We start from the raw sequence: 72,089 nt of genomic DNA on the forward strand, positions 1-72,089 counted from the left end.
GTGTTGGTGCATTAAAGAAAATAGAGTTCTTTGTGAAAGAATATCAGGGCAGTGGGTGGAGACTCTTTCTGGAGATAGCAATGAAGTTTACTCATAACAAATGAGAAGGAACTAAGTTCATGGAATGTCAGAAATAGATTTATCCACATAGAGGGAACAGCTACAAAATAGTAAAGAACTTGGAGTAGTCCTGAAACTAAGAGGAACTAAGAAACTCAGAAGTGAGACAAGGGATGGCATTAGAATGGTGTCAGGGGCACCTCAAGATCAAGAGTTTGATTTTATTTGAAATAAAAAAGGAAATTATTAAAGGCTCTAAAGCAGCACTGTGTGTTTACCTAATCAGATTCATGTACTCAAAAGATTATTCTCTCTACTATTTGAATAATGAATCCATACGTCTGTGTGTTGGGTGAGGATAAGAGTGTGAGACTGGAGATGGGGATTAAAGTAGAAGCTGGAAGATTAAGTATCCTGGCAAAATGAAAGTGATGAAAGTGGATTGGGTGTGATAAAAGTGCAGATGGAAAAGTGTGAACGGGATACATTTTAAAGATATCAGTCATGACACTTGTGAATGGTTTTAGTAAGTTTGATACCAAACAAAAAAGAATTAAGCATTATGATTAAGTTTATGTCTCTAAGGAAGTAGTGAAAGGTTGCTGAGATGGAAAAGACTACGGGAAGAACTGGTTCAGAGTTCTGATTTGAATGTTATATTTCAAATGGTTGTGAAATGCTCAGGTGGAGATATTGAAACATCTGGGAATTTGAAAGAAGGCCTAGGTTAAAGATAAATCATAGTTAGATTACAACACACACACACACACACACACACACACACACACACACACACGACACTGTTTGAAGTTTAAATAGTTTGAAGAATTCTCCCCATTTATCTTACTGAGACTATATGCCAGATAAGTGCAGACCCATTGAGCTGGTTCCAGTGGTTCTTCAACAGTGTCAGTCTCTACTGACCTCTCATAGTGGCAAGTTTCTCATCTTGCTAGACTTTACCGTAATGAGTCAGCTTGTCTTTGTTATAACATAGATCTGAAATACAAGCCAGTTATTTTACTTAGTTATCAAAGAAATAGCAACCTCTGTCAGTCCCAGAGGAATAAAAGGTGGTAGGTTGTTCTCTCAGAAGGTGACTTTTCAAAAGATTCTCAAAGTAATTCTGATCAGCAATAATTTGAATCTTACTCTTTGACTTTCAAAAAAAACTAAAAATCATGTAAATGGATTTTTACTGTATTGATGGTATTTAAGGCCAGGAGAATGAATAGGATCACCTGGGAGAGAGAGAAGAGAATCCTTCAACTGAGGAAGTCATAGGAAAGTCCAGCATTCAGAAATCTGGCACAGGGAGAGGGCTTAGCAACAATGACTGATTGGAAGTATACGAAGGGGTAGGAGAAAAATTAAGAATGTATAGTGTCAAAAAACCTAGGAGGAGGGATTTCTGAGAGTCGATCAACTATATTAAATGTTGCTGAAGGCTGAGTAAGATGCAATATAGGTTATATATCCAGTTCCCAGCACACATCCTGGAACTCAGGAGGCATTCAGTGTTTTGTTGCTTGACTGCTATAACATCTCATCATATACTCCCTTAGAATATATGATGAACCGTTGTTTATTATTGTAGGAATTCTTATATTGTCTGCCCAGTAAAAAAGAAGATCATATAGATATCTACAAAAGACTCTATCTGAAACTACTGTGGGGAAAAGCACATAGGCTTGGGAAATTTGATTGCAGCATGAATACCAGTCCAAAATAATGCAATCGCTATAATGAATTGCTGAATTTTTATTAGGTTTTGACTATTCCCTTTACTCTGAGATTTAGAAAGAGCTTTGAAGATACACACTTGGAAAAGCAGGGCTGGAATTGAGGCAGAAGGGAACTTTTCAGTTCTCCAATCAGTTAGATGAGTGGTGAGGACTGACCTATTTGTTACCTAAATTTAGGGTGACTGCAAGGACAAGGCGGGTATTCCTCTATGCTCTAGAAATGTTATTTCAAAAAAATTGACATTCCTGTCACTAAGATCTATTCGTAGAAATATTTCATTTTAAATAGTCTGGTAGGATTTTAATGTGTTTTAGTTATATTGGAAAAGGAAAAGCAACAAAAATCTAGCTTTAGTTATTAAAAACAAAACAAAACAAAAAGATACACACACAAAGTAACAGAAAACAAAGCCCAAACTCCCCTCTCGTGGCTAGGATAATTTATCTTTCTATAAGGTAATTCCTTAAGGGCATCTTCCTTGAGATTTTTTTCTCTTGATTTATGACTTCTTTTCTATTAAACCTTTTTCAAGCAGGGCCAATCTGACTGTTGAATGATTGACAGAGTTTAAACCTCTGCTAAGATATCAAGCTCAAAAGGTTCTAAAACTGTGATAGATCACAGAACGAAGTTGTTACAAAGGAATTTAAAAATATAAGCCAATAAGCCATAGCTAAGTAAAATGTAGGTTCTATCCAGTTATAATTTTCTGGGTTCAAGGCAACATTTCTTCTTTCTAACTTCAGAAACCTGGGTTTTAGTCTTCTAATATAAAAGACTGTATTCCTAATTTGTATGAAAATGGAACACATTGAATATTTAATGATATGCTTCATATAGATTGAAAACTAGATTTTAATTTTGTATATACTTAATTATATTTTAACTTAATGAAGTTATTCACTATTTTGATTAAGCATTTCCTACATTATGTATAGAGAAAGTGGCTGGCATACAAGTGCGGGGATTAATTTTGGAAATGGCAATGTTAGATTAGTGAGGCAACTATTTAGTCATTCAACTACATTTATTCAAACTACATCAAACTGTTTAGTCAAAACTACGTTTCCAATGATTTCAATCTAATAATTAAATTATTAATAAGTATTACAAAAGAAAATATATGAACAATGCTGATATTGAAGAATACATTAATATGTATTATACATGTCACGTACACATAAATATTTACTAAGGATAAATACATGGGCTCAATGTGGAAAATTTGTAGTTTTAAAAATAACACTTAATACATAGATAATGCAATTCTATGAAATACATTCTTTTATGTCATTTTTATGGAATGTGTATTATAAATCATTCAAAAAAGAGTTCACTTTTCGTTATTCTTTAGAGATGTTGAATTACCAAGAAAATTTGAAAATTCAAAAATAGCTTTTGGAATTCTAACTATAAGTGTTCCTGACAAGTACACACAAGCCTCTTTATCTATACCATATCAACGTTAAATCATTTAAATAGGAGTTTAAGTAAGTGAAGGAATATCTAAAATTATTTAAAACATTGAAAGGTTTTGGAATGAGTTAGTTTTTGTTCACTATTTTACTTGGGCATGTCATAAAGACATTAAAAAATGTACATGGAGAAAAAGCTTTTCCCAGTATAAGGTCAACATCTAGTTTTAGGAGAAGGTGGCAGAAATTCAGTAAGTAGGAAAGACGGTATCAATGCAGATATAATTGTCATAACTCACAAGGATTTAGGGGTAAAACATCTTGGATCTTCACCCATAGACCCAGGGGACAGTAGAAATGTTTTAAGCTCAGTTTATACCACTAAGTTTAGTTGGTGGTCCCCAAGGACAGTGACTAGAAAGCCAAATCAAAATGTCTAAGGAGACCTAGTATACTTAGGCCCATTTAGGCTGTTGGATTAAGCAAAGGGGATAGTGTGTGGGCAGCAGAATGCCCTGGGCAATTGTTTTATTCTGATACTAAGTTTGGTTTATGCAGAGGTTGATATCTGGATTGAAGTGAAACACCAAGCAGTGGTTAGAGGCGCAACTCTAAGGTTAACTCCTAAGGATATGGGATTGAAAAGGTTTGGAGTTATTTTCCTGGTCCCAATCAAAGTAGGTGGGGTTAGGGAAATGGGACAAGAGTACAATTTTATTAAGCTAGTACAGGTAAAAAGACGGGAGTAGATGAGATATCACTCATTTTACAGGTGTGTTCAGCTTGATTAGACCTACTCAGGACAGGAGGTAGCAAAGGAATTCCAGATTCTGGCTGCTGATGATTTGGGATCTCAAATATGCTAGACTGGGTTAAAATAGTTTATACTTTGAACATCTGTTTTAGCAGTCAGCTAAAAGTGGGGAATGCAAGGACCATTTAACTATTAAGTACATCACATGTATGGATTGCAAAGGGATCTAAATCCACAAGAAGGAATGAAATGGCTCTGCTTTCAAAGGATACAAATGTGAAATTTTAGTGAACAGTGATTCATGTTCTAATTAGCAGACCCAAATCTTCTTTGAAAGAGTTGGTATAATGTTTCCCAGTTTAGAATAGGCAAGATTGAGGAAAGTTATAGTCACTATCTCCTTGCTCTGTGGATTTACAACTAGTTACCACACAAAGTAGAGAAATGGCAGTCCAGTGACTCAGGGTCAAGTTCTCTGACTCAATGGTCAGAATTATTCTCCATTGGGTTTCCACTTAGGTCCTTCATTTTGCAAGGGAGGAAACTGAGGCTGCTTCTGAGTCATGCAGTAAATCAGAAATGCCATCAAGGTTATATTCCTGTCCAGTAGACTTTCCGCTGCATGATATTTTTAGAATTAATTACTATATACACGTTTTTTCCACCTCACATGCATACCATCATCAAGATTACTTCTTCTGTTTCAGGGATGTTCAGATAATGGTTCACTCTTTATTTTTAAAAAGGTTCCCTGCTTGAAGATTTTACTGTGGGTTGGACAATTTATAATATGTGAGAAAGCAATGTGAAGTTAGGAAAATAAATTTCAGGCATTGATCGACAATCCCTGTTAAAAGTATTTTTTCCAGTATTTTGTGGTGTCTAATAGCACACCATAATCACATCTAACAGTCTGCTTTAAAAGTTTCACTAAAGACTACTTCGTAGCAAGTTACACTAATGGCAAATCTTGTTAGAACAAGTAATAAGAAGGCATCGTAGGAGTTGATAATCCTTTTTATAGTTGATAAAGTTCCTAGGCACACACCCTTGCTTTCATATACTTACAACTTCCTAAGAAATTAGTCTTTGAATGAATATCCTTTGTTTTTCCTTAACCAGAGGATTGTTTTTTCTGAAAGTTAAAAGAAACAATTTAAAGTATCTAACCCTGGTGTGAAACCATCCTATGCGGCTATTCTCTGGGGCAGTGGTCATTCACCTTCGTCTGCCTTATCTCCCATCTAAATGCATGCTACCAGTTCATGGAACATTCAAAGGACATGTACAAGATCCCCCTGAGCACTAGAACAATTTTTTTGGTTGTGAACTAAAGGCTGACAGATTATCACTTCAACATGAATAATGATGAAATTGGGCACCAGTTATCTTTAAGAATGGTCAGTTTACATCTTGGCTAACACAGTGAAACCTCGTCTCTACTAAAAATACGAAAAATTAGCCTGGCGTGGTGGCGGGCGCCTGTAGTCCCAGCTACTAGGAAGGCTGAGGCAGAGAATTGCTTGAACCCGGGAGACGGAGTTTGCGGTGAACCCAAGACCGCGCCAGTGCACGCCAGCCTGGGCGACAGAGCAAGACTCCGTCTCAAAACAAAATAAAGGTCAGTTTAGAGAATGGTACAAGGGATGAATTTAACGTTATCGAAACAAGGATAATGAATTATAAAGGCAACTCAATTAATGCAACACTGGCAATATTAAAAATGTCTGCACAGCCAACTGTATCCCTGGGAGCTTTGAAATAGTATTATCCATGGTCTTAGAATTGCAGTGCAGTTCAGAACTTGTGCAGATTAGTAGACAGCCCTTTTAGGCTGTGGAGGAAGATGTGGAGTCAGAAGATGAAGAGGAGGAGGATATGAAACTCTTAAGTATATCTGAAAAGTGATCTGCCCCTGGAAGTGGTAGCAAGTTACCACAGAGAAAAGTACAACATACTGCTGATGAAGAAGAAGATGATGACAACAATTTTGATGATGAGGAAACTGAAGAAAACTCCAGTGAAGAAATCTATATAAGATATTCCAGCCAAAAATGCACAAAAATCAAACCAGAATGAAAAAGACATAAAATCATTAAAACCAAGATCAAAAGGTCAAGAATCCTTCCAAAAAAAAAAAAAAAAAAAAAAAAAAGAGGAAAACACTCTTACAACACCAAAAAGACCTAGTCCTATAGAAGACCTTAAAGCAAAAATGTTAGCAATAATAGAAAAAGGTAGTTCTCTTCCCAAAATGAAAACCATGTTCATAAATTGTATAAAGAATTGCTTCTGTATGACTGATTAGGAGGCTATTCAAGATCTCTGAATAAGGAAATCTCTTTAAGAAAATAGTTTAAACTTTGTTAAAATTTTCCATCTTATTTTATTTTTGTAACAGTTGATATTTGGCTTTCCTTTTTATAATACAGAGTGGGAACTTTCCCTGCCATGTTTGACAAATGTTGCCCATGTTCCATTGCCAAAAATATAGTGTCTAAAATGCCTATTTAGTTGTTAAGGATGGAACTCTATCCTTTTCTTGATTTTAAGTATGAATGAAATTAGGGAAGACATAGTAGAAGCAGTGGTCACACATGGAAATGATGGGAAAACGAAAATATACACATGAAATAAACTCTGTATTATTTTTTAAAACAAAATATTTGAATGGCAAGGAAAATTATTTATGACCATAAAATATATTTCAATATGTTTTAATATCCAAACTCAAGATGTTTATTAAAATCTATATTTCAATTTGGGAAGCAAAAAGGATGAGAATGAGATTTTAAAGCACACTCAGGATGAATAAAAAACACTGCAAAACAGACACACACGGAAACCAAAGGTTAGTGGCCGTTACTAGAGATAGTTACCATAAAACATTTTTTTTTTAATCAAAATTGCTGGATTTTCCTTTTCCTTACTCTTTACCTACAGTCACCATTTTCAATGTTTTTGAAAGTTCTTCAAGGACTTTAAGGACCCCTTTAAGGACTCAGAAAGTAAAAATACCATTTTTATTTGATATTTTAATTTTAGAACAATTATTTCAAATTAAAAACAATATGTGCATGTAAGAAATTCAAATGGAATAAAATGGGCATACAGTGCTAAGTTTTTCTAAACTATTCTTCAGAGGCAAAAGTCATTAAGAGTTTTTTGTTTAATCTTCCAGGAATTATGGCAACATAAGGCTTTATATATAAAAAGTTCTTTGAATAAAACAAGTGTAGATCATAATTCTGATACAAATATATGTAATTTATATATACACATGTGCGTGGCTATTGTATATACATCTACATATATGGACATATCAACTCTTTAAAAAATGTTTTATTGTTTTATTTGAAACCATTTGTAAAAGTTATATCTCCTAAGGAAATTAACCCCATCTATAATTTTGAATTACATTGATTTATTCAAAATTTTCCTAGGATGATGTGGCGAAGATCTGCTGTTTTTTCCTAATATCTATTTTGTCTTCTCTAAACTAACTGCACCCTGATAACTTAGGTGGATTAAAAGACAACCAGAGTAAAGACTTCATTTCCCAGCTTACAAAATGTTTATGTATGGCCTTGTCACTAAGCTCCAACCCCTGCCATATTAAAATAATTGATGCTTAATGACTCCTGTGTCATTTCCTTAATGATTAGCAGCACAGATAGGGTAGACAGCAATTTTTGAGGTCATGTTGGGGGTGCAGCATGGTAGGCAGAAGTCTGGGGATGATGGAGTAGTAAGATAGAAGGATCTCGACACTGCGAAGCCACCAGACCGAGGCTACACTGCTATGCCTGGACTGTTGCCTGGTCTGCCCCTCATTAGGCAGAAACAAACCTGCATATAGTTTACAACATTCTGTTATTATTGATCATAATTTACCATTAAGATATTTTTTAAAAAGGAAGCCAGATATAAAAACTTATTTTAACTCTTTAAGGGCTTTAAACAAGGTAAATGGAAAATTGTGCATTTCTTCCTCTTTCTATTTACAATCTGTGATCAGCATTTTATTCCCCTTAGAGAGGCTCTATAAAAGATGCTGGGAGCGTTTACAAAATACTATAGCTGAACAGTCTTATTAAAAGTCCTCTCAGGATAGTTTGTTTTCCCTGGGTGATCGTTTTACGGTAGATATTAAAACTCAAAGCTAAAACTCCACAATGACCCTCCTCAGTGTGGGGCTTGGGATCAAGGCCTATGTACAACCATGAAAAAGCTTTATACTTTAATTTCAGCTTTTAAAAAAATCTCCCAAGGTATTGGATTTCACTAAATGATATATTTCTTTTCTTTTTTCTCTACTTATTGTAAATATCCACATTTGTTTAAGTTAGTCTGTAGATCTACATTAGAAGAGATACTATTAATCAAAAAAATGCCTAAGAAGTAATAAGCATGTGAATTTATTCCCAGTCTTACAGGCTAGTGAAGGATTTTGAATTATATTAGATGACACAAATAATGTTTTAGGTTGAGAAATTGCAAAACTAACTCATTCTCAAAGTACATGTCAGTTTGGATGAATGTTTTTCATTATAACAGTCTAAGTATTTTTTGTGTGTATTATTATTTGTTGCCAGTGTCCAAAAATTAGCATTTCATAAAATGTGAATATTTCTATTTGCATTATTGCTAGGAAGAGATTTGTCCACAAGCTTTTATGATGCAAGTGGATTTAACCTAAATCCAAAATTTAATTACAAATAAGGTTGTGTTGACTCATCCTTATGCATTTCAATTAGATGGGAAACACACCAGCTGGGAGCTCTCCACTTATAGATTAAGAAACATTAATTTCAAGAGATCCCAGCATATATAAAAAGGATCCAAATCATCATAGCCTCTCAATACTTTTATTTTTATATACCTATTTGGCATAATACGTATTTTTCCATGTTGTCTAATTGTCAAGTTTAGTGGCAGAAATAAAAGTACTAAAATGTATTGGCTTAGAGCATCCCCAAGCAAGTTCATGTCATCAACTTATCATTTCAAAAGCCTTATAATTCATAATTCTTGACTTTTGCTACATTCAAAGAAGGATTTTTTTTATTATCTTGTGCTTTGTTTGTGTGTGTTAGTTATCAATACAAAAAAAGTTTATTTAAAAGGCCTCAGATGATTATTTTGATCCTTGGAACTTTCAAGACATTATCCTTCTGCACTTTTGGAACAAATTAGACATTCTGTGAGAGATGCAAATACAACTTCCAAAGCTACATTTAATTGCATAATTTGTAATAGAAGCTGGGTATGGGCACTGCCTGCAGAGTGATAAACAATCCAGAATAATCTAATCAGCATGATCATTGAATTTTTATTAGTCTTTGGTTAGTTATCCATTAATATGTAAAGGAACCCATCTTTGTGCCTTTATCTTTCACTACTGCACCTTTTTAAAGTTACTACAGAGAAATTTAGAGAAAACCAGAAAATGAATACCTCTAATTTACTTTAAAACCTAGCTCTACATATATCTTCTCTTGAAAATTTAACTCTGCATTGAACAGTCCCCAGATTTTGCTAATATGTTGCACTTGCCGTGCATAGAGTGTGGGTTAACCTTAGCATGTACCTGGTATTATTCAATTTTTATATTTGTCAATCACAAAATCTTAGAGAAAATGAAAATGAGCAACACTTTCTCTTCCTTTTTCCATCTTTCATATCATCTGGAGATGTCAGAACATCTTAGTCCTAATTCTTTTGTTAATAGCTGAGGGCCAAATCACCTCACTTCTTTAGCTCTCAATTTTCTCATCTGTAATATATAACGCAGTATGACAAGAAATTTTTCTAAGGCCCATTAGTACCTACAAGGCTCTTAAATTAAGGGACAGGAAGAAAATTAGGATCCCTACAAACTTAGTGGCTTAAACAGCACAACTCTTTGTTCTATATTTTTTCATGTCAGAACTATAAAATGTTTCTCAGGGCTAAAATCAAGGTGTTGGTGAGACTGTGTGATATCTTGGCCCATGGCCCCTTCCACCATTTGCAAAGCCAGGATTATAACATCTTTAAATCTTCTCTCTCTCTCTGGTTCTCTCTGACACATTAAAAAGACCCTTGTGATTACATTACTCTCACCTGTGTAATCCAGGATGATTTTTTTACATCTGCAAAATTCCCATTGCTATATAAAGTAATATATTTGCAGTTTCCAGGGATTAGGATGAGACCTCTTTGGGGAACTATCATTCTGACTCCACTCCAACGAACTCTGAATATCTTGCGTGTCTTTGCTTTATAAAATGGCCGTCACTAATTCAATATCTTGGCATTTTTTTCTCATTTAATATTGACTGGTTTCCCCAATTTCCCGGTTTCTTTCTCTTCCTCAGAATTAGCACAAGTGAACAGGTGAGAGAAAATAAAAGTGACAACCTTAAGAAAGTTCCTAAAATTTAGGAAATGTACAGTTTTCATTCATGGACTGTAGTCTACATTTCTTGACTATCTAAGTTAGATGGTAGGTGATATTAGATGCCACTCCTCAGAGGTGGTCCTAAAAGTACCTCTTAGAGCTCCGAGCTCAATGGAGACTTGGGGAGAGCAGCACTGCATTTCAGTCCTTCAATGGCATTCTTACCCACATTTGTAGAATGAGGGGAGAGTATCTAGGCAATAGCTTCTTAGTTCTCCTTTAATGAAGACCACATTCTCTTTTCTGGCACAAGAATCCTTTCATTGGTTCAAATGTCAGAGATAAAATCATTTTTCTTCTTCTATGGTTGCCTTCACTTGCTGGTGCTAAAAGTAGTTACTACAAGACTAGTTTACCTCTTCAGTATACTTTGTCTGTTTTATTTCCTTTTTCTCTTTTAAAAATTATAAATGTATAAGCTGTACTTAAATTCAATGTCATATTTTTAACTCAAATAGCACCAATGATTTGATTATCTTGAGCACTAAGTGTCTGATGCTCTAATCTGAGTTTCTTTCTCAAACATAGCAACTATCATCAATTGGTGAATACCTTTCAGACTGTTTTTCTATGTATTTGCATATGTATTTAATTATATATATGTGCATGTAGGTATGTATCAATGTATACTTCTCTTTTGTGGAGTTTTAAAATGAGTGATATCATATCATATGCTATATATATAATCCCAAAACATTTTTGTACTTAGTAAAATATCTTGGTAGTCTTTCAATGTCTTCATCTATTGATTTGCTGTATTATTTTTTATAGATGCATAGTATTCTTTAGTATAGATGTACTATTATCATTTGCCTGTAGGATCAACAAATGGTTAGCAGGATTAATCCTGTTGTAATCACTGGAGAAATTGGCATCTTTTTATGTCTCTAGGGTGGAATATTCTGATCAAAGAAATGACATATAAAAAAGTCAAGATGTATCCCATACTATGGATTTAAAAGATTGAATTAATTTTTAACTACTCAGCTGTCCATGTGAATATATTCCTTACATTTTAACAATGCTTGCCCATTTCATAGATGAAGCTGTCAAACATAATGACTGTCTCCCCCACAAGACTGCAGAGCTCTGTAAGACAAGGGCCGTGTGTACTGTGCCCATCACTGTATTGTCTATATCTAGCTCAGCACCTGGCATGTAACAGTCCTTTAATATGTTTCTTTGAATGAATGAAGAAAACCCTAAATGAAATGACATTATACAGAAGTTTTCATTAATCCTTACTCTAAAATTTATACAGTTTTAATATGGGACCTTAGAACATTCCTACATGTTTTAAAATCTGAAATTAATTATAAATAAAAGTGGTGCTTTAGGAAGGAGGAGTAAGTCAATAGAAGAGAAAGGGGACAAATATCCAAGGGTCTGAGAGAGAATATGTGACCCCCAAGAGACTGGCCAGAAAGGATATATAAATGACATCGGGGGAATTGCAGAAGGTTCAGCTGCACCTCAAGCAGCTGCCGGAACAGCACAGACAGTGAACTCAAATCCCTTGGAGCCACGGCCTTGGAGCAGCATGAACGCTGATGGCTCTGTCCAGAACACGCAGCCCTCCGTAACCAAAGCCAGCAGCTTCAGCAGAATCTCTATCTTCACCCAAGGTGACTGCATTGGCAGCAGTAAAGGTGGCAATACAGGAAGGATCTCCAGGCCAGGTGTGACACTACATGCCCCAGAAGTGTGCAACCAAGTCACCTCATCCCAGTCTATCCTGAACCTTCTTCCTTGAGCAGCAGCAGCAGCAGCAGCAACAGCAAACTTTGTGCTCTCCCACCCACACCTCAGCAATAGCCACCCTTGAATAATAACATGATCTCACAGGCAGATGACCTCAGCAACTCCTTTGGACAAATGAGCCCTAGGTGCCAAGGTTCTACTAAAGCAACAGACTCATCGGCACCTCTATTCCAGCTGCCACTCATCTCCCAGCACCATCAGCAGGCTAACTTCATCATGGCATCCATGGGTCAGCCCCTCCCCACCTCTAACTGTTCCACCTCTAGCCAAGCATCAGCTACTCAGCAAGTGCTGCTACCCTGGGGCTACATGCAGCCTTCTCAACAGATCCAGGTTTCTTACTAATACCCCTGGACAATATCCTAATTCCAACCAGCAATATTAACATTTCTGTCACCTGGTGGCCTGCAGATCCCGATGTGGTCAAAAACTTGCTCAGCCATCCCAGCAGCCCGGTTTATAGCCGATGATGCCTAACTGGCAGCAGGTGGCTTACCAAGGAATGATAGGGGTTCCAGCAGCCACAGAACCAGGGCCTGCTCTGCAGTCAGAGAAGCAGTGTGGGGGGCTAGATGCAAGGCCTGGTGGTTCAGTACCCTCCACTGCCTTCTTACCAAGTCTCAGTGGGTAGTCACTCACAAAATGTGGTCCAGCGGCCTTTCTAGCAACTCATGCTGGCCCCTGTGAGCCAGTCTGGGTAAGGAGGCCCCCCAAAAGGGGGCATACCAGTGTACTACAGCATGATCCCACTGGCTCAGCAGAACCATACAAGCCCTACTGTTGGGTTTCTGCAGCCCCCTGGGTCTCAGCAGTACCAGATGCTTCAGTTTCCCTCTCCCTGCAGTCTACCACAGATGCCGCAGCAGTAGTCAGGAGTGTCACCTTCTGGACCAGCTGTGGTGATCATGCAGCTGAATTTCACTAATGGACCCTGAACCTACTCAGAACCCATCCAGGGTCCAGTGGAGTCACTGTAAATACTACAACATGGACCACGAGGACCAGAAGCCTGGAGACCTGTACAATCCTGATATCAGCCCCCAGGCCAACACACAAATGAGCAGCAGCCCTGACACATCTCCTACCCAGGCTTTACCACCCTCTCCTGTCACCAGCTTCAGTGGTGGCTGTCTGCACAGGACTCAGTCCCTTGTTTGTCTTCAGATGGTTCCCCTGGCCTGGGGGTCCAGCACAGGGTGATGGGTGTTACTCCCTCTTAGGCCAGCCTTTAGAGTACAATCTGTCCATCTGCCCTCCCTTGCTCCATGGCCAGTCAACTTACACAGTGCACCAGGGACAGAGTGGACATGGAAACCAGGGCAACAGACAAGCACTCAAATCTGCCTCCTCTGACATGGAGACAGCAGATGTTGTCTTGGGGCAGGTGCTGGAGGTGACAGATCTCCCTGAGGGCATCACCTGTACTGAGGCAGACAAACTCTTTAAGCAGCTTGCTATGTCCAATGCCAAGACTCAGCTCAGGGGCTCCCTGGCAAGGGTGGAGGCGACAATGGTGGGACTGCTGAGAATGGCCACTGCCTGGACCTTGCTGCCTTGTACACCATCATGGCTGTGTTCCCCAACCCGCTGGCTGCTCAAATGCCTCCCTTCATCTCAACAACTCCCTGAATAGCATTAATCTTTGAATGGCCAAAAGGAACTATGACCTGAGGATCCTGGAGCGAACCAGATCCCAATAAATGGAGAAGAGGAAGGGAGCAACCCAGAAGAGATGGGGGCAGGGTAGAGGGTGTTGAAGGATCCTGGTAGACTATGGATGGAGACAGGAAGTAAGGAGACTGATGCTAAACTGGAGCCTAAGACAGTAGTGATGAAGACGGAAACAGATGGACATCCACACTGGCATTGGATTCCTTCAGGCTCCCCTTCTTTGGGTCCCCTTTTTTACCCTGGTTGGCCCCTCTGCTTCCCTCTTCTTCCCATCCACTTATATCATTTTAATTTATTTTCTCTTCTATTTTATTTTTTGTTGCTGTTGTTCAGGAATAAGTATTCTCCAATATTTTTTTAAAGATCTCATCTCAAGCTCCCTTTCCTTTTTTTTTTTTTTTTTAAATGGAGTCTCATTGTCACACATCCTGGAGTGTAGTGGCCTGATCTGGGCTCACTGTGACCTTCGCCTCCCGGGCTCAGGTGATCCTCCTGCCTTAGCCTCCTGAGTAGCTGAGACCACAGGTGCATGCCACCATTCCTGGCTACTTTTTTGTATTTTTGGTGGAGATGGGGTTTCACAATATTGCTCAGGCTGGACTCAAACTCTTGACCTCAGGTGATCCACCCGCCTCGGCCTCCCAAAGTGCTGGGATTACAGGCATGAGCCACCGCCCCTGGCCCTTTTTTTGTCTTTATGAATGTATTTATATGGACAGAAATATGAACAGAATTATGATAAACAAAATTGATTTCCACATTCTCTCACTTCCCCGTCGTGTCTTCCCAAACCCCACAGAGATAACACTTGGAACTCCCCTCACCTCCAAGAACACTTGTATATTGTTTGTTTAATGTTTGTACCACAGTAACAGACACAGTGTTTATTTGCAGAAATAGATGTTTGCTGGGTATATTCACTGTAAATTTAATTTAATTTTTTTTTTAATTTGGGGGTTATTTGGGGCGAAGTTGATTTTGTTTGTAAATATGAAAAAAAATTGTCACTGGAAAAAAAAAAATGCAACAACCCAGCATTCCATTAGAAGAACACTCAGTAATCTTCTGCCCATTACAAATTCTTTTCACAATTTTTCCTTAAGCCATATTTTTATTTGCATTAATTTCAGATTTTAAAAAATGTAGAAATATTCTAATTTCCTAAATTAAAATTGTATAAATTTCAGAGTGAACATTGATGAAATGAAAGCTTCTGTACAAATGTCATTTTATTTAGGGTTTTCTTCATTTATTCAACCAAACAAATTGAAGGACTGTTAAATGCCAGGTGCTGATCTAGATATAGACAATACATTGACAGGCATGGTGCATGTGCCCTGGCCTCACCGAGCTCTATAGGCTTGTGGAGGAGACTGTCATTAATGAAACTGTCATAGGTGCTAGCAAAGCACAGCATGCCACGGGGTAAGGTTGATGGAAGATGAGGTGTCAGGGAAAACTTCTCTGAGGCAATATCCTGTGAGCTTGGCCCTAAAGGAACAGTGAAATAGATGAAGAGTGTAGTGAGAGAGGGTGAAGAGAGAAAGAAGTTCATGAAGAAGGGCTATCTCATGCAAAGGTTCTGTGGATGAAGGGAATATAGTTGTACTGGAGAGCTAGGCACAGTGCCTTGAGGTGGAATCAGAGAAAAAGACAGGGCTAAAGCCTACAGCGCTGTGGTTATGGCCATAGCAGACATTTGAGGAGGAGAATAACATGGTTAGAGTTGCATTTTGAGAAGATCACCCTGCCTATGTTATGGAGACATGGCCCAGAAATGATGCTGAGAGACCAGTTGAGACCATTATATAGTTGTTAAGGACATCAGTATGACCAACCTCAGGGTTACATATAAGTGACCATAAAAATATGGCTCAACGAGGGAGTCAAGGTGTTTTGAAGATATCTTTAAGAAACAAGTGGTTAGTTTTGCTCAATTTTGTTTGATATAAAGTTGTAATTTAATTCATGAATAGTAACAGCTCTGACATTTTGCCAAAAGGGAACTTTACAAAACTGTGCACCACACTGAATAAATGGAAACCTTTGGATCTGGCTGACTCTACTAGTTAGTAATGCTGTTCAGAAATTAATATATGATGTGTGGCACATTTTTTGGAATGACCGTTTACTCAGAATTTTTAAACAGTATTTTATTATGGAATGTATTATATTTTTACTCGGAGGAAGATTAAGATAGTTTGGTGATACATATAATTCTTTTGAATTTCAAATAACACATTTGGTTTATTTTTTCCTTCTTAAATTAGAACACATCTTCCTGGAAGAACTGGGTGGGCTTATGTTGTAAAATTGCTTCTGTTTCAACTAATTCTGTCCCAATTAGGAGTCAATACTTTATATAAGGATGAAAATATTTGAAAAAATACCTTATACTTTTATGAAAAAATTGTATATATTTCTTATTTTTAAACCTAAATTTTCTACTGTTACTGCCATTATATTATGTATTTTAGTCACCATACATAAGTCATAGCCATTAAGGGATTATTCATCTTAAAGCTATAGCTCCAAATATTATCTATACTGTGTGTATTTTTTATGCTTTGTACAATAGTTGTATTTTGAGAGTAAAAGTTTTAGGCATAAGAAAATCCTAAAACCATCTGCAGTAAACCAATCAATATGTGGTTTCCGAAAAAAAATGCTAAGGGGCAAGACACCTCAGATCATTCTTATGTAATAGATTGGCAATGTACAAGAAAATTCTGTTCCTCACTTCTTTGATTTTATCCCTTATTGTCAGTAGATTCAGAGACATGAGTTTGTATTTCCTTAGCTTCCTTCTGCTGCTTTCTATCCCTTTATTCATCCAGTCTTATGTAAGAATACTTTTTCTTCTGTGATTCTTCTCATGTAGCTGAGCTCTGACCTTGTATTAGGCCAGAGGCATCAATATTGTGATAAGATTCTTGCCAAACTTTTGCCCATGAGAAAAGTCTTGGGGAGAATGAGGAAGTTAGCTAAGAATTATGATTTTCATATTGTGAATAATCACGCACACCAAAAAAAAAAAAAAAAACCCAAACCAAAATATCCCAGATGACTAACAGCTATATTGGGTTGAATGATGATGTAACCTACTTAATTTGCATGTAATTTTCATCTAATCAAATGTAGAAATGTGTCTATTTTTTCTTCACTTCTTTGATTTTATCCCTATTGTCAATAGATTCAGAGGGACGAGTTTGCATTCGCTTAGCTTCCTTCTGCTGCTTTCTACCCCTTTATTCAGCCAGTCTTACGTAAGAATACTTTTTCGTCCCTGTGGTTTTTCTCATGTAGCTGCACTAATGTATGAATTTTTAAATCAAGCATCCTCTCAACTATTCAGACTTTCTTATGTATAGATTTGTTCCTTTTCCTTCATTCAAAGTCCTGCCATAATCTTAAAGGATTTCAATCCATTTAATAATTTAGTCTTTATATTTTTGGCTCTACTTAATCCAAGGACCTCTGTCTTTCCTGTTCTTTGTGCCCCATTGTGGATTGAATCTTCATTAGCAGCTTCTGTAACATTAACTCCAGATCATAGTTCACTTTTTTGTAACCACCTATGTTTTCAGATTTCATGAATTCTCATTCCACTGTACATATCATTCAGGCTGAAAGACGATGCTCATGTTAAATCATCTCAAGCTCCCTCAATTTTCTTCCAGATAACCAGCAGCAGCTACCCTTCTCAATGCTTCCCCATCACACCCTCTTTTCCTCATTTTTCTTCTCTTTCACCCTGAAACCTCTTCTGCTTCAATTCATTGGTTTTGAATACAACAATCTAATCGCAAATTCCAACTTCTAGGTCAAAAATCTGCATTTTCTGCTCCTTTATCTGGGCAGCTGAAAAGTTACATATATTCATGGTCTCAGTGTCAACACCACTGTTAGCACATTTGATTAATTCTTTTGTTTGTCTTTATTCATTTGTCTCTTTCCTCCTTAAAAGTTAGTCTAACTTTCTCTATTATAGTTTTCAAACCTACATTTTACTCACGCACCTTTATTCTCAATTGTAGATCTTGCTGCCTGGTTTAAGGGGAAAACTAAGGTCAGCAGGTTATTTGTTATTTTCCTTAGCTTCCCTACTCATAACACCTTAAAATGTATCCAGTCTATGAGACATAGTGCCTTCTGCCTATTCAGTACTAATCACTTCCATACATACATTTTATGCCCTCTTAACCTGCCTCTTTCCTGTCTTGTTCTCATCATCAATCCTCTTTCTCTTATAGCCTCAATATATGCTTTTCTATTGGTTTCTCCTAGATTATAAACATGCTTATGCATCTCACATCTAATGAAACAATTCAAACTCAAAAGTCTCTCTCTAACACAACTTATTTTTGTCATATTCTTCTCATACCCTCTTTAGAAAGAGAAACCCAAATTCACATTCTCCACTACCTGACTACTCATACTCTTCATGATTGACTGCAATCAGGTTTCAGCTTCTTCTGATTGCCAAATCTAATGGACATCTATCAGTTCTTATTTTATTTTATCTCCAAATGAAGCTAGCTATTATCTTTTTTCTAAAATATCAATAAGGATTTTTGTTTGTTTGTTTGCAAGAAACATGTACCAATTCTTAAGGGAAAGATACCACAACAAGAATTGGAAGACATGGGAAGTAAACTCAGACAGAAATTTGGGGCAGTCCAACATTTTTTCAGGCTACTACTTGTAGCATGAATAAGTATTCAATTAAAAATTTCTATTTTTGAATCATAGTGCTAAAATTCAAAGACTTTAGAGAGAAAATCCAACTGATCTATCTTATGTCACAGGTTGTATCCTTCCCTGGTCAATGATGGATGCCAAGAAACATTGATGTCCCTACAATTTCCATAACATTACATTCCCATGGTTTTCTTATCTCTCTGTCTCTCTCTCTCTCTCTTTTATACATGTATTAGTTTCTTGTTTGCCCACTATTTAAATATGAATGTGACCTCATGGCTTTATTCTTTTCATCTTTTGATATCATGCTATGTAGTATCATTCAGCATCATGATTTCATCTAAATTGGGTACTTTTTATCAAGCTTTCTCTGTGGATGGGTATTGTACTAAGTGCTTTATATAGATAAAAACTTCTTCAATATTTTATGAGATATTGGATTATAATATTCATTTTACAAAGGAAAAAAAAAAACTTGGGCTCAGGGAGATTAAATAATGTTTCCAGTTCCTACAGGTATTTAGTGAAACTGGACAATCAAGTCTCCAACAGCCAAATGCTCTTACCATCTATGTACTGATAATTTCCCAAATATATTTTCAACCAAGCTTTGTCAATGGCTCATTTGATATCTCCTCTTAGTCTCAGTATTCAGAGGACTTTATATATTTAAAATGAAATTTATCATCTTTTATGGTTCTTGTTTGGTGATTCTCATGATTACTAAATATTAAAACTTTGTGTTGGTGATTGTAGCAATGGAGAGAGGGAGTCTTCATCAACTTCATTTTCATATTCTATTAATAAATGTCGCTGCCCTCCATGTCTCTCACAATTGACCCTCATTATTTCAATAAGAATGTGTTAACAGTCTCTAAGCTGAATTCCTAACGAAATAACCATCTCACTCAAATCTGTCACCCATATAGATTCCTAAGTGTTTAAAGGCAGCTATGTTATTTCTCCATTTAAAGTTCTCAATTGGCTTTCTGTGTCCTATAAGATAAAGTCCAAATTCCTTAGCATTTACATGCAAGAGTATTTCTGATTTGATCCTCTTTACTTCTCCAACTTCATCTCTTAGGTCCATCTGATCTAAATCCTATACTTCTGGAATACTTGGCTGCATAAAATACCTTGAAAGTACTATGAAGCTGAAAAGACACTTTGGATTATTTATTCATGTATACTTCCTGTTTTTAAAATTTTTATTTTTCTCCCTTCCTATTTCCTGATCTGGACAACTCTTTTCCTCTTTGACTCATTATATCTTCAAAGAAAGCTAGTGAGTTTTTTCCCTTCATCGATGTCTCCATAATTATCAGTGAAGAACTCTGTTATTTACACATTGTCTACTTTCCATTCACCATTTTTAAGAAATCTAGAAATAGGGTGTTTCCATGGGGGAATAGGAGTATATTTCATAGGGCATAATTTAATAATGGGTGGCGGGTGGTGGTGGGGGATTGCTGCTTTCAAGTTCTGCTTAAGTAAATAGGGCAGAAAGAATTCTCAAAAAAGCTCCAACTGTAGAAATATCCAGATAACAGTAACTGGTAATTCAGAGAAACTTAGAAGTACATTAGACAGTCAGATTTAAGATGTTATATTCTGTTAATCAGAGTCATACAGAGTACACTCCAGGTAAAGAGATATAAATTGATATGTTTGGGTGATTTCTAATTTGTTTTTGCAATATAATCATGTAATCTCAGGGTTGCAAACAACCTTCAACATTATCTAGAAATCTCTTACAAGCTAGCTCATTGTGATTACCTGAGGACATCAATTATGAAGCAGTAGATTAACCAGAATGTAAATGCAATGCAGTTTGCAGTGTCATACAAAGCAGTTGCATTTAAATTTGTTTTACCTCAATAACTAGCTTGGGGATTGGAGCATTGTGGGAAATTTCAAAATATACACAGCTTGATAAGGTCTTTCAGGAACTAGTAGTTAGGTCAAAATTCAATTTACAAATGAGTCCAACTACTGAGAAGAGCAAGTAGCTATGTTTTAGTTTTCTATTGTTGCTATAATAACACAAATTTGGTAACTTAAAAAGCAACAAAAATTTATTAACTTACAGTCTGGAGGTCAGAAGTTTGAAATGAGTGTTACTGGGATAAAACCCAGAGTTCCCTCTAGAGATGCTATGATGAATCAATTACCCTGCTGTTTCTATCTTCTAGAGGCTGCCTTTATTTCTTAGCTTATGGCCCCTTGCACTGCCTGCATTTCTTGACTCGTGGTTCCTTGCACCATTTTCAAAGCCAGCTGTGTAACATCTTTAAAGCTCGCTCTGTGGTCTCTGATTATGGCTTTACATCTTTTCTGACTTTGACTTTCTTACCTTCCTCTTTTCCTCATAAGTACCCTTATGATGACATTGGGTCCAACCGGATAATGTGGCTAATCATCCTATTTCAATATTCTTAGTTTAATTGCATGCAGTATAGCCCATTTGCCATGTAGGGTAACATATGCACAGGTTCTGGGGAATAGAACATGGCCATTTTTTAGGGCCATTTCTATTAGCTACAGACCCGGCAAAAATGTTCTGATACTGTTTTTTTGTTGCTACCGGTGTGGAGCACTGGAAGTGTTGTGATATTTAATATGTAAAACAAGGATAGTGTTGAAATTCTGTGGCCAAAAATGCAAAAGGGCAGTGTGGAACTTCCCTTAAAGGAAGAGGGAAGACCAAGGGAAAGGGTGTATCACAGACAGTTGTGTGAGGCAAACCTGTGACAGAGGATTAGCAAAAGAAAAAAAAAAAAAAGGTAGCAAGAGGAGGAACAAAGAAAGATAATAAACTGAGATAAACTTCACTGTCAGTTAAATGGAAAATTCCGTTATTCAGAACATTCCATTTTTAGGGCACACAATTCAACTGAGGTGGTACTGTATTTAGCAATTTCACAAAAGCTTTCCACTTAGAAAGCAGAAATATAGCAACAGAGAATGTCAGAGCTGAAAAAGACCTTCAATATTTTCTAGTCTAACCTCACTTTACACGAAATAAATTGAGGTCCACATTTTTTAAGAATTTAAGAAAAGTTGCAGTTACTTGGTGCCAAAGGCAAGACTTCAACCCAAATGTCCTGATTTCAAGTTCATTACTTTTGCCACATTCTCCTCTAAGAATTCTTTCTCTCCCAGTAGGAAATAATATTTTCTTTCTTTAGGAAATATAAAAATTTTTTTCCTATCGTAAAAAAATTTTCTGTTACTTTTCTCTCCAGGAGTGGTATGGAACAGTCATCTTTCTTCTTTTACATAGAAGCTAGAGCTAGATTTAGCCTCAACTGCATAACATGATTTTCATGTTACATAATATCATTTTTTATTTGTCTAGTATTGTGTGGGTTTGAAGGTACTTTCACATTTTACGTATTATTGTCCTTGTTTCTCAGAATGATACTGTGAGGCCTTTAGATAGAGAAGATAACTTTATCCCTGTTGTACAAAGATAAGCTCATTAGAGATGAAACCAGGACCAGAGCCTGGGGCTCCTGATTCTCTGTCACCCTATACTTGGGCTGCACTGGGTTTTATGATTTTAGTCAAGTTTCTCATCCTCTTGGTGAATCTGTATTCTTATTTTTAAAATAATGGAAATAATTTGTTGTACCACATAGAGAAATTATAAGATGAGATATTAAATAGGAAAGCCATTTGAGAAAAGATTATATCCTTTATAGCAAATATAATGAGCTCATAATTCAAGCACTTATAACATGAGGAGGATTGGACAATCATTGCTACGTTATTCTAGATGACTGAATTAGCGTAATTTACAACAGGGTTAAGTTGTTTTCCACATAATTTTTTTTGCCTTAAGAAAAAATGTATAAATTCTTAAGTTATTTACTCTTCAAGTAAGTGTAATGATAACAATAATAAACTATAACTATTGTTTATTGAGTTTGTGCTTTCCTCCAGGCCCTGTGCTATAAAGCTATGTATGCTCTAGGTCACCAAGTACTAAGTGATACATTCTGGCCTCTGAGGAAATGGGTCTGTGTGATGAAAAACCAATGTGTTCAATCCTTAACTCCCCTAAATCACTCAAAACATTGTGCAATGATGAAAATCACAGAGAAAATGATTGGATGCATGGTATACTTTTTCTACCTTCACAGCCTGCAGCTGATTTTCTTTGCTCGCTCTCTGCTAAAGCTGATAGGAAGATAAGCCAATTACTATTGGCTACATAAATATGGAATTGTCTAAAGCACTAGCTTCTATTCCAAAATTTAGGTCTATTTTCCCAGACTGGCCTCTGAAAGACCAAACTTTTTTAGATCCTGAGAAGATGAAGGTCCGTTTGAGCACTCCTCTGTGCTAGACCCTGTGCTGTGAACTTCAAACCATTACCTCCTAAAAACTTCACAACAACTATCTGACCTAGGTACTATTATTATCCACGTTTATCAGATATAGATAATGAAGCTTAGAAGCATTTAGGAACGTACTGAGGGTCACACAGCCAGTAGGGGTTGAACTAAGACAGCCTGACTTTGCAGTCTTCTACATTCTTAGTCACTAAATACCTATCCTGGTGACACTTGCCCCTGAAATATATTAGGGGAAACAAATATCACTGCAATCACAATTAACTTATTGCCAACTGGGACAGCTATTTTCAAGATTTATTCTGGCTTTTAGATTTTGTAAGCCATTTCTTCGAATGTTATACTCAATGAGTTTCAACTTTATTTAAGGTCTATACAGCACAATAATAATATTTGTAGAAACACCATTAGGGGTTTCAAATGAACAAAGAAAAATTTTATACTTGACTTATGGAGCAGAACAAAATGCTACAATTGCAGCTACATTGAAATAGAAAAAATTGATAGAAATATTGGTTTTCAAACTATTTTAATCTCTAGCCAACCTGTTTTTATCAATATTACCTATTAATGTCATCACTTTCAGCATTTGATTTTTAATTAGAGTTTTAACATGACACATTGATTATTCAGCTCCTTCTTTACCATCTTTAACTATATCTTAGTTCTTCCACATTTGAGTTCAAACTTTCAAAAACTGATAAATATGGGAAATTAAGACAAATATTCTATAAGATGTAAATGAGGTATGAGAATTTGAAAATCATAAAGTTATTATATATCAATGCATGCATACTATCAGAAAGCATATCAGTTATCTTCCATACACAGCTTGAAATCTAAACGCAGATGATTAAACATCTTTCTCCTATTAGAAAAAGAATCTCCTGCTACTTTGGGGTTTTGAAACTTTAGATTTTCAGGAATAACAACCAGATGAAAAATAAAAATGCAAAAATTATGGAAAATTTTAATTTAAAGAACCTAATATGGAAATTTGAAATTTTGTCCTTGAAATTTTAAATCTGAAAGTGTGATATGATAGACTACTGACACCCTAATATGTTGCTGGACATTAATAAACTGAGATTAGCTCAAGATTCAGGGCCTTAGGAGGAAATCTCTGGAAAAACTAACTTTAAACCAAGGCTCAATAATTCCTCATGGTAAAATTCTAAGGAACTTTAATTCATCAAACATTACTTATTGCATGAAGAAAAAGATGACAGGAGTAAGATTCAGGAAATAAAGTATAGAAACATCTCAGCAACAACTGCAGATTCTGAAATTTTAGTCATTACATAGAAAATAAATATGTTCAAAATATTTAAAGAAATGAAAGAGTATATTAATAACTAAAGGCTAAAAGACCCTTTAAAAAGGTCGGCTTAAAGAAGTCCAATGTAAATTTTGAAATGTATTAGAAATTCAATATACTGGATAAACAGTAATGAAAAAATATGTGTATAAAGATAATTTGTAAACTGGCAGGCACAATTATTAGAATTTAAATCATAGAGTTTTTAAAAAGTGGAAATTATGAAAGATGAGATGAAATGAGAATACTGAGTACATATCTAAGTTTAGAAGGAGAGAAGGAATTGTGTAAGAGACCAGAATATATATATATGAACATACACATACCTATATATGTAGATACATATATACATATACAAGTTAGATGTATCACAGAAATGCAAAGATATTTTCTCAATAGAAAACCATAAAGGTAATTCACCATAATAACAGATTAAAATAGAAAAAAGAAAACACCCACATGATTATCACAACAGATGCAGATAATTTGCTCTAATAATATTAAAAGAGTTGATCACATCGTTTGAAGTATAATTGGTTGGAAGTAACAACCAATAATGTCATTTAATGGCAACTCAAACAAACAGGAATTACTGTGGTCATATAAAGCCTAAAAGCTGAAGTTGCTGGCTGTGGTTGGATTGTTCAAATATGTTGGGCTGAGCAGCTTTGCAAACTCTTGGACTTTCCCTTGTGTTTGAAAAATACAGAGTAGAGAGAGGGACAGTCAAAAGCTTAAAAAGTACCACATCCTCTTTTCTAGGTGGCTACCAGCTTCTTTTTCACACAAAGGCAAGCTGAAAGAGAGAAGAAACCTAGATTTTAAATCCAATTTGGACCTTTGTAAATCATACATGACTACATATTTTAAACTGAAGTGAGACTGTTTCTGTGAGTTAAAGTTCTCAGAATACCCATTTAATCATAGGATCTATAAGAATTTTTCACTTTCTGGTTTTGGAACTAATAAACCACACAGAGGATTTCAACTGACATTAAAAGACAAAGTGAAATTGCTTTATGTTTACTATCACTGGTCATGCATGTTCAGCATAATGGTTATGCTACAGAGCAGTGAAAGTCAGTAACTTACAATTACCTGTGTCAACATAAACGAATCCTGTAAACATGGAAATGTCAAGTGAAAAAAATAGGAAGAATAAAGAATTTGTATAGTGTACAGTAGTAATATTTCTAAAATATTTTAAAATATTCCAAACTGTAATGTATTTTGCTTTAGTATTTTATATACATGGAACAAGTGAGAAACAATAGATAGGAATAATGAACACTAAATTTTGGATAAAGGTTATATGGGTGGATGGAGGTATATTAGGGAAAGGAACATGAGGACTTTCACGTTTCATGTAATAGTTTATTTCTTAAACTGAAGAGTGGGTGGGTACAAGGGTACTCACAAAATTATTCCTATTATCTTTTGTATATTTTATAAGTTTTCAATAGAGCAAGGAACAAGTTTCCATATTGAAAAAAGCTGAGAGATTACTCATTTTTTAATGAGTTGAAAAAAGATTTGCATTTAAGGAGGAAAATGAATGGTAGATTAAAAAAACCAGGCAATGGGGAAACTGAAGTAATTAAGAACCCCAGGAAGAACAAAACATCATAGAAGACAGGAAATGTAATTCTAGTACTTATCATGGCTCATCTCTGAGTGATGTTAAAATAGTAATAATAAACATTGAATGCTGATTTAATCAAAACTGTACTTTGAAAGATGGATAGAGAAGAAGTGAGTGAGAACAGAAACATAGGAGAAGTACATCTCCATCTTCCATAATAGAAAGTCAATAGAAAATATAGAAAATGGAAACAAATCTTGACGTAGCAGAATAAACATGTTGCTTTAGAGTTACGGGGCAAATACTTGAATCCTGTACCTAGCTCACTAGCTAAGAGACGAAAACCTTTGCTGTTATGAAGTAGGGTGAGGAGCAAGGAAGACAGGGCTGCTGGTTTTTATTAAAGCCTTATAGAATCATTAGATAGTTTAAATTACATACACATATAGCTGAAAAAAACCCTAAAAGTTTAATAGAATTAACCTTGCACATTTTGCTTAAATGAAACAGAAAATATCTCATTTCTTAACTCTTTACTATTGTATAAATATTCTAAGGTCCATTTAAATAATACTTTAGATATAGTGTATATGCCTTCTGCATATCTACCTGGTGAATAATTTACAGTGCTGTTCCCTAGATCAGGAAACAGAATAATTTTATAGAATAAATGTAGGCTGAGAACCAGTGCAATGTTTGATTCTATCCTCTCTGATTTTACATTATATCATGCTGCCTCAATTCAAGCAGAACACTAAAGCTACAGTAGCAATTTTCAGGAAAATGTATCCACTTAGTACATTTACTGCCAGCTTTGCAGAAGACTGATTAAAATGACTGTAGAGTCTTTCTGCTAGTGATGGCTTCTGATTGCAGGAACTTGCCACCAGCTGTACCCAAGAGCATGAGACCCAGTGGCCATCTCAGCAGGAGCCCTGACCCCACTGATGAGTGCTCCACTACAATCTCAGCACCTCCTTCCTTTCCTACCTCAGCATCTAGAAGTTGGCAGAATGGGATGTGATATCCAACTGTTAATATACACTACAGTGAAACATTTACTGAAAATGATTTGGTATCCTATGGTCTAGGACTCCACTTTCACATCATATTTGAAGAAAAGAAGAAAGAAAATTATTTTGTATGTTAACGATTGTATGCCACATTTTACAATATTTAATTTTAGTTGAGAAACACCAGATGCCTGAAAACTACAAAGGAAATGTAGGAAATTAAGCAAAGAGGTCAATAAATCACTCACCTTTAAGAATTGACCAATTTCTACAAGGTAAGCAAGTAGAGTCCCAATAGGTGGGTAACCATTCAGGGTTTCTGAGAGTAACATAGCACTCAACCTCAGAATCCTTCTCTCCTCTTCCCAAAGAAGAAAAAAACATAGAAATATAGGCCACCCACCTGGTGGTGGCTTGATAAAGAAAGAGAGAGAGAGAAAGATTCTAGAATATTAGCTACCAGAAGGAACCAGGTAATGGCTTAATTTCTGAAATCAAATGATGGTTTTTCAAAAGAAATAATGCATCGTTACATTATTTATGTCAATATCATGTCTTTGTACCACATATGCATATTCATGACGAGAACCATACTAACTATAGTTTGTTAAAATATAAACTAAGCCATACAAAGAGGCAGCAGACTACTTTCCCTCCACCTTTTTGAAGGAAAGTTATTAAAGGATTAATGCAATATAATTTAGCATATCTCAGTATTATTTTAAATGCACAGAAGGTCTACACTTCATGATATTCTCCTAGGGAACTGAATAGTTGAATATTGAAGTATGATAAGACAAGACTGTATTCAGTCAACTTTCTAAGAATGAGCATCTGAACTCCACATGATTTTGTTTACTATAATGTATATGCCCCTTTGGTAAGCAGTAGTCTAGAGGAACGATCACTTATTTGGTTAAGCAGCTGAAGGATCTGTCAAAATTTCCATTACGATAAATCGTACTAAAGGCTAATATTTGACATATGATTTTTCCAATTTAAGAACACGACTTTTGCTTGAAAATAGTGTATATAAATTTAAACACACTGTTTAACAAATATAGCCATGCACCACATAACAATGTTGAATGGTTACATGAGATAATTATAACATTATTTTTACTATACTTTTTGTATGTTTAGATACACAAATACTTACCATTGTGCTACAATTGCCTGTAGTATTTATTATAGTGACATGCTGTACAGGTTTGTAGCCGAGGAGCAATAGGCTACACCTTCTAGCTTTGTGTCAGTGCACTCTGATGCTACAATGTCCGCACAATGACAAAATCACCTGAGGATATACCTCAGACAGTATTCCTGTTAAGTGACATATGACTGTATATTCAAATTCCCTAACAAAATGTAATTTCCAAATATTTGTTTATTTTCACTAAAATTCAGTGTGCTATATTGATTTAAAAATTATGACGTTATCCAAAGAGAAAGTTACCTAATAGAATACTTACTTCAGTTAGCACACTGTCAATATTTTCCAATTTGAATCTTTATTGTAGCTAATTTTGGTATAGCCTAAGTGTGAGACAGCTGCCTAAATATCCATTCAGCTTTCTTCTGAAGATTGGAACTTTTTTTATATTAAGAAAGTAACAGCCAAGTCAACTTATTTTCATAGATTTGCTACTGTGTGTAGATGTATATGTGTGTACATGACATGAGTTGAGTCATATTACTATCTCCACTGATAGCATTCCAAGTACATAAAAGTAACGATCATTTAATAAACCATTTTACTTATACAAGGGTTTTCAATATAACAGGATAATTTATAGTGAAGCATACTTGTAAGATCCTGCATGGACTCTTTAATTAAATACAATTCTCATTAACAGTTTAACATAATAAAATGTCCTCATGTCTTTCTGGTTAGCTACACTCACACACATGCAGGAACACATACACACACAGAGAGAAATCCCCTAATACCCAATTTAATTAAACATTTGGCAGTTCACTGCAGCCTCATACTATGTGGAAGAAATCCATGCATACATTCCTTCAGTCATTCATCTATTCAGTGACTGTTAACTGAACACTAACACTGTCAGTGCTTTTGCTAGGTGACACAGTACATAAACGTAACTAAAACATAGATTGTTCTTTTAGGAGGTACAAAGTCTAGTAGGAATAGGCATTTTAGTATATTTAGTCTGACAGGGATCCCCAGATTTCTCATGAGAAGGATCCACTCACAAGTATGCCTCACTGTTGATATAATATTTATTTGGATGGCTGAAGGCTGTTGCTATGAAAGTCCATGTCATGGTGTAAGGAAGGGGTCCAGTTTTAATCTTCTGCATATGGCTAGCCAGTTATCTCTACACCATTTATTGAATAGGAAATCCTTTCCCCATTGCTTGTTTTTGTCAGTTTTGTCAAATACTATGTAGTTGTAGGTGTGCAGTCTTATTTCTGGGTTCTCTATTCTGTTCTATTGGTTTATGTACCACATGTTCTCACTTACAAGTGGCAGCTAAATGATGAGAACACATGGACACATAGAGGGAACAACACACACTAGGGCCTATCAGAGGGTGGAGGGCAGAAGGAGGGAGAGGATCTGAAAAATAACTAATGGGCACTAGGCTTAATACCTGGGTTATGAAATAATTTGTGCAACAGACCCCCATGACACAAGTTTACCTATGTAACAAATCTGTACACTTAACTCTGAACTTAAAATAAAAATTACAAAAAAAGGAAAGCCCATGTTCTGGAGATGTTTGTTGATGACTTTGAACTAAAGTCCCTTTTACGGAGAAAGTCAGATTATTGCTGCTATTCAGCAACCAGTTAACTGAAATTCTATTGCAGTACAATAGAACAATTTTATACTATTTAAAAATCATTTTCATTTGTACTTTTTGTAGTTGTTTTTCAAGTTCTTCACATAGAGTACTTAAAATTATAGTAGTCTTCCTACAGTGTTATTTTTATGTCTTTTCTCCCCCACTGAATGATGTGCTTCTAGCACACAGAAGCCATGCTTTGTTCATGTGTGTAGCTCAGACATATTGCATAGTACTTAGCACATGTTACATATTACCTCGTTATTTTCACATGCACTGGATCTGATTTGGTCACAGGATCTTGACGTATGACCTGGTGTAAGTTTTCATATCTATAGGATTATTGAAAGCCTTTTTATAACGCATCTAAGTCAGAGCTTGATACTGACTTTTAACAGAGACCTAAGTCCTACACGAAAAACTTTTTTCCCCCATCAGAACCTGGACAGTGAAAGCAGTATCCTCTTTCTAGGCAACTGCCTCCATCCTTTCCTAAGAGCACTCTTGACTTGACAGTACTATAGCAGCACTTTCTTCCACTGACTCTAGGTTTTAATGTCTACTTCTCCTGAAATAGAGCTAAATTGGCCAAGCTGGCCTTCTAAAATCAGGTAAGGTCCTTACTTGGCAGTGTGCCTGAAGTTCAGGCTGACAGCCCCCAGTAATGTTGAGGCAGGTCATCAGCAAAGCTGTTTCATCAAAATGAATTCTGGAAAGACATATGCATTCTGTAAGACCATTCTCTTTTTATTAGAATAAAGATTTTATTTAAAACAGTTTAATTATACCTGAGCTATAGAAAATGTTTATTTAGAGTTAGCCAACTTTTAGAAATTGCACCAAAATGTAGACATGAAATACACATAAAAATTATTTGCAATGGGAAAATAACAAATGCTTCTAAATGAAAATAAAGATGAAAGGTACATAATAAGAATACAATATTATGCAATAGTATGTTGTAATTTATTTTATATTATGAGCACAGTGTAAAAACATGAGAAATTCTTTGTATAGCACTAAATGAATAAAGCCACCAGGATGTCATCTAATAGAATTATACCTTGTGTTGTTTCTTAACGCCTCTTCACTTAGGGACTTTCTAAATATCTGATTATGGCCTAGACACTCTGTTCTAAATACAATATTTGGTATTTTTCAAGGGTATGTTTTTAGGGGCTTCTGGGAGATAGGGGCTGTAAATTTGAGTTTAAGAACACATTCTTTAAGATGTGTGTGGAGCTTAATTTTATCTACTCAGAGACATTTGCATTTTGGAAGTAGATAGCTAGATTGTAATTACTGTAAATGTCTGGATCATGAGCATAGGCTTCAGATATTAAAATATGAACAGAATAGAGAATCTGACATATCAAATTCTTTTTCAGACAATAAAGATGGTAGCAAATCCCTGGAGAATCACAGCGGGGATTCTCTTGATAGCTAACACAGAAAAGAGTAGAATTGCTTCTACTTAATCCTGCGAATTCTGATCACGCCTTTAGATTGTTCGTATATCCCTGAAAGGTGAATTGAGCTCAATTTTGGATGAAATTATTATTTAAAAATGTTTACATAATATTTATTTAACTCATGGCAGCATATCTCAGAAGGGTCTCTTTAAACAAAAGTGATTAATAAACCTCGATCCTAACAGGAATCACATGTGGGTAAGCTTTCACTCTGACAACACTAATTAGTATCAAAACAATCTTTACCTCTCTTGGTATTTGGGCTCTATTTCTTACCAACATATCACATTTGATTTGCAATATATAGATGCCAAAATGCAATAATAATCTTTTTCTCAACTATCAATCTTAATAAATTTAATTTTGAAGATATAATGATGCCTCAAGTTGAGTGTGACAAAACACGGTATCCTAAATTCTACTGATAGATGCTAACTGCGGGTGGAAAGGGGCATTCACTCCCAGATCTTTCTAGAATCACAGAACCTCTGGGATAAGATGGGACTATCTAATTAGATTCCTGCCTCCAGAAAGTTAATTTATTACATTTCAGACAGAGAATATTTGTCTTACCTTAAGGATTAACAAGTAGGAGATTCTCAACTGTGACTCAATATTAATCCATTTGAGGACTTCAGGTCATTCTTTTTCATTTGTTCCCTGTTTTAAGGCAATTTGTGGTCTTATAAGTCATTTTTACCACATGAAAAGTTTTATAATAGATAGTGTCATATATCCTCATGCATAGTTGCCCTTTTAAAGTAAAAAATAAAAGGCCATATAATGCAATTCGGTGGAGAAAAGTTAGCATTTTCTACTCATGTGCTGAAACAACTAAATATTCGCATGTAAAACAATGAACTTGTATCAATATCTTGTGCTGCATCCAGTAATTTGCCAAAAACTGGATCATAGACCTAAACGTGTCACCTAAAACAAACATTTCTAGAATAAAATATAGGAGAGAATCTGTGTCCTTTGGTTAGGCAAAGATTTCTTAGAAACAACATTGAAAGCATGATGCATAAAATAAAATATTGAAATTGGTTTCAGGAAAAGTAAGAACTTCTGTACTTCAAGACACTATTAAGAGGATGAAAAGTCGGGCCAATTTGCAAGTCACATGTTTGATAAAAAAAAAAAAAGACTTGCATATAGAATATATGAAGAACAGACAGCCAAATTAAATATAGGCAAAAATATTTTACAGACACTTCAGAAAGAAGACATGCAGATAGCAGATAAACACATGATAGAACTAGTCAACATCATTATTTATTGGGAAACTACAAATTAAACCAACAGTGAAATATTAGAGTGTTAAAAATTTTAAAAGACTGACCATACCAACTATTGGCAAGGATATAAACTAACTAGAATTCTCATATACTTATGCTCATAATACAAATTGTATACCTTTATGAAAAGAGTTCAACAATATTTTTTAAGGGATAAACATACCTCTACAAAATGAATCAGCCATTTCACTCCTCTAAATATTTACCCAGGAGAAATGAAAGCATATGTTTATACAAAGACTTCTCGAGGAATGTTCATAACAGCTTTGTTTGTAATTAACAACAACTGGAAGTAACCCAAATAAATCCAGGTGAAGGGATAGACAAATTGTGATATATCAACACAACGAAATACTACTCAGCAGTAAAAAATTGTTGAAGCACCTAACAATATGGATGAAACTCAATACCATTTTTGCTTAAAGGCAAACAGAAATGAGCATATATTGCATGATTCCACTTTTATAAATTTCTGGAAAGTAAAGACAACTTTATAATGGCAGGAAGTGTATCACATATTGCCTAGGGACAGAGGATAGAGGGCATGTGCATAGGGAAGATCAGAAATAGGAATTTCAAAGAGCATGAAGAAATTTTGAGGGCAATACATATGTTCCTTATCTTAATTGTGGTAATAATTTCATGAGGTATACATTTGTCAAAACTCATCAAGTTGTCCATTTGGGAATATGTGCTGTTTATTCTATATCAGGTGCACCTCAATAAAGCTGTTTAGAAAATCATATCAGCTTACATATCTGGTATATTAGTAACTAAACCCTTTGTGTGGCCTTCTTCCCTGCCAACCATCCCTTGGCTTATTTCTAATGTAATCTGGAAGTGTTAATGATTTAATGAAAATTAAGTATCTTGGGATGCACAGACCCTGAAGCTGGCATAACTGCTGATAATGTCAACGATTTCAACAATAACTAACATCAGAACTGAAACTGTTGACAGTAGAAGAGCAAAGTGTTCACATATTTTAAGTATAAATTTTTATACCAAAAATGTCATTTAATTCTATTATTTCAACTATGAAATAAGCACAGATTTATGCACAAATATATACATATATTGTGACACTCACAGTCCATTATCTACCAAACTTTTTCACCTAAACACTGTGGGTAAACAGCATTCACAACCACTTTCCTTCCCCTAAATGTCTTTCCTTCCCCTAAATGTCTTTCCTTCTTCTTGTTTCACTTAGCTGAGTAAATGGTAGCACAATTCACCTTGTTGTCCATCTCTATAACTTGAGTACCTTTCCTAATTTTTTCCTAAACTTATTGTTTCCATAGATAGAATCAGCCACCATGACTCATTGATTCCTTCTCCTACTTATTTCTAGAATCCCTCTGCAAATGACCATCCCCATGTTATTGGTGTTATGCAGAAGCTCAATTTTCTATTCTGGATTACAGAAATCGCTTTTCATATTCTTTGTTGAACAAACCAGCACATCATTGTTGCAGGAAAATATATATGAATGGAAATTATGGTGCATAATTTTTGTTCCATAATTCCACCACCCAATTCCTTTCCCTTACTCCATATGTTTTGTTGAAGTAACATGGAAATGAACAATGTAATACTAAATAAACTATAGGTAGAAAATTCCTCTTAAACTACTACAATGTCCACACTGCTGATGTAGGTACTGTATAGTGAACACTCAGACCTTTTCCTTTCCTTTCCTTTCTTTGCCTTTGCCCTTGCCCTTCTTTTCCCTCCTTTTCTCTTGGTTGACATTAATTTTCTTTCAAGCAGACTGCTATGAATAGCTTTGCACATTTATCTCATAAGTGCTTTCCAGTGTACTTCAATAGAATTTTAAAAAGTACAATTCCAATGTGTTGCAAACTGTCTTAAACAGAAGTAAACTGTTTACAGATATTGATACTTTTTGTTAGAAATAATTGGCCACATTTTTCACATGCGTTCATGGAACATTTACAAAAGCTGACCATGTACTAGGCCATAAACAGGGTCACAAAAATTTCAAGGATTTGGTTTAATACAATCTAGTGTTGTACTACAATGCGATAAAGCTAGGAATTATTTTAGAAGAAAATGTAAAATAAATACCTTCTAAATAATATCAAATAAAATATAACAGAAAAGGGAACATATTTGGGACTCCATGACAGTGAATAACTGTCACTGATAACAAAACTTTAGAAAAGTATCTAATGTAATAACTAGATAAAAATATATTGCTTTAAATGTTTCTGTAAGGAAAGAAGAAAAACTGAAAATTAATGAGCTAAGTTTTCCCCAAAGTTAGAAAAAAGACAGAGTAAGCCAAATAATGTGGAAAGAGAAAATATAATTGTGTGTAGGTATATGTATGTAAAATAAACAAATTCAAGAAAATGACAAATATTACATTAATGATAGTGGTTACCTGTGTGTAGAAGAGGATAAAATACAGTTGGCAACATATGCAGCGGGTTTAAACTGAGTTGGTCATGTTTTATTTCTTAACATGGGTAGTGCATATGTGTACCCTTGCATTATTTTTTGCTTTTTCTGTATCTGAATATTTTATAATAAAATTTAAAAAGTTTACCTACCAATCTTCCTGATTAGTAATTTACTCAGTACTTATTTATCTTTAGTGAAATTTTCTTTGGATTTCAAAATATCATTTGTTCAAATTAGTATTCTGGATATTTTCTCCTTAGTCATTATTGTTTTTCAAAAAACATCAGTTTTGTTCTTTAGCATCATATCTAGAATATCTAAGAGGAACTGCTATAGTTTTAAGAAATAAATATGCAGTATATCCAGTTAAAGCTTTTTTATTATTGTGTAAATTTAAGGGGTACAAGTGCAGTTTTTATGTGTGTGCATATCACGTAAAGGTGAAGTTTGGGCTTTTGGCCTAACCATCACCCAAATAATGTACATTGTACCATTAAGTAATTCAAGTTCTTAAAGTTAGCTTTACTTATACTTTTAACCTTTTAACCTTTTTTATCATTATTTTATCTGCTCTAGATCACGTTTTCTGTTCTTTATGAAAAAATAATAAAATGTTACTTTTAAAGGGACTGATTTGTAATAACCATGAAGACAAATCAAGCACAATTAAGTGCATATAAATTGACACTGATTGTAATAAATGGTTATATAAAATTATTTTAGCATACATATTATATAATGTGACATAAGCTATTCTTTTGTTTCTTTCTCTCTTTTGGACCTTAATTTTCAGTTAGTCATTGGCTTACATCTTATCTCCCACTGTAGTGGTAGAAATTAATGGGATAAAAGTACTCTATTCAAAGACAAATTATCTTTTCACTGATATACTTCAGTAAGTGCAAATTCCCTCTGCACTTACTAAAAGGCTTAGAATAGTAGAAAAGTGCTAGTTAGCTGAAATTGTGTTTCCTTTCTTATACCATAAAACTTTCATTTATTTCATCTGTTAAACCTTTTTGTAAATACAGAAATTTTGAAGCTATTCGGTATTACATGATACATATTTTGGCATTGTTGCTATTCTGGATTCCTTCCATGATACTTTAATTTTGTGGTTCAGTGAGCAAAACTGAGTTCTGTAGGAGGACTTGTACTTAAAACAGTCAGGGGCGTACTGCCTGATGAGACATTCAATCTTTTCCCTTGATGAGGGTGTCCAGTCAGAAAAGCCCTTTTGTTTTTAAACCCAGGAAAGGTTTTAGAGAAAAGTACCACACAAACAGTAAAAAGCAGCTTAGGGTTTTGCAGTTCCATATAGCGTCACAATCAAATACGTGTTAGGTAAATGTGTTGGGAAACTGTTGATTGTAATGATAAAATAGACGTTTTTGTTTTCATCATTTAACTTTGCCAATTCAAACAGAATAATGTTATGGAATTCCATGTCAGAGAGTAAGTTAACAATGACATATTTTATGCTATTAAATCCTCAAAACAACTAAATAAAGTCAGTCTTAGTAATTTTCATGTTTAGATGAGAAACTTGAGCATTAGGAAAGTTAGCTAATATCTCCAGTGACATATAGATGTTAAGAGGTGCATTTGGGATTCAAACTCATGTCTGATCCACAAGTCCTATAATAAAACAAATATTCTAATACAATAAGACAGAATGTATAATTCAATTAATCGAAAATATTTATTAAGTGAGTAGTATTTGGGAGGCAGCATTCCTGGTAGAGAAGTAGATATAAATAATAAATTCCTAAATAATAAACTACTATTCTTACTACAATTCTTTAGTTTTTCAGTTACCATAAACTAGTTGTCCCAGATATTTTCTTAGCTATCCCCAGGCCAGCTTTTCATACAGGATTTTTTGTGGACCACATTAGAGAAATATTTTCTTTACAAATACAAATTCAAATTACATTAACCAATAAAGTTATAACATATAATTAAGACTAAATATAGAGCATAACAGAGTATACAGTGATATTACAAGTAATATCTTACAAATTGAAAATATATTAACCAATACATTATAAATATATAAATTATATATCACATAATTATGAGCTAATAAATTATACTAACCAATCTACAAATAGAAATTATATTATCCAATAAAGTTATGTTATTAAAACATAATCATGACTAAATATAGAATATAACAGAGTACACAGTAGTATTACAAGTAATATAATAGCTAATTTTTACGTTTTGATTTTGACTTTTAGAATTTCAAATGTCTAAACATATATTCTCACTTATTGAATTGGTGGTTTTAATGATATATTTTAAGAGCTTGTGTGTCAATATCTTATTTATTAATCATTTTCAAGTTATTATCTGTGATTTGTTACTTACAAATGGAGTTTACAGTTACTAATGGAGTTTAGAGAGTGCGTGTGATTTCTGTTGGACTCTTCCTATTCCAGCCCCAACTCAGATGTCCACTCTTTTGGATTAGTTTCTGGATAGCTAGATAAAGAGAAACATTTTGTGTCCCAACCCCACTGACAAATAGACCTAGAAAAATGTGGCTGATTCCATTCTTAATGTTCTAGTTTATATTATCATCTATTCTGCTAATTCTGGTCAACTGACATTACTAGTTGTTCTTTATTTTCTTTCTTTCAAGTTCTTATAACACAGATTTTGTTTTTTCTTGACTAGCTGAAGCCGGATTTCTGTGGAGCACCACCCTCCCCGCTGTGCTCCACTTCACTTGAGTCCTGACTTTCTCCTAGTTCCTTCCAGTTCCTTTCAATTAGGGGCTTCTCAGTCTATTTTGTACTTCTATAGCAGAATACCACAGACTGAGTAATTTATAATAAGCAGAAAGTTATTAAAATAATTTATAACAAGCAGAAATAAGCTCATAGTTTTAGAGGCTAGGAAGTCCATTATCAAGGTGCTGGCCTCTGGTAAGGGCCTTTTTGCCTTGTCATCACATGGTGGAAAGCTGAAGAGCAAAAAGGGAGAGGGCAAGAGGGGGCAGAACTTGCCTTTTCATAACAGCTTTAATTCCACCCATGAAGGTGGAGCCCTCATGACTTAATCACCCATTAGAAGTCCACTCTTTTAATATTGTTACAATGGCAATTAAATTTCAACATGAACTTTCGTAGTGGATACATATTCAAACAGTAGAGGGACTTCTCCTCAAAGAATAGCTCATCTTGAAAATCTTTCCCTCCTAAAAATCTAGGCAATGCTTATCTTGGGACTGCCACCTCCTACAAGAGAGGACTCCGTGCCACATGAGTACATTTCCTTCTAGATCTACCCTACAAAAATCCTAGCTTGGTACCATATTATTCCTTTCAATTAGAGGAGACTAAGCCAGTCATAGCCACTTATAAGGAATTAATATCATTTGTTATCAGTTAAAAATTAATGTGTAGATTGAGAATCATTTCAAGAAAAATAGCTAAAACTTTCCCAGACTGACTTACTGATAGCTGAAGGGAAGGGATTTTCTGATTTTCTCTTGGAGCAGAGAGAAAAATCAGAAAAATAGTTTGTTTAGTGATAGCTGAAAAGTAGAGGAAACAATTTGCTGTCCATCTGCCAAATTAGAGAACATTCTAATTTGAGAAAGAAGTCCTAAATACCTAATTAACAGGTCCTATCCTAAAAAGATCTAGGCACAATACAAATGGAAATGCTGAACTGAGCGGAAACAGAGAAGCAGACAAAACATCCCTCAACACTTCTGGGCGTCTGTTTTTTAATCTATAAAATAAATGGATTGAATAAAATATCTGTAAAATAACTTTCCACTTAAATAACTTATAATGAATACCCTGTTCAGGAGACCATCTGAAACCTGGGCCTGAAAATGTGTTTATAGGCCAGGCATGGTAACTCATGCCTATAATCCCAGCACTTTGGGAGGCTGAGGCAGGCAGATCGTGAGGTCAGCAGTTCAAGACCTGCCTGGTCAATATGGTGAAACCCCATCTCTACTAAAAATAAAAAAATTTGCCAGGCGTGGTGGTGGGTGCCTGTAATTCCAGCTACTTGGGAGGCTGAGGCAGGACAATTGCTTGAACCCAGGAGGCAGAGGTTGCAGTGAGCCAAGACCATGCCATGGCACTCCAGCCTGGGCAACAGAGCGAGACTCCATCTCAAAAAAAAGAAAAAAATGAATGTACTTATAGGGATTAATATTAGTTAACTGGCAAATTTATATCTATCTCTACCTCTAATGCCTACATCTCTATGCCTATCTCTAATCTATATCTCCACTTTCATTAAGCAGTAGGTCTTATGTTTATTTTTGAAATTTATCTATTGGAAAACACTGATTGTCTACTAAGAAAGATACTAAGTACATACAACCATTAATAATCTTTCTTCTAATACATTTATATGTATGTGGAGCAGTTATGGGGAATTTGGGATATTTAATCTTTAATTCGGTGGTACTGTCTGAGGACGTCAGCTATGAAAGAAATAGAACACAGTATAATTGTGTTCAGAAAAGAATAAGATAATTTCTGGCTAAAGAGAAGAGAATGTTACAATCAGAATGCAGCTGAATTTCCACAGGTAAGATGAATGAGATGAAATTACAGAAAAAGACAAGGATGAGAGCAAAGGCCCAGAGGCTAAAAGGCAAGGGATATATTCAAAGGAGGGTAGATAGTTCAGTTTGACTCAAGTAAAATATTAATAGCAAAATATGAGCCTGAATATCAGAGCATATTGAAAGAATGATAAATATTAGTTTAATTTCATTGGCACTGAGAAGCAATTGAAGGATTTTAGGGGGGAAAATTTATGTCGTTTATAAAACATAGCTAACAACAATAGATTGGAAAAGGGGCTGAATACAGGAGTAAAAAAAATGTTTAGCAACTATTATTTAGTTAAAATTCAAATAGTATCAGAAAAGAGAAAGGGAGAATCACTTAGACCTAGTGACTCATTGCATAATCGAAGGTAGGGAAAAAACATGATTCTAAAATGGCTGTAAGAATAGTGCGCACGTTTGGATAAAATAGCGGGGAAGAAGCAATCTTGCAGCAAAGACAAGTATGATGTTGAACATGCAAGACTTGACTTAAAGAGATTTTGCTTAGAAATATTCTAGATTCATTTGCAAAGAGATAAATATTGAATAGGATGTTCCTTGTTTGTTGTTGTTGTCATTGTAGTTTACAACATTTTGGGGGATAAGACTAATTTTATGTTAAATAAGCAAACTAAAGCTCAGGTGGGTCACATGACCTGTTAAAAGTTACACAGCCAGTCAGTGACAACACCAAGACACAAACGTTGTTTCAAGTCTAAGGTATAACATAGGCTTTCTGAAGCTTTTGTTAGAGAAACAGAAATTGAGAGAATGATACTCTAAGGATTCTGTTGGTTTGCATGTTTGTCATAACATTAAAAAGGGAGAACATGACACCACGTGAAAGTAAGTTTTATCTGCTGATGACCCAGGGTTTGTGAAGAGACCCAGGGTTTGTGAGGGGATTAATAAGAAATGGAACCAAAGTACAAATTTGCTTAGGAAAAGAAAAGAACTATTCTTCCTTTGAGACTGAAAGGAAGTCATAGCAATGAAGTCATTGGGGTATGACACAAGAAACTGGGGCGTTTTGGTTATGAGTGGAAGATGTAGAAATTTTATGAAGTAATGGGTTGAACATATGAATTTTTGAGAAAAAGCAGAAGACCAGATGAGAATAAATAGCATAACTATATAGTGATATCAACCATTGAGTTTCATGACTTTCTAAAGCAATGATTAAAATCCAAGAGACTGTATTTACTTAATGAATATCTCATAAGTAAAGTAGTATTAAATTACCTATAAATTAAAACTGGTATATTCTGGTCAAATTTAGTTTTACATTGTAAAATGTAATGTGTTGTTTGCAGATGGCCAATTAAGACTGTCATTTTGCTCTGTACTTTTCCTTAGAAGTTTTTCTTCTTAGAGCCTGACTGCAGCTCTGATACTCACTCACTGGAAGGTTGTTCCAAATTGACCTCCGTCAATAAGCCATGCACACCTTTACTTCTCTTAGTTAGCAGTATAAAACAATAGAATAAACAGAAACATAATGACGAATATAAACACTTACAATAGACTACATTTCTAGTGAAATTCAGACTTTATTTATTCATCATGAAATGGTACTTAGATGTACCAAACAGCACTAGAACAAAGTATGAGGTGTAATACATCAAATTATAAGTTACAGAAGGGATAAATCACATTATATGACACTGGTCAAGAAAGGTTTAAAGGATATCTTTTGGCTTTAGAGGCACATAGAATAAGAAATTATTAGCAAATTAGAAGTGGGAGAGATATATCTCTAGAACAATGCATAAACTAATTTGAAATATGTTTATGTAAGTAAAATTAATATTGCTGGAAAAATTGGTTGGCATTAGATTGCAGAGACTAATATTATTCACAAAATGAAGACAATAAATGTTAAGCAATGTTTGATGTATTCCAACTGGGGTGTTTGAGTGATTACTTTGGAATGGAAAGAGAATAGAGAAGAAGAGAACAGACGGAAGACATCATGATTCAGATGCATGTTAAATATCAACTGACCTCATCAGGCCAATGGCCTGATCAGGGAATTGAAAGAAAAGGGGAAAAAAATCATGTAAAAGAGATTTAAAAGAGAAAAAGAATTTTCTCTTCACAAAGAAAATCATAAATAATGGCATGTGGGAAATAAAGTGATTCGTATATTTGAACAAGCATTCTGGTATAAATAGAGTGTAGGTGAAGTGGCTGGAAATGAAGTCGGAAGAGATAGTCAAAGCTAACATGCAAAAAGGTTATGTTAACCAACTTGAAATTTATCTTGCAGAAAATGGAGACTCAGTAAAGTTGTCTTAAGTAGAAGAAGAGACAGAAGTAAGATTAAAGGAAAGTTTTGCAGCAGCACCAGCAGAGTACATAAACTAAAGCATAAAGTTTGATCTGTATTTGGGAGATCATTCTGGAGGATGAAATCAAGAGCGCAAAAGAATAAAGAGGTTGTAGGGCAAAGGACTGTGATAAGACAGTGAAATATAACTGGTGAATTTTCTAGAGGTGGAAATTAAGATGCAGAGTGTGGCCACCTGAGAAGTTAGATTAGTGAAAAGAATTGCTAAAGAAGTCAAGAATTTATGATATATAGCTGGTGAATAGTTTCATAAGTATAGCCATTTTTGTTACCTCCCATTATGGCAAAAATGACTGGGTGTCAGTGGATGGTGAACAAAATGGTTGAAAAATGTGTGATAGATGACTACATTTCACAGACCAGAGGATGATGAGTTATTAAAGGAAGCTTTCAGAAGAATGGGCTGGAAATCGGCAACAGGGATCCAGGAGAATGCTGGATCTGATAAATGGAGTATGGAGAAAATGAGAATCCTTTTAGAAGGATGTGAGGAAGGTGATATTATCAGAAATACGTCAAGAAGTGGACAGAGAATTTTAGCAGATGGTTACATCTGTAGAGGGATTTCTTGGCAATGCAAAATGAGAAAATCCTGAAGGCAATGAATCCTTTACCCATTTTTAAAAGGCATGTTCCAAAACACCTTTTGGTTCCAATTTCAGAGCCTAACAGATCCTTCACCTCCTACTTCAGATAACACCAGAAATTCTAGAAATAATTGTTAGAAGATCAGCAGGTGAAGAGTTGGGCTGATTTGGAGGTAACCTGAGGAAAGTTAAGCAGGAGAGTGGAAGGACACCTGGAGGGTGGAGGGACAAATACAAATTTACAAATAATAGGCTTAATAAGATTTCCACCCCCTCCTTTTTCTCAGAGTATTTACTTTAGAAACTTTGTAAGTACTTTCCTTTCTCTTTGAAAATGTATATAAAACCTTTTGAAGGTGGCTTTTGTCAGCTTTATGACCCAGTAATGTCTTTATCAAGACCGGGGGACCAGTTCTTTGAAATGTAAACTCCTGTCTGAGTTTCTGGGGGAGGATAGGATCCCAACTTCTGTGAGTGCATTGCTCTAAGTTTAAAAACTACCCATGTCATGAAGATTTTTTTGCTTTTCCTCTGGATAAAGTCAATTAGCTAACATAGATGGTCACCCCAACTACCAGGTAAAGTTAGCATAAACTATGTGTCACAAATGGTGCTGTCAGGCCTTCTTACTTGAGCACTTCCAAGTGCTTACTTACTTTCAAGATATTATTTATCTTGAAAACTTGTATGTAATGGGTTGTATGTACTCGACTATATAAAAAGGTTAATTTCTTTCTTCTTTGTAGTCATGTAGTGGATTGCCTGTGATGCATATATCGCATTCTGGCTTAATGCTCACTCAATAACAAAAGCGTCTTTACTCTCTACTGCCTTTGTTGAGAGGATTTCTGGGTTGGGAGATTTTGTCTGTAGTTATATTTCTCCAACAAGGATTGGGTAGGGATTGTTCATCAAAAGGACCTTAATGTAACTAACAGACATCAAATCTCTAATTATTATTTTGGGCAATATTGTTACAGGAATTCTTTGTAACTTTCTTATCTAGGTGTCTTGTTAGCAATTGATAATTGTGACCCATGGAACTTGATTTAAACATAAGCATAGGTGGTGGCTGGACAAGGTCACCTCAAAGTTTCTTTGAGCACAAAGAGTCTATGATTTTCTCATGGAATAGGAAAGCCCGATTCAATCAACTTCTCCTATGCATTCATTAACACATTATGTACAAAATCTATTAATGATTACTTTTGAATCAATAAATGTTACTGTTGCTTACAGTAGTTCACCCTTATCTGAGGTTTCTTTTTCCACAGTTTCAGTTACCCATGCTCATACCTGGTCTAAAATGTTAAAAAGAAGATTCCAGAAATAAACAATTGATAAGCTTGTTTGTTTGCTTTAGACAACATTTTAGAGAGTTTATGTCCTCTCTCCCTAGAACTATATCCTTTAATCCACACTTGGGGATAATTGATGGCATTGTTCAGGAAGGTAGTGAAAGGACACAAAGATAGATGTGTACCCGCCCCCCACCCGCTACACCCTTGTACTGCTCTCTAATCTTTGCACATACCAGAGATTTCGTAAGTTCTGTGAGTACCTGGTTTTCTGCACGTACCAGAGATTTTGTTTTGCACATACCAGAGATTTTGTAAGTTCTGAGGCAAGGTCACAAGACATGTTTAAGTAAGATAAACTCTTGCTGCCATAAACCTGCTCTCCCGCCTCAAAGTTTGAACCAAAATATCAGAAATGGCAGGAACCAATCATAGTTAGCCAAATCGCCTTGTTCAAACACTAGCCAATCATATATCTGATTTGTATAATAACTCTATGCCCACTTTTCTTAGACTATATAACATTGTTCGGAGCTGAGTGGGGGAGCTCTCCTGCCCGTCTCGTTTCACGAGCGAGGGAGAGTTCCAGGTTCGAACCTGTAATAAAGATCCTTGCTGCTTAGCTTTGACTCTGGACTCTGGTGGTCTTCTTCGGGGAATAAACGGTCTGGGCATAACAGTAGCTCAAATGGGTTGAAGCTGTCATTTTTTATCCAGGAAGATAGACACGACACCATTTTTTTTTTTTTTAAATGCTGGTTTCCAGGGAACCAGCTCCTGCTGAATGGGGCCTGATAGAAATTCCAGATAGAACTCTCATGGATTCTGCTGAACCATAAAGTGCCACTTAACAGACAATTTGCACAGTCTGTGAACTACTCCCATTCACTAAACTTCTTTTTTAGCTGTTGCAGACTTTATCTCATCAAACTCTGATCTTCTTACTACACAGAGCAGCATTTTAAATGATACATTTTAGAAAAGAAGGAGGAGAGAAGGCATTTCATGAATAACTGAAACCGGACAACAGCTAAAAAGATGCCTGTCTGTCTTATGACAATGGAGATCCAAACCCTGAATCTTGACTTATTCTAGGCCTGTCTGATCCTTTTCACCTATTTAGGACCTCTTACCACTATCATATATTTGCAAGATGACCCATGGTTCTTTTTCCAGGTGTCACACTGAATGTCAAAAGTTTTAAATTGCATGCTGTTCTGAGTAGTGAGATGAAAGCTCATGCAAGCTTGCCCAGGAAGTGAATCATTCCTTTGTTCAGCCTGGTCACACTGTATACATTACCTGCCTGTGTTAGTCACTTAGTTGTCCTCTCCATCATCAGATAGAAAAAACATAGTATATTTAGGGTTTAGTACTATCTGAGGTTTCAGGGATCCACTGGGGATCTTGGATCCCTGTAGACAAGAGGGGATTATTGTACTAATATTTTAGGCCTAGTTTACATTTAGGATAACACAGGTAACATTTTTCTGTGTGTGCACCAGCTATCAAAAAATAGATGGGGCAAGTTCTAAATTTTGACTTTTGGTTGCTGATTAAATCCCCTGCCAAATATTTTCATTGCCTATTTTGTCTCTCCTTGTAGTGTTTCTCTTCTTCCCCCTACCCCCCGGCTTTTTTTTTTTCTCTTGGAGTCTTTTCATTTACCACTAATTTGTTATCTATCAAAATAATGCTGACATATTTCTTATATATATAGTTCCTTGGAAATTCACACTGGCGTCTTTGCTTCCTTCTGGTTAAGGCTCCAGTTTCATTCTAATCTCTATAACCTCTTTGGCATCATTCATTTTCTTAGAAGTCTCTCTATATGCATGCCAAACTAACGAGAAATACTTTCTCAGTCTCTGTTGGCATGCATAAAATTCCTTAGTTCTTCTCCTCTTGTCCTCACACATAATTTCTGTTTATCTGGGCCTCCTGAGTTCTGGTAGACTCAGCAGCAATCTCTGACAAGGTACGTACTGTGGAAAGCCTGCTTGTTAAATAAAGAATTCCAAGTCTCACACCATCCTGCCCAGATGAACCACTATTTAGTCTTCATTTGTTATTGGGTTGACAGCACTAAACAAAGAGTTCCTGCTTCACGTGATAGCTCTTAAAAATCGTTTTAATTACTGCTTTTGATACTGCACAGTAACTACATCCCCCAGACAAACTACTGGAGATGGAAGGATTACAATGGGAGTAGAATAGGAAATGTTTGCCTCTAGAACAATGAGCATAATGAATGAAATATGGGACGGGCGCTGCTGAAAGGCTTTTAGGTTTTATCTTTTTGCACTCAGAAAGATTTCTTGTTCATTTTCCACCTCTGGTTTAAGAAGGCAAAGAAACAATGGCCTCTTAACAGTGTTTTTGAGATGACCTTTCTGTCTTCAGTGTCTGGATAGAAAACTATAGCTCCCCGGAGCTAGAATCAAAGAAACCTTGTGGGGGAAAAAAAAAAGGGCAGTAAAGCCCCCAGGCAGATAAGGCCTTGGACCATTATTTCCAGAAAGAATATAAACAGAAGTTCCAGAAATAACATAAAGTCAGACTTCATGAACTATTCATCACATCTGATTTAATGGGATCATTATAACTGGCATTCAGCATGCGTTAATAGCATCTAAGACACAGACGCTTCTTTTTTTTTTTTTTGACTGCTGAATGAATAATGGTCCATGATTTAGGTTTTCTTAATGGCTCCTTAATAGCAACTCTTTTGGCAAGAAAAGCTGGTCAAATGTATGACATTTATTTTATATTAGCAGCATGGAAAATGTGCATGTTTGTAATCAAGGTATATTTTTACATTACATCTCTAATGATTTTTTATGAAAAGTAGATGGTTACAAGGAGTGAATCTCCAGCTTAAGTATCAAATGGCAGCATATTAGCTAGTGATGGGAGAAAAAATGCAGATACTAGAATAGTATTGCAGATATATAAAGCAAGCAAAAATCTTACATTTTCCAGAGTTCATCACTTTATGGAAACTTTTACAAGCTACAAATTCATGGGCTAGTATTTTCCTTCTGTTTGCAAGAAATCATGTTGTACAAAAAGAGCAGATAGAAGCCATTCTTCTGTTCCACTCTCACCTATGACTTTCCCTAAAGGTACATTCTCTGTACTTTCTGGTGTGGCATAAGAAGAAGACGCACCATTTCCTTTGATATCTAGCCTTAAGGAAATTTCCAGATGAGCAAGAATGTCATGTCCCATCCCCTAAAGTTTTCCTGAGCCTCCTGATCTGGGATCCTATTAATTATAAGCCTCAATTTGTTGCTGACATCAAAGGGACCCTCATGTACAGAAAGGCTCAGAGTGACGTGACAAATAAGCTACCAGACCAATAAAAGGGCTGGCTGGCACTTTTGCTGATATCGTGTATTAGTTCGTTTTTATGTTGCTGATAAAGATATACCCGAGACCTGGCAATTTACAAAAGAAAGGTTTAATTGGACTTACAGATCCACATGGCTGAGGAGGCCTCACAATCATGGTGGAAGGCAAAGAGGAGCAAGTCACATCTTATGTGGATAGCAGAAGGCAAATAAAAAAAAGAGCTTGTTCAGGGAAACTCTACCTTATAAAGCCATCAGATCTCATGAGTGTTATTCACTATCATGAGAACAGTGCAGGAAAGACCCACCCTCATAATTCGATCACCTCCCACTGACCGGGTCCCTCTCACAACATGTGGGAATTCAAGATGAGATTTGGGTGCGGACACATCCAAACCATATCACATGGTGTGTATTGTTGATGTAGGTTAGAGTTACTATGACAATATAGAATAATGAAATCTATGTAATTGGAAAAGGAACTAATTTAAACATTATGTTCCACTCCCCAGCTCAGATTGTAAAACACACATCTACTTTTGAATGTTTCAATTAAATGTTTTGGACCGCCATATAGCTTCTGTTGAAAATACTCCCTTTTCTTTCCTCTCGTCATTCCTTATGATAATCTTGAGTCCTCCAGGGTTTTCACAATTATCTTTTGGATGTATTATACAAATTTGCACTCTTGCTTCCCAGAATTTCCAACTCCATATTTCAGTGGCTTCTACCAGAGAAAAAGGAACATTACCTTACTATTTCCATGTTGGAAGGGAGCAGCTCATTTTCCCCATGTCTCTTTTCTCTCAGAACCTTCTGCATGTTTCTTGCTGGCTCCTTTTTCCAGCCCACATTTTCACTAGCTGTAACCAAGGTACATATATGCTTTCCAAAAGGAAACCCCTTTCCCATCCTCACAGTCAAAGTAATCCCATGATTAGCACAGCTTTTACATCCTGCACTCCTGCAATGACCCTGCTATGGATGTGTGGATCTAGGCTCCTGTTCAGTATTGCAGTTATGATCATTAATTTTATATGTAATCTCACTTGATTTCTTTCTATTGACTCTAAAATATTTATTAGTAATTATTCCCTTGAGTATTTACAGATAAGCAAACGGAGGAAAGAAATGTTGGAATGTGCTCAATAGTGCTGAAAACTAGGTGAAGAGAATAATTTTCTGTGGAGCTTTTTGAACAGTATTTTGGGTTCTTTTTTAATAAATAGAACTCAGGAATTGGTGCTTTTAGCAAGTGCTTCAGGTGGTTCCGGTGCAGTTGGTTACAAAACCTACATTTGGGAACCTCAATCAGACAACACAATTGGTTGTAACCATGGAAACTAGGTTATCCATATTTCTTTTTCTAGTTCACTTTAGTAATTGCCATTACAATTCAAAATTAGCTTCCAATCGAGAACAACGGTGTTATTTTCAGAAGTGTTAAAATGAGAACATATATTTTTTCTCAAGGCAGTTTTCTTTCAAGTAGAAAAATGAGTAAATCAGGACCCTTGTAGTTATGCTCTACTTGCAAAATTTGAGCAGGTTTGCTATTTCATTCCTGGGCTTCTTTTCATTTTTAACTTCTTGATATTATAGGTCAAGTATCATAGTAATCCATGTTTCTGTCCATGACTAAATTAAATTAACTTCAGAAGAACAGTCAATGTTATTCTCAAACCTCAGCATTAACACCATTTCTCATCCAAATGGACATGCAGGTCAATACTAGGGTAAGGAGGCTTAATTATATTTTGTACACTTTTATATTAATATTTATTAATTCTAATAGAACTAATTTTAATCTAATGGAAATCTAATTTTACTCGAATCTAATATTTTCTCTTTAAAGACTTGTGTGCTACCTTGTTTGTAAGAATGTCGATTCGTTTGAACAATAACCTCATCCCTCATACTTCTTTGAATTAGGAGTACAGGTATATAGTGTATAAGGAAACAAAAAAGCATTATATTTGTCAATGTGCTTAATTATTTCTGTGACCTTGATGATAGGTAAATTATTTGAATGAGATTATTTAATTTTCTTCCTGTTTCCTTTAGTATCAAGTTGCTTCCTAGGAATTAACACAAAACACATCCTGGTGTTTACATGAATAGTTTGATTACCTGAATAAGCCATGATTGAAAATTTGACAAATTAGAAGAGCATTTCTTTACACAGTTGAATACAATTGCTCTGAAGAGATTAAATGTCTAACAACATGGAGATCAGCATAAATAGAATTGAAGACAAAACTTAACATTTCAAAAATTTGCATAGAGCAACTATATTTCCTAAGAGAGAACACTGAATTATATACTTTAGAGTGAATATTAAGTTCAAGCAGTGCTGTAAAAGTGTGTTTATTTTGTTGATGTTAAGCTGGATTATTTTATCCCAAGGCAAATCAGCGGGTCTGTGCAATGCCATTAGCATTTTCTAGCCACGATTTAAATAAAAGCCTAGCCCATTAGCAGGGCATGAATAGTTCTCTCTGAGCAGTGCTGGTATTGATGAATGCCTTGGAAGTATTAGCCAAAGAGATAAGGTGATAGATTGGATTTTGAAGAGTTTAGTTTTTTCCTCTTTGCTTTCTAAAGGTAGTGAAAGGAGAAGCTTAGTCTTTGTGATAAAATTCTAACCTGTCACCTCATTAATTTAAAATCAATGTAAATTTGCTTGGGAGTCTGCACTACAATTTAAGATTGCTTAATGTTAAGTGTTATTAATAGGATGTGAGAATCAAGGAGAAGGGTGTGTGTGTGTGTGTGTGTGTGAGTGCACATGAACATGTGCACATGCTTAAGTAAATGTGTTTGTAATGTACTTAATAAAGGTGCTGGCGAAAAGTTAAACTAGCAGGAATTAGTGAGAACAGCCAGAATTACTGATTTGACTGGTGCTACCCAAGAAGAAAATAGGCCTAACATTTTGGAGAAGGGAAGTTAATGAAGAAGCAGCACTAAGAAAGTAGCAAGATAGAGGAGACAGAGCCAGTATTTCCAGAAGCCAACTGGTTACCCAGAAAACACCTCCCTCTACAGGGTGCTAGACGCTCTGCGGATTTACTGTGTTTCTGTCTGTTCTCTGTCTTTGCATAATCAAAAACTTACTTATTTGTTGTTTAGTTCACCAAAAACTGACAAAGCTGTAGTGGGTTTGTTCAAACTATACTCTTAATAGCCTACATAATGCATGAATTACTATGTTCCTTTAATCATTTATAATTAGAAAATCGAGGGTATTATGTACTTTTGATGGTTAATGTCACTGAGATCTGATAGTCTAATAGATCCATTCCATTTCCGAGATACCTGCCCAGGAAACCTCCTTGGTTACGTCATCCCCTCTCCTAGACAAGGTTCATGACCAACTGAAAAAGTGTTTCTCTTAAACTTTCCCTTTTTCTTCTATATCATCCTGCTTTTATTAAGAAACTCCTAGTTGGGACTAAATATAATGCAACTGACAAAACCATTGATTACATATGTCAATATATTCATTTTTATCATGATGAAAATTTTGTTATTTTTGTGTTTATGTTTCCCAGCTCATCTTACTAGAGAAGAGGCAATGTATATTCCACTGCTATATCTCTAGCAGTTACTACAGTATCTGGCACACCATATTAGCTTAATAAATATTTAATACTTTTAACAATTTCTTTTGGAAATCAAACTTCTATTCACATATTGTCATATGCTAGGTTAATTAGTTAAGTGTGCAAATTGAAGTCCCACTCCCAGGATTGGAATCCAGTTACTCCTAGTTGTGTAACCTTGGGCAAATTCTTTTTGTAAAATAAGACTGACAACAGTGTCTATTTCATGAATTGTTAATAAAAGGCTGTGCTAAATACCTGGCCCAGAGAAAATGTTCAATATATCTTAGCTACTAATATCATTTAAGGTGAATTATTTGATAGATGCTGCATTTCATTTATTACATGTTGATTTTCCCTAACTTAACTTAATTCACAGTGGTTAACTTTAACCTCAATTTTTCTGAATATCTTTATCTCCTTCCCCAATCCTACTACTACAAAGAACCAGCTACGAGAAGCAAATTATAATTCAGCTAACTTGTTTGGAAATACTGGTCAAAATGAATTGGTTGTAAACCTTCAACAAAAGCTATCTGAAATCAAGACAGGTAAGTATTAAGTGGTAAATGCTGAGATGTAATTCATCTTAACAAATACCTATTAAGAACCAACTAGATGCTCAGCAATGTGCTAGAAAAAGAAGAAAATAATTACATTTATCGATTGCCTATTCTAAACTTCCTTGCGCTCGATGCAACATACATCATCTTATTTAAGTTCTCAAAATCATGCTGTGGAGTAGGTATTCTAATTTATGTAATGATTCCAAGTCAATGCATGCTTTTCTACTTTTTTTCTACTAAAGCTCATTGCTAGGCACAATGGAGCAGATTTAATGAATAAAGGCAGGGCTTTCAACAAAACTGTCTAATAATGCATAGAATGAATGGTAGTGCTAGGACAGTGGTTTCCTACCACTTAACTCTAGCCATGGGACTCTAGCAAAATAAAAGTCCACCATATAAAATAGACCAGTAAGTGCTGCTCTGGTGGAAATAGGGGTAATGACATCAAAACCACTTGATGTCTCCTTTTCCTTTTTTACTTCATTATGAGGCAGCACTTATTTCCCTCAGCACTGAACTCAGTTAATTCAGACTGGTTGCAAAACAATTATCCCCAATTTACAGATTGAGAGTAATCTGAGCCCAAGAGATGTTAAGTAAGTGGTTGCCCCATTTCCTTATTAACCATCATTTTCCAGACAATTAGATGTGCTCAAGGAATTTTAATTGCATACTGTGTCTGAGGCCTGCTTTGTAACAGAAAGAGCCATGTTGGCCAAAGCTTCTTAGATGATGCTTGTATAAAATTTATACATTGAACACTTCTTATTAAAATAAAGGAATGTGTTCAAAATTTTTATTTCACCAATTGCACAAAGTATTATATCATTTTAACTATTAATATATCACTTGGAATGGTGACAGGTCTTACATGGCCTGCACAACCTCAATGAGATGACAAGATCAGGCAATGGTTAGAGGAGATTCATCTGTACAGACAAATTCTGCACAAAGTGTGGGAGGTGCTGGCCTGCCTGGTAAGGGTTTTGGTTACATTTTTTAGACTATGCAAATATATCGATATATTGAAATTAATGGGATCTAGATTTCTCACTGTTAGAGAAGGGACAAACAGATATGGAAAGGGTAAAGAATTTTAAAAAGCCTATAGTATTGGATTAAAATCGCAGGTGTAGATGTGAACTCACATTATATACACATACACACATACGAATGCACATATATACTATATATAAAGACACAACTAATACATGACCTGATCCTGGATTTGATCTGACAGTAGAAGGGAGAGTGTTTATAAAGCAAATATAAAACATGTTACCAAACTGTGGAATCTGGATAAAGAGTCCATGTGAGCCCTTTTTGGTATTCTTGCTAGTTATTTTGTGTTGAAATTATTTTAAAATATTACATCAGAAAGTTAATATATTATGTGTTTATTTGATTCATTAAACTTCCACATTAAAATCTAAGTTATCCCTTAAGCTTCCAAATTTAGGTTAAAAATCTAAGTAGTCTACTTATAGACTTAATAAATTTTAACAACCACTTGTGGTAAGCCTATTCATTAATACAAATCACAATTTCAAATATTTTAAACTGCATTAATATATTATATATTTGATATGTAATTTCTTTTAAAATATCTAAATTGACTACTGTAAGAACAAAACATTTCCATTTGTTTAATAACTATAATATAATAATATATTTATTATTGTTAAAATTTATTCTTAAAATTATAAATTTGTATTAATCAATTATATATTTTAGTTGGAATTGCCAGAATAACTTACATTAATAAACCCAAATTTGCCTAAACATTAGCACACTTAAAATCTACACATTATTCTTTTGTTCTTGGATTACTCATGGTGGAAGAAGCTGGCTGCTTTGTGGTGAGGGAACTTAGACCTGCGAAGAAGCCATTATAGTGAGGAACTAAGAGCTTTAGTGAATAGCTAGTGAGGAACTGAGTCCTGCCAACAACCATGTGAGTGAGAATAACATTTGATCTAGTGCTGGTTGAGTCTCCAGATGATTGAGTTCCAGCCAATGGCTTGATTGCATCCTCATGAGACTCTGAACGAGAATCATCTGATTAAGCTACTCTGTTTCTTGCCCTAAGAAATAATAAAGGTTATTTTAATCTGGTAAACTTTGAGATAATTTGTTTATGTAACAAGAATGGGAGAAAATTTTTGCAATCTACTCATCTGACAAAGGGCTAATATCCAGAACCTATAAAGAAAATCAAATTTACAAGAAAAAAACAAACAACCCCATCAAAAAGTGGGCAAAGGATGAACAGACACTTCTCAAAAGAAGACATTTATGCAGCCAACAGACACATGAAAAAATGCTCATCATCACTGGCCATCAGAGAAATGCAAATGAAAACCACAATGAGATACCATCTCATACCACTTAGAATGGCAATCATTAAAAAGGCAGGAAACAACAGGTGCTGGAGAGGATGTGGAGAAATAGGAACACTTTTACACTATTGGTGGGACTGTAAACTAGTTCAACCATTGTGGAAAATGTGGAAAACAGTGTGGTGATTCCTCAAGGATCTAGAACTAGAAATACCATTTGACCCAGCCATCCCACTACTGGGGATATACCCAAAGGATTATAAGTCATGCTGCTATAAAGATGCATACACACGTATATTTATTGCAGCACTATTCACAATAGCAAAGACTTGGAATCAACCCAAATGTCCATCAGTGACAGACTGGATTAAGAAAATGCGGCCGGGCGCGGTGGCTCAAGCCTGTAATCCCAGCACTTTGGGAGGCCAAGACGGGCGGATCACGAGGTCAGGAGATCGGGACCATCCTGGCGAACACGGTGAAACCCCGTCTCTACTAAAGAAATACAAAAAACTAGCCAGGCGAGGTGGCGGGCGCCTGTAGTCCCAGCTACTCTGGAGGCTGAGGCCGGAGAATGGCGTGAACCCGGGAGGCGGAGCTTGCAGTGAGCTGAGATCCGGCCGCTGCACTCCAGCCTGGGCTACAGAGCGAGACTCCGTCTCAAAAAAAAAAAAAAAAAAAAAAAAAAAAAGAAAATGCGGCACATATACACCATGGAATACTATGCAGCCATAAAAAAGGATGATTTTGTGTCCTTTGTAGGGACATGGATGCAGCTGGAAACCATCATTCTCAGCAAACTATCACAAGAACAGAAAACCAAATACCGCATGTTCTCACTCATAGGTGGGAATTGAACAATGAGATCACTTGGACACAGGAAGGGGATCATCACACACTGGGTCCTATTGTAGGGGGGGGGAGCGGAATAGCATTAGGAGATATACCTAATGCAAATGACGAGTAAATGGGTGCCAATATGGCACATGTATACATAGGTAACAAACCTGCACGTTGTGCACATGTATCCTAGAACTTTAATAAAAAAGAAAAAAGGAAAAAAACCAATAGATAATTAATGTACTTTTCATGCAAATTTTCTGAGTTTACCTTCTCAGTTCCTATGGCTTACTAAATGACTGAAAGTGGCAGCTTATATGTGACTGAATTTTTGCATTCAGTGCTGATAGAATGTACTGAGCCCTGTATATAGTTGTCATATCAGTGACTGCATAATTTGAAGTACAGCAACAAAAATGAAGGCAGTCACATAAGCACCCTTTGATTCAAACCTAATTTACTTCATTCTTACTTCTAATAACAAAAGGCTGCAAACTTTATCCAGTCTACTTCTATTTACTTGATTGAATTTTGTATTTCTTTGGATGTAAAGGTATATACATTTATTCCCAACAAGGTCTAAACATCTTTGGATTTACAGGAATCTTGCATTTTTTTCATCTACTTTCTGCCTAACACACTATTGCTTATTTTAAATTATATTCAGTGATGTTCTGATATCTCTCATGGCTTCCTCCATTTAGACACAACTTCTAATATTCTTGTGGTTGTATTTCTTTAGTGCAGTCATTTTCCTGTCTTATCTCTATGCCTGTATTAACTTTAGCTATTCAGCCTATCATGGTTTTCCCTTTCAGCTCTATCACATGATCACTTATCCATTTTTCAAGGCCCAATTCTATAGAACTCTCTTCTTAACTATGCTCTCTCAATGGAAGGAGAATTGTTCCTCTGTGTTTCTGAAATCTGTTGCTTGAAAATGAAAAAAGAAAATAGCACAAAGTTCATTTTCCTCCTCTTTGTGGCCTGAATTCCAATATTAACGCACGCTGTTAAGAACAGTCAATGGATTTCACCTCTGCATACTGTATGATACCTAACACTGTTGAGGGGGAAAGGATATAACCCCATTGAATCACTTTATTGTTATATAAACAACAAATTTGTTGTTGTTGTTGTTGTGTAAAATTGTGTTAGAATTTGTTGAATAATAGTAGTAACTTGTTTCCTGTGAAGCTACTGTTATTGTTAAGCTCTAAAGAAAAAAAAATATATATATATATATATATCTCAGAATACTTAGCGCCTAGGCAATGCGAGAATGAAGCTGTCCCACATGCTAATATTGGTGGTAATGATTTCTAATATAAACATTCTTCACTAGATATTCTGCTCATAGCACTAAGTTTGTTTGAGCACACACAACCTAGGAGTGTGTAACTTATAGTAAACATTTGGTAAAAACATGTTGAACAGATGACAATAGCAGCTCAGAGAAGTGCATAATGTTGAGAAATGAACACACACACACACACATACACACACACTCATCTTCAAAGTGCTAAAACTGCTCAGTATTGAGTGAGATTGGTGAGGAAGTATCTATTAATTAGTTCTCCAGAGTAAAGCTAGAAATCTTGAACTAAAAAAAGAATTTTCCCTTTTACTTTAGCTATAGATTTTTAGAACTGCAAATAGCAACATAGAAAAAAAGTTTTTGCCATTTAACCTGTGAAACATAAGCATAATTCATTTTCATTTTTATATGTACATGGAAAATATTTTTGCTTGTATAGATTGATTTTTTTTTCTTTTATCCAAATATCTCCTGGAGTAGCTTAAAGTAAACATCACATTGACTTCATTAATTTCATGTTATTCCATAATTTGTGTTCTTATTTTCAAGTAGAAAAATTAAAGTTTCACTGCATTTTAAACTGTTTTTGCCTACAAATGAAAATTTGCCATTTAGTCAGATATAGCTGATGTGTAAATAAAACCAAAGCATGTGATTTTGAAACTGTGTTAGTAAAGAATGCATTTCAGTTGGGATACAATGGTGGAAAGAAAAGGGAAAGAAAACAAAAATTCTTAGGTCACGGTGTGTACCGCAATATTAAAACATTTGATTTACTGCATAATTCTCTTTGGATTATTTTACACAGTGGAAAATGTTGTATAGTATCTTTTAGCTCTCTTGATTATTTCATGCAACATAAAGGGTATTTTTCTTTTGATACAAAACTGACCATCTATGGGTAAAATTTCAGCAAACAAAATAAGGTGCTATTTCTATTTACTCTGAAAAGGACAGTATTGAAAAATACTTAGTTTTTGTAGAATAGGTGATGTGACAGTCTAGATCATAGTGACTATTTACAATATCTTTTTGGGGTTCAATAAAGGAGAAATGAAGAAATAAAATTGTCATTTTCTTAGAGTTCTATCTAAGTTTTCATTCCCATGACCAACATAGAGCATGTTTGTTGGGAGCAATCTTTGATTGGAATGAGACACTTGGTCCGATCATAGAAAGATGGGTGGCCTAAAGAGTTCTTGCCTCACCAGCTTTTAGAACAAAACCAGTAGCATGTGTGCATTACTTGTCCTTTGTTAAACTTTAAGGAGTTTTTCTCTGGCAATGCATGATACAGTTCTGTTGAAAGTTTTTAACAAGATTGCATTGGGGTCAGTGTGCATCAGAATTTACAGCTAGAGTGCTTGTGTTAGTTATAGAGAACAACCATCAATGCAAAATATCAGAATGATCTGAAAAACATTATAACACAGAGAGGAGATGCTGACTAATCAAAATTTTGTTCCATTTTTATGTCTGGTACTTTGATGCACAACTCAGCTAACTTTCTTGTGGTAGAGAATGTGAGAGTACATTTTCATCACGAGTATGTTTCATCATACTCTTTGTTACAGCTATTTCAGCTTTTTTTTTTTTTTTTTTTTTTGAGACTGAGTCTCGCTCTGTCACCCAGGCTGGAGTGCAATGGTGCGATCTTGGCTCACTGCAAACTCTGCCTCTTGGGTTTAGGCAATGATCTGCCTCAGCCTCCCGAGTAACTGGGACTACAGGCACCTGCCACCACGCCCAGCTAATTTTTTTGTATTTTTTTAGTAGAAACAGGGTTTCACCATGTTAGCCAGGCTGTCTCGATCTCCTGACCTCGTGATCTGCCCACCTCAGCCTCCCAAAGTTCTGGGATTACAGGTGTGAACAACCGCACCCAGCTATTTCAGCTTTTCAATTCTACTTTGTCTCCTTAGCTCCTATTTTCCCAAATTGCCACTTTGTGAAACCTTCAATAGATGCCTACCTCTCACCAAATAAAAGCTAAATGACTGTCTTACGTCATATGGCCCATTGTGTCTTATGGTTCTTTATGATTTGGTTTCTATCTACCTTTTTACCCTTACCTCTTATCCCAGGATACCTAGTTAAGCCGTAGGAAGCTGCTCAGAATTGCAACCTTACATTTTGATACCTCTAACTCTTTATGCATGCTAGTCTTTCTCCCTTTATTGTCTTTCTTTGCTTTACACACTTGGAAAATTCCTATTCATCCTTCAACACACAGTTCTGATGTCATCCCCAACATCACCTTCCTTCTCTGTCCAGAACTAGAATCTTTTCTTTAAATATACAATATCAATTTTTATTTTAGATTCATGGGATACATATGCAGGTTTGTTGCAGGTATATTGCCTGACACTGAGGTTTGGGATATGAATGATACCATCACTAAGGTGGTGAGCATAGTATCCAATAGTTACTTTTTCAACATTTGTCCCTCTCCCTCCCTCCTCCACTAGTCCCCAGTGTCTATTGTTGCTATCTTTATGTCCATAAGTACCTAATGTTTATAAGTATGAATATGTGGTATTTGCTTTTCTGTGTCTGCATTAATTTGCTTAGGATAATGGCCTCCAGCTGCACCTATGTTTCTGTAAAGGACATGATTTCATTGTTTTTCAAGGCTGCATAGTATTCCATAGTGTATTTGTACTAGATTTTCTTTATCCAATCAATCATTGATGGACATTTGGGTCTATTCCATGTCTTTGTTATTGTAAATAGTGCTGCAATGAACATATTGGTGCATGTGTCTTTTTGATAGAATGATTAATTTTCTTATGGACATACAACCAGAAAGAGTATTGCTGGGTCAAATGGTAGTTCTGTTTTAAGTTCTTCGAGAAATCTCCAAACTGCTTTTCACAGTGGCTTAACTTATTTACATTCCCATCAGCAGTGTATAAGCATTCCATTTTATCTACTGCCTCACCAATATCTATTGCTTTTTAACTTTTTAATAATAGCCATTTTGACTGTTGTAAGATGGCTTCTCATTTTGGTTTTGATTTGTATCTCTCTGATGGTTAGTACTGTTGAGCATTTTTTTCATATGTTTTTTGGCCATTTGTATGTCTTCTTTTAAGAAGTGTCTGTTCATGTCTTTTGCTCACTTTTTAATGGGATTTTTTGTTTTTTGCTTGTTAAATTGTTTGCATACCTTACAGATTCTGGATATTAGACCTTTGTCAGATGCATACTAGCAAATATTTTCTCCTATTATGTTAGTGTTGGTTGTCTGTTTATCAATTTGTTTTCTGGCTTTGCGGAAGCTCATTAGTTTAATTAGATCCTAGTTGTTAATATTTGTTTTGGTTGCAATTGCTTTTGAGGACTTAGTCATAAATTATTTCCCAAGACTGATGTCCAGAATGGGATTTCCTGGTTTCTTTCTAGAATTATTATAGTTTGAGGTCTTGTATTTAAATCTTTAATCTATCTGGAGTTAATTTTTGTATAATTTTGAAAGGTAAGGTTTGAGTTTCATTCTTCTGCATATAGCTAGTCAGCTATTCCAGCACCATTTGTTGAATAGTGAATCCTTTCCCCATTGCTTATTTTTGTCATGCTTGTCAAGATTAGAAGACTGTAGGTGTGTGGCGACTTTATTTCTGGGTTCTTTATTCTGTTCCATTGGTCAATGTGTCTGTTTTTGTACCAGTACTGTGCTGTTTTGGTTACTATTGCCTTATAGTATAGTTTGAAATCAGGTAATGTAATGCCTCTGGTTTTGTTCTTTTTGCTTAGGAATGCTCTGGCTATTTGGGCTTCTTTTTGGTTCTATATGAATTTTAGAAATTTTTTTTTTCTAATTCTGTGAAAAAATGGCATTGATAGTTTGATAGGAATAGCAGTGGATCTGTAGATTAGTTTGGAAGCATGCATGTTTTAATAATATTAATTCTTCTTACCCATGAGCATGGAATATCTTTTCCATTTGGTCAGATTCTCTGATTTCTTTCAGTAGTGTTCTATAGTTCTTGCAGAGATATTTCATCCCCTTGGTTAGATATATCTGTAGGCATTTCATTTTTTGTGACTATCATAAATGGAGTTGTGTTCTTGATTTGGCTTTTAGCTTGAACATTATTTATGTATAGAAATGCTATTAATTTTTGTATGTTGATTTTGTAGTCTGAAACTTCATTGAAATTGTTTATCAGTCCCCAGAGCCCTTTGTCAGAGACTTTAGAGCTTTCTAGGTATAGAATCATATCATCAATGGAGAGAGTATAACTTCTTCTTTTCCTTTGGATGCACTTTATTTCTTTTTCTTGCCTGATTGCTCTGGCGAGGATTACCTGTACAATGTTGAATAGTAGTGGTGAGTGGACATCCTTGTCTTGTTCCAGTTCCAAAGGGGAATGCTTCTACCCTTTTTCCATTCAGTATGATGTTGGCTATGAGTTTGTCATGGATGGCTCTTATTATTTTGAAGTATGTTCCTTCAATGCCTAGTTTTGTTGAGGGTTTTTATCATGAAGGAATGTTGGACTTTATTGAAGGATTTTTTTTTTTTTTTTTTTTACCTCTATTGAGATGGTCATATAGTTTTTGTTTCTAATTCTATTTATGTGTTGGATCACATGTGTTGATTTGCATTATGTTGAACCAAACTTCTATCCCAAGAATGAAGCCTACTTGATCATGGTGAATTAACTTTGTGATGTGCTGTTGGACTCAGTTTGTTAGTATTTTGTTGCATATTTTTACATCTATGTTCATCAGGAGTATTGGCCTATAATTTTCTTTTCTGTTGTTGTCTGCCAGATTTTGGTATTAGGGTGATGCCGGCTTTGTAGAATGTGTTAGGGAGAATTCTCTCCTCCTTGATTTTTTGGAATAGTTTCAGTAGAATTGGTACCAGTTTTTCTTTGTACATATGGTAGAATATAGCTGTGAATTTATCTGTTCCAGGGCTTTTTTGGTTGGTAGTTTTTTTATTACTGATTCAATTTTGGAACTCATTATTGGTCTGCTCAGGGTTTTAGAACTAATGTCATATATATATACATACACATATATAAATTATTGAATTATCATCATGCCTAACTATCTTTCTCCACTTGTGTAATCCTTGAGTCTTATTCATTTTTTTTTGCATCCTGTGTATAACACCTAAGGATAGTCCCTGAAACATACTAGATATTTAATAAATGTGACTGAATTAAAAAGTGCATAGCATTTTACTACATCTCCTTGGTGGCTGTGTTTCTCCTGGCTAGCAAGCTATACTAAGAATCTATTTATACAATTTAATTTTCTTTCATTTCCAGTATTTTAATGGTCTATCATTTTCATTCATTTTTTTCCCTGAATTATATGAACTACATTAGTGGCAGAGCATATCTCCCTAATCAGAAACTCAGATATTTTACAATATGCCCTGTTGAACAAAACCTCAATACCAGGAAGGAATTTTAAATGACCCCTAGCTACTATAACTGTCACTACAAAGTCCATTTGTAACCCATGTAAATATTGTCTATCAAATAGTTAAGGAGTTATTATCTGAGCTATTATGAACAGGGTGTAATCTTACAAAGGAAGTATTGCAGTATCCCCTTCCCTACATATTATTTTCAGCATTAATTGAATTTAAAAGTGTTTACTCTTCTCTCCAAAAAGTAATACAAAAAAATACTTCCTATTTTCCAATATGGTCAGAGCACTAAGGCACCTAACTAGCTAGGCAGGAGAACATAGAGAGGAAACAGAATAGAGAGCAAAGGAAAGCCACAGGCCACCAAATATAAAGAGAAGCAATTTCCTGGTAGTTGGTAAACAGCAGGTTTTAGGATTTGGCAGATTATAAAAAGCTACTTTTTAAAAATGCAATTGATTAAGAAGTGTATTTAAAGTAGACTTCATATAAACTCATGAGCCAAGACTAAGTATTTTCCCAAATAACAATAAAAGCTAGGTTTAAGTAATTAATACTCTATCAAAGGAAAAAGTAGAGTATGACAAATAGAAAAAAGATACTCAGAACAAAGAAAAGGAAGATAAATCAGGATTATAGATGATATATTTGATTCAAGGCTTTTTCCAATTCTAAACTTTGAATTAGATATTTATAACAGACTACCCTGGGTAGACTGCATAGTCTGCTAAATATATTTATGCCCATAAGAACCATATAGTTTGAGTTCAAGGCACTCTCAAGTTTATGTGTTTGTATTACTGTTAGAAGAATTCCTCTGTTAGCTTGTGTTTATTTTCAACAAGTTTTGTGCTTGGTTTATATGCTCACTATAGAAGATACAGAACAAGTCATAATGTGAGAATATAGATGATATTGTTTTGCTCTGTGTCCCTACCCAAATCTCATCTTGAATTGTAATCCCCACGTTTCAAGGGAGGGATCTGTAATACCCGTGTGTCAAAGGAGGGAGGTGATTGGATCATAGAGATGGTTTCCCCCATGCTGTTCTCATGATAAGTGAATGAGTTCTCATGAGATCTGATGGTTTTATAGGCATCTGTCATTTTCCCTGCTTGCACTTCTCTCTCCTGCTGCCTTAAGAATAAGGTGTCTACTTCCGCCTTCTGCCATGATTGTAAGTTTCCGGAGGCCTCCCCAGTCATGTGTAACTGTGAGTCAATTAAACCTCTCTCTTTTATAAATTGCCTAGTCTTGGGTATTTCTTTATAGCAGTGTGAAAATGGACTAGTAAAATAAATTGGTACTGCAGATGGTGGGGCACGGCTACAAAGATACTTGAAAATGTGGAAGTGACTTTGGAACTGGGTAATGTGCAGAGGTTGAAACAGTTTGGAGGGCTCAGAAGAAGACAGGAAGAAGTGGTAAAGTTTTGAACTTCCTAGAGATTTGTTGAATGGTTTTGACGGAAATGCTGATAGTGATGTGAACAATGAAGTCCAGGCTGAGGTGGTCTCAGATGGATATGAGGAACTTATTGGGAACTGGAGTAAAGGTCACTCATGCTATGCTTTAGCAAAGAGGCTGGTGGCATTTTGCCCCTGCTGTAGAGATCTGTGGAACTTTGAGAGGGGTAATTTAAGGTATCTGGTAAAATGAAAACTGTTGAGTTTGGGAGACATGATTTAGGGTACTTGGTAAAAGAAATTTCTAAGCAGCAAATCATTCAATATGTGACCTGGATTATTTTGAAAGCATTCCGTTTTATGCATACCCAAATAAATGGTTTGAAATTGGAACTTTAAATTGAAAAGGGAAGCAAAGAGTAAAAGTTTGGGAAATTTGCAGCCTGACGAAGTAACAGAAGAAAAAAACCACATTTTCTGGGGAGAAATTCAAGCTGGCTGCAGAAATTTGCATAAGTAACAAGGAGCCGAATGTTAATCACCAAAACAATACGGCAAATGTCTCCAGGGGATGTCAGAGAACTTGGTGGCAGCCCCTCCCATCAGAGACCCAGAGGCCTAGGAGGAAAATAGGCTTTGTGAGACAGGCCCGGAGCCCCCACTGCTCTGGGCACCTTGGACATGGTGCCCTAAGTTCAGCTGCTTCAATTCCAGTCATGGCTAAAAGGGGCCAAGGTACAGCTTGGACCATTTCTTCAGAGGATCCAAGCCCCAATCCTTGGCAGCTTTCATGTGGTGTTGGGCCTGTAGTGCACAGAAGTCAAGAATTGAGGTTTCAGAACTTCTGTCTAGATTTCAGAGGATGTATGGAAATGGTTGGATGTTCAGACAGAAGTCTGCTGCAGGGGCAGAGCCCTCATGGAGAACCTCTGCTATGGTGGTGCAAAGGGGAAAGTGGTGAGTCCCCACTGGAGCAATGCCTAGTGGAGCTGTGAGAAGAGGGCCACCATCTTCCAGACCCCATAATGGTAGATCCACTGACAGCTTGCATCATGCCCCTGGAAAAGCCACAGATACTCAATGCCAGTCTGTGAAGGAACTGCCCAAAGCTGTGGGAGCCCACCCCTTGTATCAGCATGACCTGGATGTGAGACATGGAGTCAAAGGAGATTATTTTGGAGGTTTAACATTTAATGAGTGTCCTGCTGGATTTTAGACTTGCATGGGGCCTGTAGCTGCTTTATTTTGGCCAATATCTCCCATTTGGAATGACAGCATTTATCCAATGCCTCTATCTCCATTGTATCTTGAAAGTAACTAACTTGCTTTTAACTTTACAGGCTCCTAGATGGAAGGGAATTCCCTTATCTCAGATTAGATTTTGGACTTGGACTTTTAAGTTAATGCTGGAATGAGTTAAGACTAGGGGACTGTAGGAAGGCATTACTGATTTTTAAATGTGAAAAGATAGGAGAATTGGGATGGACCAGGGGTGAAATGATATGATGTGGCTCTGAAACCCTATCCCCACCCAAATCTCATCTCAAATTGTAATCCACATGTGTGGAGGAATGGAGGTGATTGAATCATGGGGGTGGTCACCCCATGCTGTTCTTGTGATAGTGAGTGAGTTCTCATGAGATGTGGTGGTTTTATAAGTATCTGGCATTTCCCCTGCTTGCACTTCTCTCTCCTGTCACCTCATTCGTCTCAACAAAGGCGCCTGCTTCCCCATCTGCCATGATTGTAAGTTTCCTGAGACCTCTACAGCCATGCAGAAGTGTGAGTCAATTAAATCTCTTTCATTTATAAATTACTCAATCTTTCATAGCAGTGTGAAAATGGACTAATACAGTAGAAAAATACCCCAAAATTAATAAAAGCATCAAACCAATCAAAATGTAGAGTTTAGAGACTTTGGGTGTAGCAACATGCATGTTGACGTGTTCTGAATGTGTCTTTGCATACAGCATGTGGTTATTATTAATATGCATCCTCCTGAAACCATCAAATGGTTAATGTGGTTCATCAAACACGACAAAAACAGAAATTTCAAAAAAAAATTTGTAATGCTTCTACCAAAGAATTAAAATAAACAAGTATTTTCATGATTAAATGGGCAAACCACAAGGTGTTTTTCAAAAACAATGTTTCTAAAAGGATTTTTTTGTAGAACATTATCACATTAGAATAGTTTTCTCTGCTTAAAAACATCAAATAGCCAAATACTTGAAAAATTATACTGAAATTATCCGCAAATTGTTCCAGTTTTACTTGTAGAGTCTAAGAAAATAGATCTAATTTCTCATTCAAAATGTTAACCCATGAAGCAAGTCTTTGCTGTCTTTCAAGTCTTCTTTTGTCTTGTAAAAACAGTCCTACTTTCTTGAATTCTCTCATTATCTCCTTTGAAAGCTTCTCATTTTGACACTCATCTGAAAACTCCAGTTAGTCATTTTTCCTCTTAAGTATGCTAATTATTTTCAGTGACTTTAATTATCATTTTTTGGCAAATGGCTACAAAATAACAAAAAAAGCATTTTTCTATTTTCCAGAATTTTAATGATATGAATTTATTTCAAGAAATAAATAGAACTCTGAACAAGCTCTAATTTAACATTTTTCTCTATGCCCTGATTCACTTTTACTGTTTTCTTAGCCCCATCTTGCATTGTGTTTTTTGTTTTACAGTCTAAGCATCGAGGTACATTTGGAGAAGCAGTTGGATGAAATCTGGTGAGAAGTAAGTTGAAGTGTGTTGAACAGTTCAGTCCCAGGACACCTATATAAAACTCTAGAATGCAACTTTTGTAGAAAGCTGATAACCTTGTGAATTAACTGGAAACATCAAAGAAAGAGGTTATATTGTGTACATTCAAAATTCAGAAGATAGAGCCATCTTCTATTGTGAAACAATGGCTTTTGTTCATCAGTGTCTGTGTTATAGTGAATTCTTAAGTTTGATGAGGTGAGACTATTTAATTTAATTCTGAGTACAGCACATTGGATCCTAATGAGCTGGGTTTTCCCTATTGCCTAATTCGCTTTTTCTATAGCTAGGTGCGTAGGAAGGCCACTAGAAATCCATTAGATTGGAAAGCTAAAAAACGGGTCCCATGTGACTGAAAAGAAATAACACACTTCACTTGTGGAGTTAGAAGAAAGTTCCTGGCTCACTCAAGGAAAATGAGAAAGAAAAAGTAAGTATTTATTTACAATTTAATTTTTGAACTGAACTTTAGGTGTTTTTATTAAAACTGAAAATAATATCCATATGAATAAAATGCCAGTTCTGTCCATTTGTCTATCATTGCACCAAAAATTTTTAACGCAGATTTTCACCAAATTTGGAGGTTAGTTTTAAAGTGACTTAGTTTAAAATATAGCCTATACAACTATTCAACATTTGCGTGGGGTTGCAGAATAGCACATTTTGCATAGCCCATGGCATATAGTAAGCTCACAGTTTCTAGTCACTAAGTGCTAGCTCTTTCATTATTCCCTTCACCATCATTATCTACACTATACCTATGGGTTAAAAATTCAACTTGGATTCTTTACTCTTTTATCAACCACACAACTTCCTCCACTGTCTTTTGAAGCTTCTCTGTTTGAGCAAAATCTGTGAGTAAAAGCTTACTCAGATTTTATGAAATAATTGTCACTTTCACTTATATTTTCTGGGTAAGGAAAGGGTGTCAGGGCAGGGTTAGTTTGAAAGGAAGTGGAGGAAACAATATTCTCTCAAATCTTACTGCAGATATTCTAGCATCCTCACAGCCACACATGCATGCACTAAGCACTTTGTCAGAAAACAAAAATCTGGTTTTGGTTTATTTCTTCCTGTCATATTGTGAAAAATAAATCAATTGCCCAGATCTGCAGCACAATGATTGCAAAATTGTTATTCGTATACATTATCTTCCAACTCATAGTGAACTTGAGTCAGAAGCATGAGGCAACATAAATGTTGCTAATGAAAAAATAATTCATAAGCTTGACATCTTTATTTCTGTTTAGTCATAGAATAAAAGATTCTACTTATGCCACAGGTTTTTCCAAGACCTCTTCTTCTCTATATGAGCTATAATATTTGCTTATTCTATGTTAGAACATACACAAATCTAGTAGGCTTCTCTAACCTGGCACTCTCAGTCTTCTATATTTCAGAAATTTTCCTTATTATCTTGTCCCAGTTTTATTTCTTTTTCCATCACAATTTTCCTAATACTTACACTATTTATAAAACCTATGATTTATAATTTGTGCAAGAAGACAGCATCTATTTGACAATCATACTCTCTTATGATGTTTAAATATACATAGCAAACAAACATACCCTTTCTCTCCCCTGCAACTTTAGAATTAAGCCACATATAATGTATAATGTGCCTACAATTGGCTTGTATATTGCTTGTTGTAATAATAATTTTTCAGTAATAATTCCAGAATATTTTAAATTCAAATGACATTTGTAATTCTAGCAGTTCATCACCTAGAAAAATCTACTGCCACTAATTCTAAGAGACATTATAACCATTCAGTATCATAAACATGACTATAAGTTCATAAAGTCTAAAGAACATAAATAGGAAGCAATTGAGAAAAAGGAAACCGATGGAATGGAAATTACAAGCAGAACCAGTTGTAATTAAGAGATACTGTAAAAACAGCCAATTAGGTAAGAGATCTTTCCATCTGACAGTAGAAGCCAAAACATTTATGAACATTCTCATCAACTGAAAGTGGAAAGGGCATTATAGCAAATAGGAAGAAAGACATTTATGGAAATAATTAAGGATCAGTATGTAGAAAACAAAAATGGTTAAGGTTAATTACACTGACAATATCAAGTAGTGAGCACCCAAATTTTAACCCTATGGTAAATACTACCTCTGAATTCTCTACTACTGTGAATACTCATAAATGAATTTGATAAATACATTTATACTTTATTAGGTTTATTTTTTTATTCTTTTGCTTGTTTGGCAGTAAACCTTTTTGTTCAATTTACTATTGGACACCTGATATTTTATTTCTGTGATTTCTTTTTAGATATCGTTTTCAGGCATACCTATAAGAAGACACAGCATGGTAAATTTGGCATCTAAGAGCTATTCTTATCCATCTGTTTGCTTTAAAGTTGTAGACTTTTAAGGTACTGCAACTCATTTAGTGCATTTTGAAGATGCAATCTTCTAATTATACTACGAGTTATGTTAGTATATTGCTTATGTTTGCATAGTGTATTACCATGTTTTTCAAATTCATAGTTTCACTGGATCTTCACAAGATCCCTTTGGGTAAGCAGAGCAGGTGTTGTTATCATTGTTTGACACAAAAATAAGATACAAAAAGAGAAAGTGTTTTGCCTGAGAATTGATAACAAATTATCCATTGGCAGGACTGTATTTAGATCTACATCTTCTCTGTTTTATTGAATATCCTTAGCATACCATTGCTTGTCATATTTTTTTCATACTTTTTTATTTGTTTCAAACATTTATTTAATTCAAAATAACTTACAGGAAATTGAGCATGTGGGACATAGTCTACTATCAAAGATACATAATGTACTTTTTGCATTGTGCTAATAAAATTTATTTCTTTAAAAAATTCCAGAACCTCAGTATTTATGTGCTAGGGGCATAGTACTGTGTTTCATTTTATCCAGTATTTTCTTAATGTATACACTTCAAAAGAGTAGGGACTCTAAGACTTTTAGTGCCTTGTAAGTTTTACAGAATCTTGTACAGTTATTTCTGACCTCTAACCCATGGAGAATTATTTTCTGCTATAGTTTATTTTATCTATATTTTACTTTGAACTCTTATGAAACATTCGAAGAACCCACAATAAAAAACACATGAAATGTGAGCAATAAACCCCCAGGCCACATAGGAAATACAAGTTTTAGGAATAAAGAAAATAATATCAACAGCAACACTTACTTAGCATTTACAATGAATGAGTTACTTTTCCAAGCACTTTATGTGACAGACTGCATAGTTACTATGGTTAAGCAGTGACTTTTCTTTTTTTTTTTTAATTTATTTATTATTATTATTATACTTTAAGTTCTAGAGTACGTGTGCATAACGTGCAGGTTTGTTACATATGTATACTTGTGCCATGTTGGTGTGCTGCACCCATCAACTCATCAGCACCCATCAACTCATCATTTACATCAGGTATAACTCCCAATGCAATCCCTCCCCCCTCCCCGCTCCCCATGATAGGCCCCGGTGTGTGATGTTCCCCTTCCCGAGTCCAAGTGATCTCATTGTTCAGTTCCCACCTATGAGTGAGAACATGCGGTGTTTGGTTTTCTGTTCTTGTGATAGTTTGCTAAGAATGATGGTTTCCAGCTGCATCCATGTCCCTACAAAGGACACAAACTCATCCTTTTTGATGGCTGCATAGTATTCCATGGTGTATATGTGCCACATTTTCTTAATCCAGTCTGTCACTGATGGACATTTGGGTTGATTCCAAGTCTTTGCTATTGTGAATAGTGCCGCAATAAACATACGTGTGCATGTGTCTTTATAGCAGCATGATTTATAATCCTTTGGGTATATACCCAGTAATGGGATGGCTGGGTCATATGGTACATCTAGTTCTAGATCCTTGAGGAATCGCCATACTGTTTTCCATAATGGTTGAACTAGTTTACAATCCCACCAACAGTGTAAAAGTGTTCCTATTTCTCCACATCCTCTCCAGCACCTGTTGTTTCGTGACTTTTTAATGATCGCCATTCTAACTGGTGTGAGATGGTATCTCATTGTGGTTTTGATTTGCATTTCTCTGATGGCCAGTGATGATGAGCATTTTTTCATGTGTCTATTGGCTGTATGAATGTCTTCTTTTCAGAAATGTCTGTTCATATCCTTTGCCCACTTTTTGATGGGGTTGTTTGTTTTTTTCTTGTAAATTTGTTTGAGTTCTTTGTAGGTTCTGGATATTAGCCCTTTGTCAGATGAGTAGATTGCAAAAATTTTCTCCCATTCTGTAGGTTGCCTGTTCACTCTGATGGTAGTTTCTTTTGCTGTGCAGAAGCTCTTTAGTTTAATGAGATCCCATTTGTCAATTTTGGCTTTTGCTGCTGTTGCTTTTGGTGTTTTAGACATGAAGTCTTTGCCCATGCCTATGTCCTGAATGAAAAGAGCCCGCATCTCCAAGACAATCCTAAGTCAAAAGAACAAAGCTGGAGGCATCACGCTACCTGACTTCAAACTATACTACAAGGCTACAGTAACCAAAACAGCATGGTACTGCTACCAAAACAGAGATATAGACCAATGGAACAGAACAGAGTCCTCAGAAATAATACACACATCTACAGCCATCTGATCTTTGACAAACCTGAGAGAAACAAGAAATGGGGAAAGGATTCCCTATTTAATAAATGGTGCTGGGAAAATTGGCTAGCCATAAGTAGAAAGCTGAAACTGGATCCTTTCCTTACTCCTTATATGAAAATTAATTGAAGATGGATTAGAGACTTAAATGTTAGACCTAATACCATAAAAACCCTAGAGGAAAACCTAGGTAGCAGTGACTTTTCTTACAACACAAGTAAAACAAAGTGAGATACAAGGAGGAAGGAAAGGAAAGGAAAGGATAAAAGAAGGGAAGAAGAGAAAGAGCAAAAGAAAGAGAGAAAGAGAATAAATGATGCTAAGTATATGAGCTTACCATGTATTAGGCTTTCAATGTACCAGTTTAGCATATTTGAAGGTTTACATGCATTAACTCATGTTATTGTCACAATAGCTCTGTTGGGTAGGTTGTATTGATGACCTTATTCCAGCTAGGAGGAAACAGGCACAGAATGAAGTAACTTGGCCTAGGATACACAGCCATGAGTTTTATCACTGGGATTCCTACCCATGAATCTAGCTCCAGGAATCGAAGGATTAACTATTTATTTAGTTGTGCTGTCTCTGCATTGGAAAATTATTCTTCCGGAAAGTAAAAAACAAAACAAAACAAAACAACAACCAAGAAAAGAAACCAATTCCTCAGGAAACATTTTTTTCCTTACACTATTTACTCATACAGATATTAAGTGGGACCATGGATAAGCAAATAGGCCGAGTTCTCAGTTAGAGTTTGCTTGGAGTAAACAATATTTCCATGATTGTTAATTAAAGTCATGAAAAGCATTTGAAGTCAAAATTCAGATAAGTAAGGAAAATTGTTTAAAGGGTTCTCTAGAGTTAATCAGGAGGAATAAAAGGAAAAATACTTGGCTTCAAATGCCCCTTCTTTAAGCCATTGAGCTAGAAAAATAAAACAAAATGTATGTTGGTGGCAGGTATAAGACTAGAGACAGAATACAGTTTTGGTTTCCTGCCTCTGGATATTAAAAGTTATCATTATCCATTATTGCATTATTGGTACTTCATATAGACTGTGGTTAAATTTAACTTGTGACATGGCTTTGTAACACATAGAGAGAGAACTTAAGAAGGAGTTAGGTATCATTGCACCATGCCAGCATATATCACCTGTAACTCTAGGCTTGTCTGTCTTCTATTGGGTAATTTCTCCACTGCAATAAATTGGGAGGCCAAGTGTTGTGCTGATAAGTCACATGAGGCAGCTGACCAAGACAGCTTAACTTTCCCCTCAGCTTGACCACACTTTAGACAGAATTCTTTCTAATTATAGACCCCTGACCTCCCTTTACAGAGCGTTCACATTAGAAAACTTGTAAATTCTTTCTCTGCTCCTTTGAGATTTAAATCTTCTACATCCCAGGAATGTCTTTCTTAAGGACCTGGGAGTCATTCCGATAATATGTAGTCATTAGGAGAGCTAGCACCCCTATTTCCCAGTGTCTGGGAGTATAGGAGCCTAACTTCTAAAAGCAGCAATCAGCAATCACAAATGGCCTAATCACATTGTCCAACCTTGCCCCTACGGTTCTGCAACATTTTTTTTAGTAACTCACACCAGCACTTAAAAACTCTCTTTCCTTTTGTTTCAGTGAGTTTAGTTCGATCTTTTTTTTCCTGTTGCAACAGTCTTGAATACAATCCTCCTTGCCTATTTAACTGCATCTAGTGAAATTACTATTTAACAGCTTAGTTCCACTTCAGATTTATTGAGTTGCTTTTCTTCATCTTTCAGGAGGAAAGACCTCATGGTAATTATAACTCAGACAGAGAACGGTCTTCCTCTAAGTCCATACTGTGGGGGCTGGGCCACTGCAGGATATTTCAGGCAGTGCTTCATGAAAACCTAAGACTTGAAGAAAATGGTGCTTGTTTCCACAGTAAATGTTACAAGTGAAGTTGGACTTTAAGGATATTTTATAAGCATTTTGAGAATTTTTCACATTTGTATCTTAAAAGGATATATTTTTCCTTAACTCCAGTTTCTTTTCTTCCCTTCTAACATTGTATTACATTTATATTATTCTGTGGCATACATTTGTTTCCAAGAGCAATCCATGGTATTATCAGAAAGAAAAAATTGTTTTCTTACCTGAGCGAAGCTTTACTATATCCTTTATTGTTATTCAGGTATGGAACAATGTAAACTAATTTTAGAATTTTTTTTATCATCACAATCTCCTATTTGAAATAGAAAACCATAA

The 72,089-nt window shown here is 35.5% G+C and overlaps 1 pseudogene; it reads left to right on the forward strand.

Annotated features, from left to right (window-relative positions):
- The first annotated feature begins 3,916 nt into the window (after window positions 1-3,916).
- On the forward strand, window positions 3,917-13,878 carry LOC105478803 (R3H domain-containing protein 2-like; annotated as a pseudogene).
- The last annotated feature ends 58,211 nt before the right edge of the window (window positions 13,879-72,089 follow it).

This window comes from Macaca nemestrina, chromosome 5 (assembly GCF_043159975.1).
Source record: "Macaca nemestrina isolate mMacNem1 chromosome 5, mMacNem.hap1, whole genome shotgun sequence".
Classification (NCBI taxonomy): domain Eukaryota; kingdom Metazoa; phylum Chordata; class Mammalia; order Primates; family Cercopithecidae; genus Macaca; species Macaca nemestrina.